The sequence below is a fragment of the Odocoileus virginianus genome, chromosome 3 (genome assembly GCF_023699985.2).
Source record: "Odocoileus virginianus isolate 20LAN1187 ecotype Illinois chromosome 3, Ovbor_1.2, whole genome shotgun sequence".
NCBI classification, from domain to species: Eukaryota; Metazoa; Chordata; class Mammalia; order Artiodactyla; family Cervidae; genus Odocoileus; species Odocoileus virginianus.
Genome location: NC_069676.1, coordinates 11,768,396 through 11,840,484, shown reverse-complemented (window position 1 = coordinate 11,840,484; position 72,089 = coordinate 11,768,396). Strand labels below are relative to the sequence as shown.

At 39.6% G+C, this 72,089-nt stretch overlaps 1 protein-coding gene and 3 pseudogenes across 1 annotated transcript; all 4 read left to right on the top strand.

Annotated features, from left to right (window-relative positions):
• The first annotated feature begins 8,546 nt into the window (after positions 1 to 8,546).
• Positions 8,547 to 9,474, top strand: LOC139034411 (putative gustatory receptor clone PTE01; annotated as a pseudogene).
• An 8,160-nt stretch (positions 9,475 to 17,634) lies between these two features.
• LOC110134233 (olfactory receptor 7E24-like) lies at positions 17,635 to 18,872 on the top strand. Its single transcript, XM_070465402.1, has 2 exons — positions 17,635 to 17,654; positions 17,930 to 18,872. Exon 2 carries the CDS (start codon positions 17,985 to 17,987, stop codon positions 18,870 to 18,872), a length of 888 nt encoding a protein of 295 aa, XP_070321503.1. The 5' UTR covers positions 17,635 to 17,654; positions 17,930 to 17,984.
• Positions 18,873 to 21,067: 2,195 nt separating this feature from the next.
• Positions 21,068 to 39,821, top strand: LOC110134234 (olfactory receptor 7E178-like; annotated as a pseudogene).
• A 17,422-nt stretch (positions 39,822 to 57,243) lies between these two features.
• LOC110134240 (olfactory receptor 7E24-like) lies at positions 57,244 to 58,194 on the top strand (annotated as a pseudogene).
• The last annotated feature ends 13,895 nt before the right edge of the window (positions 58,195 to 72,089 follow it).

Below are 72,089 nucleotides of genomic sequence, written 5' to 3'. Positions count from 1 at the left end.
AGAAAATATACATGTTTTGATGCTGTTCTCTCGAGACATCCCATCCTTGCCTTCTCCCACAGAGTCCAAAAGTCTGTTCTGTACATCTGTGTCTCTTTTTATGTTTTGCATATAGAGTTATCATTACAATCTTTCTAAATTCCATATATATATGTTAGTATACTGTATTGGTCTTTATCTTTCTGGCTTACTTCACTCTGTATAATGGGCTCCAGTTTCATCCATCTCATTAGAACTGATTCAAATGAATTCTTTTTAATGGCTGAGTAATATTCCATGGTGTATATGTACCACAGCTTCCTCATCCATTCGTCTGCTGATGGGCATCTAGGTTGCTTCCATGTCCTGCCTATTATAAACAGTGCTGCAATGAACATTGGGGGTACACGTGTCTATTTCAGATCTGGTTTCCTCGGTGTGTATGCCCAGGAGTAGGATTGCTGGGTCATATGGCAGTTCTATTTGGACATTTAAGAATCAATATTCAGTACTCATTTTTACTCAGAAGTGTGATGATTACTCTTTCCCCCTTTTGACTCTCCTTTTTCTCCCCCGGACCGCCTCTATTTCCTCCCTCCCCCTTGTCATCTCAATCCAATTCTGTGAATCTCTGTGGATGTTCTGGGCTATTGAGAACACTTAGGGAACAGAGTACTGCATAGATCTGTCTCTCTCCTCTTGAGTCCCCCTTTTTCTCCTCCTGCTCATCTCTATCTCCTTCCTCCCTCTCCTCTTCTTCATGTAACTCTGTGAACCTCTCTGGGTGTCCCTCACTGTGGAGAATCTTTTCACCATTAACCTAGAAGTTTTATTATCAGTGCTGTATAGTTGGAGAAGACTTGAGGCTACTGGAAGAATAAGACTGAAAGCCAGAGGCAGGAGACTTAAGCCCAAAACCTGAGAATACCAGAGAACTTCTGAATACAGGGAACATTAAGTAATAAGAGATCATCCAAAAGCCTCCATACCTACACTGAAACCAACCACCACCCAAGAGCCAATACGTTCCAGAGCAAGACATATAATGCAAATTCTCCAGCAACGCAGGAACATAGCCCTGGGCATCAACATAGAGGCTGCCCAAAGTCACACCAAACACATAGACCCATCTCAAAACTCACCACTGGACACTCCATTGCACTTCAGAGAGAAGAAATCCAGTTCCACACACCAGAACACTGACACAAGCTTCCCTAACCAAGAAATCTTGACAAGCCAATTGTCCAACCCCAACCAACTGGGAGAAACCTCCACAATAAAAAGGAACCACAGGACACAAGAATACAAAAAGACCACTCCAAACACAGCAATCTAAACAAGATGAAAAAGCAGAGAAATACCCAACAGGTAAAGAAACATGAAAAATGCCCACCAAGCCAAACAAAAGAAGAGGACATAGGGAATCTGCTTGAAAAAGAATTTAGAATAATGATAATAAAAGTGATCCAAAATCTTGGAAAGAAAATGGAGTTACAGATAAATAGCCTGGAGACAAAGATTGAGAAGATGCAAGAAATGTTTAACAAGACCTAGAAGAAATAAAAAAGGGTCAATTAAAAATTAATAATGAAATAAATAAGATCAAAAACACTCTGGAGGGAACCAACATTAGAATAATGGAGGCAGAAGATCGGATAAGTGAGGTAGAAGATAAAATGGTGGAAATAAATGAAGCAGAGAGGACAAAATATAACAGAATCAAAATAAGTGAGGACAACCTCAGGGACCTCTGGGACAATGTGAAACGTCCCAACATTCGAATCATAGGAGTCCCAGAAGAAGAAGACAAAAAGAAAGGCCATGAGAAAACACTCAAGGAGATAATAGCTGAAAACTTCCCTAAAATGGGGAAGGAGATAGTTACACAGGTCCAAGAAACCCAGAGAGTCCCAAACAGGATAAACCCAAGGCAAAACACCCAAAGACACATGTTAATCAAATTAACAAAGATCAAACACAAAGAACAAATATTAAAAGCAGCAAGGGAGAAACAACAAATAACACACAAAGGTATTCCCATAAGGATAACAGCTGATCTATCAATAGAAATTCTTCAGGCCAGAAGGAAATGGCAGGACATACTTAAAGTAATGAAAGAGAATAACCTACAACCCAGATTACTGTATCCAGCAAGAATCTCATTCAGATATAAAAGAGAATTCAAAAGCTTTACAGACAAGCAAAAGCTGAGAGAATTCAGCACCACCAAACCAGCTCTTCAACAAATGCTAAAGGATCTTCTCTAGACAGAAAACACAGAAAGGTTGTATGAACGCAAACCCAAAACAACAAAGTAAATGGCAACAGGACCATACCTATCAATAATTACCTTAAATGTAAATGGGTTGAATGCCCCAACCAAAAGACAGAGACTGGCTGAATGGATACAAAAACAAGACCCCTATATATGCTGTCTACAAGAGACCCACCTCAAAACAAGGGACACATACAGACTGAAAGTGAAGGGCTGGAAAAAAATATTTCACACAAACGGAGACCAAAAGAAAGCAGGAGTCGCAATACTCATATCAGATAAAATAGACTTTCAAATAAAGGCTGTGAAAAGAGACAAAGAAGGACACTGCATAATGATCAAAGGATCAATCCAAGAAGAAGATATAACAATTATAAATATATATGCACCCAACATAGGAGCACTGCAATATGTAAGACAAATGCTAATGAGTATGAAAGGGGAAATTAACAATAACACAATAATAGTGGGAGACTTTAATACCACAATTACACCTATGGATAGATCAACTAAACAGAAAATTAACAAGGAAACACAAACTTTAAATGACACAATGGACCAGCTAGACCTAATTGATATCTATAGGACATTTCACCCCAAAACAATCAATTTCACCTTTTTCTCAAGTGCACACGGAACCTTCTCCAGAATAGATCACATCCTGGGCCATAAATCTAGCCTTGGTAAGTTCAAAAAAGTTGAAATCATTCCAGTCATCTTTTCTGACCACAGTGCAGTAAGACTAGATCTCAATTGCAGGAAAAAAACTATTAAAAATTCAAATATATGGAGGCTAAATAACACGCTTCTGAATAACCAAAAAATCATAGAAGAAATAAAAAAAGAAATCAAAATATGCATGGAAACAAATGAAAACACAACAACCCAAAACTTGTGGGACACTGTAAAAGCTGTGCTAAGGGGAAGGTTCATAGCATTACATGCTTACCTCAAGAAACAAGAAAAAAGTCAAATAAATAACCTAGCTCTACACCTAAAGCAATTAAAGAAGGAAGAAATGAAGAACCCCAGGGTTAATAGAAGGAAAGAAATCTTAAAAATTAGGGCAGAAATAAATGCAAAAGAAACAAAAGAGACCATAGCAAAAATCAACAAAGCTAAAAGCTGTTTTTTTGAAAAAATAAACAAAACTGACAAGCCATTAGCAAGACTCATTAAGAAACAAAGGGAGAAGAACCAAATCAACAAAATTAGAAATGAAAATGGAGAGATCACAACAGTCAACACTGAAATACAAAGAATCACAAGAGATTACTACCAGCAGCTCTATGCCAATAAAATGGACAACGTGGAAGAAACAGACAAATTCCTCGAAAAGTATAACTTTCCAAAACTGAACCAGGAAGAAATAGAAGATCTTAACAAACCCATCACAAGCACAGAAATCGAAACTGTAATCAGAAATCTTCCAGCAAACCAAAGCTCAGGACCAGATGGCTTCACAGCTGAATTCTACCAAAAATTTAGAGAAGAGCTAACACCTATCTTACTCAAACTTTTCCAGAAAATTGTAGAAGAAGGTAAACTTCCAAACTCATTCTATGAGGCCACCATCACCCTAATTCCCAAACCAGACAAAGATGGAACAAAAATAGAAAACTACAGGCCAATATCACCGATGAACATAGATGCAAAAATCCTTAACAAAATTCTAGCAAACGGAGTCCAACAACATATTAAAAAGATCATACATCATGACCAAGTGGGCTTTATCCCAGGAATGCAAGGATTCTTTAATATTTGCAAGTCAATCAAAGTAATCCACCACATTAACAAATTAAAAGATAAAAACCATATGTTTATCTCAATAGATGCAAAAAGCCTTTGAAAAAATTCAACATCCATTTATAATAAAAACTCTCCAGCAAGCAGGAATAGAGGAACATACCTCAACATAATAAAAGCTATATATGACAAACCCACAGCAAACGTTATCCTCAATGGTGAAAAATTGAAAGCATTTCCCCTAAAATCAGGAACAAGACAAGGGTGCCCACTCTCACCACTACTATTAAACATAGTTTTGGAAGTTTTGGCCACAGCAATCAGAGCAGAAAAATAATCCAGATAGGAAAAGAAGAAGTGAAACTCTCACTTTTTGCAGATGACATGATCCTCTACATAGAAAACCCTAAAGACTCTACCAGAAAATTACTAGAGCTAATCAACGAATATAGTAAAGTTGCAGGATATAAAATCAACACACAGAAATTCCTTGCATTCCTATACACTAACAATGAGAAAACAGAAAGAAAACTTAAGGAAACAATACCATTCACCATTGCAACAACAAAAAAATAAAATACTTAGGAGCATATCTACCTAAAGAAACAAAAGACCTATACATAGAAAACTATAAAACACTGATGAAAGAAATCGAAGAGGACACAAACAGATGGAGAAACATACCGTGTTCATGGACTGGAAGAATCAATATTGTGAAAATGACTATACTACCCAAAGCAATCTATAGAGTCAATGCAATCCCTATCAAGCTACCAACGGTATTCTTCACAGAACTAGAACAAATAATTTTACAATTTGTATGGAAATACAAAAAACCTCGAATAGCCAAAGCAATCTTGAGAAAGAAGAATGGAACTGGAGGAATCAACCTGCCTGACTTCAGGCTCTACTACAAAGCCATAGTCATCAAGACAGTATGGTACTGGCACAAAGACAGAAATATAGATCAATGGAACAAGATAGAAAGCCCAGAGATAAACCCACATACCTATGGACACCTTATCTTTGACAAAGGAGGCAAGAATATACAATGGAAAAAAAGACAACCTCTTTAAAAAATGGTGCTGGGAAAACTGGCCAACAACTTGTAAAAGAATGAAACTAGAACACTTTCTAACACCATACACAAAAACAAACTCAAAATGGATTAAAGATCTAAATGTAAGACCAGAAACTATAAAACTCCTAGAGGAGAACATAGGCAAACACTCTCCGACATAAATCACAGCAGGATCCTCTATGGCCCACCTCCCAGAATATTGGAAATAAAAGCAAAAATAAACAAATGGGACCTAATGAAACTGAAAAGCTTTTGCACAACAAAGGAAACTATAAGCAAGGTGAAAAGACAGCCTTCAGAATGGGAGAAAATAATAGCAAATGAAGCAACAGACAAAGGATTAATCTTAAAAATATATAAGCAACTCCTGCAGCTCAATTCCAGAAAAATAAATGACCCAATCAAAAAATGGGCCAAAGAACTAAACAGACATTTCTCCAAAGAAGACATACAGATGGCTAAAATACACATGAAAAGATGCTCAACATCACTCATTATCAGAGAAATGCAAATCAAAACCACAATGAGGTACCATTATATGCCATTCAGAATGGCTGCTATCCAAAAGTCTACAAGCAATAAATGCTGGAGAGGGTGTGGAGAAAAGGGAACGCTCTTACACTGTTGGTGGGAATGCAAGCTAGTACAGCCGCTATGGAGAACAGTATGGAGATTCCTTTAAAAACTGGAAATAGAACTGCCATATGACCCAGCAATCCCACTCCTGGGCATACACACCGAGGAAACCAGAACTGAAAGAGACACGTGTACCCCAATGTTCATCACAGCACTGTTTAGAATAGCCAGGACATGGAAGCAACCTAGATGCCCATCAGCAGACGAATGGATAAGGAAGCTGTGGTACATATACACCATGGAATATTACTCAGCCATTAAAAAGAATTCATTAGAATCAGTTCCAATGAGGTGGATGAAACTTGAGCCCATTATACAGAGTGAAGTAAGCCAGAAAGATAAAGACCAATACAGTGTACTAACACATATATATGGAATTTAAAAAGATGGTAACGATAGCCCTATATGCAAAACATAAAAAGAGACACAGATGTACAGAACAGACTTTTGGACTCTGTGGGAGAAGGCAAGGGTGGGATGTTCTGAGAGAACAGCATTAAAACAAGAATACTATCAAGGATGAAAAAGATCACCAGTCCAGGTTGGATGCATGAAACAAGTGCTCAGGGCTGGTGCACTGGGACGACCCAGAGGGATGGGATGGAGAAGGAGGCGGGAGGGTGATCGGGAAGGGGAACACATGCAAAGCCATGGCTGATTCATGTCAATGTATGGCAAAAACCACTACAATATTGTAAAGTAATTAGCCTCCAAGTAATAAAAATAAATGGGAAAAAATAAATAAAAATTCATATTTTTTACACTAGGTTGTGATTCATTGTGTTATAAAAGTAATACTGGTTTTAACATGTTCACATTTTAAAAATAAGTGATGGCTATTGTGAGAGTAATAATAGGTAATGTTTTTTAAATTTTTATTTATATATTGTGTAGATATATAAATGGGGCTTCCCAGGTGGCTCAGTGGTAAAGAATTTACCTGCCAATGCAAGATATGTGGATTCGATCTCTGGGTTGAGAAGATCCCCTGGAGGAGGACATGGAAACCCACTCCAGTATTCTTGCCTGGAGAATCCTCATGGACAGAGAAGCCTGGCAGGCCACAGTCCATGGGCTTGCAGAGAGTTGGACATGACTGAAGCGACTGAGCATGCATGCAGATACATAAATGATGAAAAATTATTCAGCCATGAAAAAAGGAAATCCTGCCATTTCTGACAACATGAATGGACTTAGAGAATAATATGCTTATTATAACATATACACCAGACATAGAAAGTCAGACACTGCATGATCTCACCGATGTGTGGAATCTATGAAAATAAAACTCTTAAGACCATAGATTTGAACTGTAGTTATGAGAAGCAAGTTGTTGAGAAAATGGGGAGATGTTGGTGAAAGGGTACAAACTTTCAGTTAAAAACTGAGTAAGTTTCATGGCTCTAATATGCAGCCTGGTGGTTATTAGCTAATAATTCTGTATTATATTCTTGAGGTTTGCTAAGAGAGATCAGCTTAACTGTTACTACCACTAGTACATACACAAATACTCACACATGTGAGGTGACATATGTTAATTAACTTGATCGTGGTGATCACTCACAGTGTCTATGTGTATTAAATCATCATTTTGGACATCTTTTAAAAAGCTTTGCATTGCACAGGCAAAATATATACAATTTTGTCATTCATACTTGTAAACTGAAAAAAAACAGCAACAACAGTGAAGTAGTAGTATTCTGCCAGAACACAATCGAATACAAAGAAGCAATGTGGTCTCCAGTAGGAGTTTGATATATGACACAGGGAACACAAACCCAGTGCTCTGTGACAATCTGGAGAGATAGGGTGGGGAGGGAGATGGAAGGAAGGTTCAGGCGGGAGGGGACACATGTATGCCTATGACCGATTCATGTGGATATATGGCAGAGGCCAATACAATACTGTAAAGTAATTATCCTCCAATTAAAATAAATACATAAATAAGTTAAGAAGTAATGTGGTCTCACACATGAGACATTTTACTGAGATGGTATTGGATTGAAACAAATCACCCTGTATAAAATAAAAAGGTCCAAGTAGGTTTCTTAAATTGTGTTGTCACTTGGTGATTGACAATGCTCTGTACACACTGACACTATGTTTGTAGTCATCAACGCAGTATGATCATGCGCACTGCCTTGAAACATACGGATTGAAAACTCAGGTCCACCTAAGTCAGAGATGGAAATATATACTAAATGACTAAAAAACCAGTCCTGATACTTGACTAATCACTTATTTCATGAAAGATGGAAGACAGAGAAACAAAAGAATGAGAAAACTGAATGCCACATAGAAATATGTTCTGATTATATTTAATTAGAATTCTGATGACACAGTTCTGCATGTCATAGAAATTTGCAAATACTCTAAATGAAGAAAACATCTAGAATTGCATTTGAATAAAATAAAAATCCTATACTTATGCCTTAATCTCTTTAAATTCAAATTATGTTTTTCCTTAAAAGGGGGAAGGGAATTTCTCATCCTATATTATTTCTAGAGAGTAGGTTGTAGTAAAACTGGGATCATGGATGTATTACTTCTAATGTGCTTGTTACCTTTCACTTTTCAGTGAAGTTTTATAAAGTAAGCACAGAAACCAAGGAGGAAACACTCATAAGCAGAGAGAATTTGTCATGCTGAGAAATATTGCTAAAGGTAGTGGGGTGTATGGTCTTGGAAATGAATTGCTCGAATCCAAAATATGGACACAGTGCTGCATGACCATTTACTTATTTTCTATTTTTACAGCCATCTTTTCCTTTTCTTGAGGTGTCCAAGCTACAGAGAACTGGAAATCTAACAAGTGTCCTAGAATTCTTCCTCATGAGCCTCTCAGATTATCCAGAACTGCAACCTTTGCTCTTTATCCTGTTCCTGTCCACGTACCTCATGGCCATGCTTGGGAACCTGCTCATCAGCCTGGTTGTAATCTCTGACCCCCACCTCCACACTCTAACCTGTCCTTGGCTGACCTTGGTTTCATCTCCAGCACTGTCCCCAAAAAGATTGTGAACAGCAGAGTCATCTCCTATTATGACTGCCTGACTCAGATGTCTATTTTCATCCTTTTGGGGTATATGGATGGTACTCTTCTTACTGCAACATCCTATGACAAGCTTGCGGCCATCTGTCACCCATTGCACTACCTGGTCATCATGAACCCATGCCTCTGTTTCTTCTTAGTTTTGGTGTCTCTTTTGGTTAGCCTTTTTGAGCCCCAAGTGCACAGTAGGATTGTGTTAAAATTTACCTGCTTCAAGAATGTGGAAATTTCTAATTTCTTCTGTGACCTGTCTCAACGCCTCCATCTTGCCTGTTCTGATATTTTCACCAGTAACATAGTCATGTATATTGTTGGAGTCATCTCTGGTTTTCCCCTTTATCAGAGATCTTTTTCTCTTACTATAAAATTCTTTCTTCCATGATGAGAGTCCCTTCAACAGGTGGGAAATATAAGGCCTTCTCTCACCTGCCTGGTGTTTGCTTATTTTATGGAACAGGCCTTGATGTGTACCTCAGCTCAGCCATCTCACAATCTCTCAGCTTCCTGAGCACAATCTCTCCTGCATCCTTCGATGCAGTGGCCTTGGTGGTGTGCACTGTGGTCACCCCCATGCTGAACCCCTTCATCTACAGCCTGAGGAACAGAGACATCAAAAGGGGCCAAGTGGCGCTTACTCAGCAAAACGTTCTAATCTTAGTAACTCTTGCCCATTTGGAATGTGGGTCAGAAAATATACAAAATTAGCATCTAGATCTGAAAATTCTACCTCTCTTGTGACATCATTTCTGTAGCCCTTATGATTTCACTTCTCTTCCTTAACATATTAATTATTGCTTCTCTTTTATATCCTTAATCTGACCATTTGAGAGTTCTGTGATCCTATGTATATCATAATCACTTTTTGACTGAATGTTATTATATCTACAGAGATTCTATAGTTTATCTTTGGTAGTCCAAACATCCTCAAAAGAATAATTCCTTTTTAATATATTGAAAATTTACAAGTTTTCCCCAGCTCTTGTGTGTTTCACACAGTAAATTCTATTTTTCAAATCTGTGTATTTAGGTTATGTGTGAGGATGTGTGAATGTGTTAATCACTTTAGTTGTGTCTGACTCTTTGTGACCCTCATGGACTGTAGCCTGCCTGGCTCGTCTGTCCGTGGAATTCTCCAGGCAAGATCTGGGTTGCCAAGCCCATCGCTGGGAGATCTTCCCCACCCAGGGATTGAACCAAGGTCTTCCACATTGCAGGCAGATTCTTTACCATCTAAGCTACCAGAGAATGTCACTGCTCTTCAATCTTGGGTTTTGTTGAAATCATCTGGGAAGTTTAAAATACTCACCACTGAGTCCCACTGTTATGGAGTTCAAGCTTGCTCTGGTTACCATATGACAGACCAATGAATCAGAGACAAGGTGTTGAGGCAAAGAATATGACTATTGAGAAAGCTGACAGACCAAGAAGATTGCAGACTCCTGTCTCAAAATAACAATCTTACTGGGATCAGGATGCCATTTTTTTTTTTTTAAAGAAAAGGGAGGGTAAGTGAGAAAGTAAAGTAAAAAAAGGCTATTAATCTTACAAATATCTCCTGGAATGGCCAGTCTCAGAGATAGGATGTGTTATTTTCTTCCTTCCTGTAGCCACCCACAGATGGACAGGGTATTGAACATGGCATTTTGGTTCAACTTTCAGGCAGAGGGGAGGGTTTCCCAAGGCAGGCCATTATGTATAGACAGTGTCCTTTCCGTGAACAAAAGCAATAGGAAGAAAAGTTTAAAGTCAAATAAACAGATATAACATGGAGTCTCTAATAACACCACCAGGTACTGTGATTTAATTGGACTTGGGTTTCTTCAATTACTCCTTAGCCAAATTCTTGTATTAAATTCTCTTTATTAAAATGACTAATTGGTTTCTCTTTTCTTGACTGAACCCTGAATGATATTGTAGCACAGGTATAAAGGTATGTTTAGAGTTGTCTGTAATTGGAAGACGCAAATTATGCACAGAAAAAAGGTGGTTATCAAGGATATGTCTTAGTTTGAGGTATGCACCTGGATAATAGGTGGTGATGTCATATTCTATTTTCTCTGTGGCTCCAGAGATGCCTGAAGGACATGAAGTCACACATATCTTCACAATAAATTTATCTTGTACATTGTTTTAGGATTGCAAAGAGTCACATCAGCAAGTAAAGTGGAAGTGAAAGTGTTGCTCCGTTGTGTCTGATTCTCTGTGACTCCATGGACTGTAGCCCGCCAGGCTCCTCTGTCCATGGAGTTCTCCAGGCAAGAATACTGGAGTTTGCAGCTAATCCCTTCTCCAGGGCATCTTCCCATCCCAGGGATAGAACCTGGATCTCCTGCTTTGCAGGTGAATTCTTTACCCTCGGGGACACCAGGGAAACCCTGGAGAGCTTCTCCCATTTACTAGAAACAGCCTGATTAGGACTCCACTTGACTACCATGAGTTCCTGTCTTCTGTCACAATAACTGAGTCTTAGGGCTCCTATTGAATTTTACAAGATAATCCATCACTTCTTAGATGCGTCACACCTCGTTTGTGTGGTAGTAATATTGGCCATTTGAAAGCTGAAATTTTAATTTACTCTGCATTTTTATTGCTTAATAAAATTACCTAACAGGACTTCCCTAGTGGTCCAGGGACTAAGATTTCATGATCCCAATACAGGGATCCACTATTAGGGAGCTGGGATCCTACATGCCACGTCTAAGACCAGGTACTACCAAATAAGTAATTAAACAAATAAGAACTGAAAAAAAAAATCACCTGTCAACCGTATTGATGAGAGACATTGATATTAAAGAAAAAATATACTTGACAAAGGATAAATTCTTATTGGTTGTGTGGTGAAGATATCACCTAATAAAAATTACTTACATTATAAAAAGACTACAAATGTATCAGCATATCCATTTAAGCTAACATAAATGATAGTCGATGAATCTAGAAAAGACCCAAAGTAATCCTCCTTTGTGTTTGTATGTGTGTATGGGTTGTTTAATTTGTAGTTTATGGTCTGTTAAATTTACCACCACCCGTTTTCTTATTAAATCATATTAACTTCTCACAGCAAATAATTATAGGGAATGTCAAGTCCAAAAATTTTATGTTAGAAAGCACACACCTGAATACTAATCCTAGATACTCTACAATATTCATGAAAACCTTTTCCACATTGTTCACAATTGATCAATAGGAGTAAATACACTTTGCTTCTATGAGTTCAGTAATTCAGATTGAACAGATAAGGGAAACCATACATTATCTGTCTTTCATTGTCTAACGTTTCTCTTAGCATAATGCTCTCAATATTTATCTGTATTTTAGCAAATATCATGACTGAATAATGTCCCATTGTATGTACTGAATGTCTTCTATCACATTTTCTTTATCCCTAATTCATCCATGGACACTAGGTTGTGTCCATTTTTTGCTCTTCTGAATGATGCTGTAATGAGCATGGTTATCCAGTTATTTCTTTGAGATAGTTATGTCATCTCCTTTGGGCATACATACCAGAAGTGGAATTGCTGTATCATATGGCAGTTCTATTTAAAATTTTTGAGGAACCTCTATACTGTTGTTAGTAGTGGCTGTACATTTCCATTCAACAGTGCATGAGAATTCCATTTAGTACAAATCCTTGTTAGCTTTTGTTAACTCTTTTTTTTGATAGTAGCTAGTCTAATAAATGAGAGGTGAGGAATTATTCTCAAGGTGTCAGATCCCAATATGTGATTAAAACCCTTCACTCCCCAGTCTATGTTATATTCCCTCTCCTCTTGTGTCTCCTTCTAGGGGCATAGATCTTGACACAATCATTTCTGCCTTTCTACCCAAATCCAGTTATAGTTTTTTTTTTTTTTAAGAAAACTGTTTCTGACAATTTCCAGTTTGTTTTTGGTAAGAATATTGCCAAATACAGATGTATCTTCGATGTATTTGTATTGCAATTTGAGCTCAGAATCCTCTTACTTCACCATCTTGATGTCCTCCTGACAGTGAAGATAATTTTAAGTGAGCATCTTGAAATACATATGTTAACCTGGCATTACAATCTGTCACCTTGAGTATAATACAAAACATCTTTCTGTTCAAATTTCTCATCTGTAGAATAGAGATAACAAAAGTTCTTAACTGAGAGGGTGGTTTAGAGGAATTAGCCAAAAGTACTTATTAGAGCAATCTTAAGACACAGTAGTGAATAAATAACTGTAAAGTATCATATTCACCATGTTCATGGGCAAGTGCAGTGTTTCAACTAGTGTACTTTTCAGGCAGAAATTTTTATTTTCCCCATCAGGTCCTCTTAATTTTTAGCCATGTGGAACAGTATTTTTTACTCTCATGCATTATAATTCTTCATTTTTGATCACATAGAACTTTAAACACCCTAAGTTTAAACAGATAATATATGTACATGGTAAGAAATAAAATCAATATCCTCCTATCATCTTCTGTGAGGGTGATATATTTCAAATTAATTAATCATGTACTATTAGTACTTTATCCTGAATGCCTGACTTACCATGCCATTTTTATGTTTACACAGTGAGACCTTGACCAAGTCAAGATGGGAACTGAATATGATTTATTCATATATTAATGGTAGTACAGTGTAGGTGAGATTAGGCATAGCTCTATTTTGTATAACATTGGATAAACTATTCACTATACTATAAGAAAAAGTGAAGACAATCTAACATTTATTTACCCAGTATTTTCCTCTTTCCTAGAAACCTTGTCTTCTATAGACATCTCCAAGAACTCCTGAGAGAGAAGAAAAGCATGATTTGTTTGTGTTTATTTTTAGAACCATCAATGGGGTACACTTTTCCTCTAGTGGTAATTATAAGATTAAGACTTATAAAGGTTTAAGTTTGAAAAATTCTACAAGCAATAAAGGGATTTTTATTTATTTATTTATTTATTTTTTCCATTTATTTTTATTAGTTGGAGGTTAATTACTTTACAATATTGTAGTGGGTTTTGCCATACATTGATATGAATCAGCCATGGATTTACATGTATTCCCCATCCCGATCCCCCCTCCCACCTCCCTCTCCACCCCATCCCTCTGGGTCTTCCCAGTGCACCAGGCCTGAGCACTTGTCTCATGCATCCAACCTGGGCTGGTGATCTGTTTCATCCTTGATAATATACATGTTTCGATGCTGTTCTCTCGAAACATCCCACCCTCGCCTTCTCCCACAGAGTCCAAAAGTCTGTTCTGTACATCTGTGTCTCTTTTTCTGTTTTGCATATAGGGTTATCGTTACCATCTTTCTAAATTCCATATATATGTGTTTTTAAAGTTTTAAAAATCTTTAAAAGTGTGGTTAGAAATCTCTCAAGTTCACATCAGTGAATGTGAGAAGATTCCTTTTTCCTTCAGAATTCATCATGTAGGATGAACAAGGAAGAGCTAGTCACTATTTTACCTTGTAATCCCCTAGAAAAAGCACATAAGCCAAAATTCACATTTTATTAAAGTCTTCAAGAGCTGAGAACACAAAAAAATCCAAAGAAAGTAGATTCTGGAGTGAATTGATTCCTTTCTAGTTAGAAAATGTCAGAAATACTTGGAACATAATTATGTTACATTTGTCCATGGAATGTCTGTGGGTTTTCCTGATGTTGATGGAAGGGCTCTCCTAGTGTATCAGAAACCAGGGGTCTGCTTGAGACTACTTGGCCTGAAGCTGTCGAGTGGGGTCTTCTTCCCATTTGCTAGTTTGTGTCCAGGGAATTTTTGTTGGGATTGTGGTGGTGGGATGCATTTGAGAATATGCTGAAAAGAAGAACAGGACCTCAATCTGTCTACAAATAGCCCAGTGAGTGAGCTTAAAGTGAGCCTCTGCCAGTCAATCCTTGAGATGCCTGCAACTCTTGCTGACACCTTGATTGCAACCTTCTGGGAGGCCCTCTGAGATATTTAAGTATCAGTTACCAAATAATGTTAACTGATTACCAAATAATCAGTTTCCAGGCTTCCCTGGTGGCTCAGATGGTAAAGAATCTGACTGCAATGCAGAAGACCCAGGTTTGATCCCTGGATTGGGAATATCCCCTGGAGAAGGGAATGGCAACCCACTCCAGTGTTCTTGCCTTGGAAATCCCATGAACAGAGGAGACTGGTGCACTACAGTCCATGAGATGGCAAAGAGCAGGACATGATTTAGTGACTAACACTTTCACTTTACCAAATAATAATTAAAAATTGATAATTTTCTAATATACCAATGTAACTCAGTTAGACAAAAATCTTACAAATGAAAATGTACTTAAATTAGCAGGAAAAGCCTGTATCTTTACCATATTAAATGACAACCCAAGCAAAGGCTAAGGAAATGAAAATAGGAAAATATCCTTGGAGATTAACATTAAATGAGAAAAGAGGAAGTGTATCACATTATTGGTGTAGAAAACCTAATGTTGCATAGACTCTGTGATTAGTACAATGGATTTACAGATATGACAATCACACGAGTGGTTAAATTGGGGAAATAAAAGGTCTGAATTTTATATTAAGATCCTACACTGGAAAGTAAGAAGAAAGGAGTACAGGTGAATGTGCTGCTAAAGGGGAAGAATTCAAGCCCTTCCAAGAACATTCACTTTTCTCCTTTTCCTGTTTTGTTACCATTAACAAGTCTCCAGAGATTGGGACAACATAGACCAACTGGCTAATTACGAGCTTTGGGCATGGAGCCCTAAGGTCATACCATTGTAAATAATTGGTCAGTGCCTCCAGCTCAATATATTTGCCTGTTCTGTATCGTGGCTCCATGCCTATGTCTCTGTCTTTTGTAGGAACCTGCATCAGAAGGTGCAGCCTGAGTCTGTCTTTCTGCCCATCCTGAGGAGAAGCCCTGAGACTTTATCACACACAAGGCAGGAGAAGGGCAGTGAGTCTGTGATTCTTGGTCATGCTCCAGCAGAGACGCCGCCTAGCCCAGTAAGTACAGAGATGAGATGGGGATTGAAGATCATTGGGATCATTCTTTACTACTCAAACAGAACTCAGACAGAACAGTTGGGATAGAAAGATGAGAAAGCACCTATATACAAAGTTTTGGCATGGAGTTCTAGGAAGTTTATATATTTGGTTCTGATTGGGTTGTGAGAACTCTCATTCAGAGTTCTGTTTCTGCTCTCCCTAGTTCTGGTTCTGGCTGGCATCTCCCCAAATAGAGTAGGAAATGGGTCTCTAAACTTCTCCTTGAGCACTTCAAATGATCCTGAACATAGCGACGAGGAGGAAGTGGAGGAAGATGACATTAACCATAGTATCTATATCACATTTGTTTTCAATTATATAATAGTGTGACATGCCAAAATAATGAACCTGAATTACCTTCAAAGAGAGGAAGTAAGAGAATTGCAATTCCTTTATCTGGAAGAATTGACATGAAAATCTCTTAAATCAACATAAGAAGCTGGGTTCTGCCAGGGGTGTGGGACCCTCCCTCGGTGCTGAACTCCTCGTTTGTAAATAAGAGTGTTTATGATCAGGAAAGCAACACTACCAGGTCAACATCATTAATCATCAGAGAAATACAAATCAAAACCACAATAAGATATCACCACATGTTGGTTAGGACAATTATTATCAAACAAACAAAAGCCAAAAATTGTGAGAATTCGGAGAAAAGGAAACCTTTGTACATGCTTGATGCTAATGAATATTGGTACAGCCATGATGGAAGCAGTAAGGAGTTTCCTCAAAAAGTTAAAAACTAATAGTGAGTAAAATAGAATTACTGGGCTTCCCTGATGGCTCAGTGGTAAAGAATCCACCTGCCAACTGAGGAGACACAGGTTCAGTTCCTGGTCTGGGAAGATCACACATGCCCCGGGGCAACTAGACCCTGTGCCACAGCTACTGAGCCCAAACTCTGGAGCCTGTGCTCTGCGACAAGAGAAGCCACTGCAATGAGAAGCCCACACACCACAACTAGAGAGTAGCCCCACTTGCTTCAACTAGAGAAAAACTCAGTGCAGCAAAAAGACTCAGCACAGTCAAAAATAAATTGGCAAATAAATAAATTAATAAAAAGCAAGCTTTAAAAAATTGAATTACAGTATGATCTAGTAGTCCCATATCTATGCATATACATGAAGGAAATGATCCAACATCTTGGTTAGGTATATAAATCCACATGTTTATTGCAGTGTTATTCACAATAGAAGGGGATTCCCAGGTGGCTCAGTGGTAAAGAATCCACCTGCCAATGCAGGAGCCACGGATTCGATTTCTGGTTCAGGAAGATCCTTTGGAGAAGGAAATGGCAAGCCATTCCAGTATTCTTGCCTGGATAATCCCATGGATAGAGGAGCCTGGCAGGCTACAGTCCATGGGGTCACAGAGTGGGACATGACTGAAATGACCAGGAACACACACATTCATAATAGAAAAGGTACAGGGACAGCTACAGTGTTTGTTGACAGATGAAAGGATCCAGAAAATGTGGTATATGTATATACTCACAAAATACTTATAATATGCATAGTTTTTGATGATAGCTTGTTTGACCAGAGTGAGATGATAACTCACAGTAGTTTTGATTTGCATTTCGCTAATAATTAGCAACAATGAGCATCTTTCCATATGTTTGTTGGCCATCTGTATCTCTTCTATGGAGAAATGGCTATTTAGGGCTTCTGCTCATTTTTTATTGGGATGTATGTTTTTTCAAAAATGTAGAATCAAGATGACACACTCCTGCCTTTTTTAGAGCATTTATCAATATTTGAATGAAGGGAATAGCTATCAATGTGTTTGAATAAGATAAGGCATCTTTAGTTGGTTCTTAAATTTTTAAAATTAGAATGACTTTTTTTGTTAAAGCAGGGAGGGTAAATCTTGTTCTATATTTTTTTTTCATAAAGAAGTAGGTTATTTTACTATTATTTCTAACGTCCTTCTATAACTCTTCATTTGAGTTTTTCTAAAGTAAATGAGTATAGTAAGAGAGGAATAACAGAAACAAATTAAGAAATATTTCCGAGAAGATAAGACTTGTCATACTGAGAAATACTGCTGAAGGCACTGACCTCAAAGATGAATACCTTACTTGTGAATCACTTGAATCCAAAAGTATGGACACAGCGCTCTATGCCCATGTCCCCCTTTCCTTTCTGCCAACCTTCTTCTCTCGTTCAAAAGGTGGTCAAGCTACATAGAACCACAAAATCTAACAAGTGTCTCAGAATTCTTCCTCATGGGACTCTCAGATGACCCAGAACTTCAGCCTTTCCTCTGTGCCCTCTTCCTGTCCATGTGCCTGGTCACTGTGCTGGGGAACCTGCTCATCATCCTGGCCATCACCTCTGACCCTCACCTCCACACCCCCATGTACTTCTTCCTTTCCAACCTGTCCTTGGCTGACATCAGTCTCATCTCCACCACAGTCCCCAAGATGATTGTGAACATCCAAACTCACAGCAGAGTCATCTCCTATTCAAGCTGCTTGACACAGATGTCTATTTTTATCTTTTCTGCGTGTATGGATAGTATGCTTCTTACTGTGATGGCCTATGACAGGTTTGTGGCCATCTGTCACCCACTGCATTACATGGTCATCATGAACCAACGCACCTGTTGCTCCTCAGTTTTGGTGTCTTTTTTTGTTAGCCTTTTGGACTCCCAGCTGCACAATTTGATTGTGCTACAAGTTGCCTGCTTTAAGGATGTGGAAATCTCTCATTTCTTCTGCGACCCTTCTGAAGTCCTCAAGCTTGCCTGTTCTGACACTTTGATCAATAACATAATCATGTATTTCTTTGGCACTATCTATGGTTTTTTTCCTATCTCAGGGATCTTTTTCTCCTACTATAAAATTATTTCCTCTGTTTTGAGAGTACCATCGTCAGGTGGGAGGTATAAAGCCTTCTCCACCTGTGGCTCTCACCTAGCAGTTGTTTGCTTATTTTATGGAACAGGCCTTGGTGTGTACCTCACCTCAGCCATCTCACAATCTCCCAGGAAGTATACAGCAGCCTCGGTGATGTACACTGTGATCACCCCTATGCTGAACCCCTTCATCTACAGCCTAAGGAACAAAGACATCAAGAGTGCCCTATGCAGGCTTCTCAGTAAAGCAGGATAATATCAGCTTGTGTGCAATTCTTGTTGAAATTCATTTTGAATTATGGATTGAAACAATGAGTGAAACTAAACATGTAGACCAGCAAGATGGTTAGTTAGCATCACTGACTCAATGGACATGAATTTGAGCAAGCTCTGGGAGATAGCGGGGGACAGAGGAGCCTGGTGTGCTGAGGTTCATGGGGCCACTAAGAGTTGGATGTGATTTACTGACTTAATATTTTTTCAGTTCATGGTTTTGATTCTTCCCCAAGTTTCATATATGAATATTAATGAATATTAGTTCTTTTGATTTGTCTTTAATTGGATTGGGGGAATATTCTGGGATCTTTTGTATATCATATTGAATACATAATAAAGTTCCTCTCAAAACCCTGGTATTCAAATGAAATGTACAACTCTTTTTATATACTTAAAATTTACATCCTCATCTGAGTCCCTTTGCTGTTCACCTGAAGCTGTCACAACATTGTTAATCAAGATTCAGTTCAGTTAAGTTGCTCAGTTGTGTCTCACTCTTCACAACCCCATGGATTGCAGCACACCAGGCTTCCCTGTTCATCACCAACTCCTGGAGCTTGCTCAAACTCATGTCCATTGAGTTGGTGATGCCATCCAACCATCTCATCCTCTGTCATCCCCTTCTCTTCCTGCCTTCAATCTTTCCCAGCATCAGGGTCTTTTCAAATGAGTCAGTTCCTTGCATCAGGTGGCCAGAGTATTGGAGTTTCAGCTTCAGCATCAGTCCTTCCAATGAATATTCAGGACTGGATTCCTTTAGGATTGACTGGTTTGATCTCCTTGCAGTCCAAGGGACTCTCAAGAGTCTTCTCCAACACCACAGTTCAAAAGCATCAATTCTTCAGCACTCAGCTTTCTTTATAGTCCAACTCTCACATCCATACATGACTACTGGAAAAACCATAGCTTTAACTAGATGGACCTTTGTCAGCAAAGTAATGTCTCTGCTTTTCAATATGCTATCTAAGTTGGTCATAGCTTTTCTCCAAAGGAGCAAGCATCTTTTAATTTCATGACTGCAGTCACCATCGGCAGTGATTTTGGAGCCCCCCAAGATAAAATCTCTCACTGTTTCCATTGTTTCCCAATCTATTTGCCCTGAAAAGATGTGACTGGATGCCATGATCTTAGTTATCTGAATGTTGAGTTTTAAGCCAACTTTTTCACTCTCTTTCACTTTCATCAAGAGACTCTTTAGCTCTTATTCACTTCTGCCATAAGGATGATGTCAACTGTGTATCTTAGATTATTGACATTTCTCCCGGCAGTCTTGATTCCAGCTTGTGCTTCATCCAACCCAGCATTTTGCATGATGCACTCTGCATATAAGTTAAATAAGCAAGATGACAATATACTGCCTTGACCTACTCCTTTCCTGATTTGGAATCAGTCTGTTGTTCCATGTATAGTTCTAACTATTGCTTCTTGACTTGTATACAGATTTCTTAGGAGGCAGGTAAGGTGGTCCGGTATTCCCCTCTTTTTAAAAATTGTCTGCAGTCTTTGTGATCCACACAGTCAAAGGCTTTGGCATAGTCAATAAAGCAGAAATAGATGTTTTTCTGATTTTCTCTTAATCAGCTATATCCCAATACAAACTAACAAGTTAAAAGAAATTAATCTCAAGGAATACCATACCAAAAAAGTTTGCATCCTTTTCCACGGTTCTTTTAGGTAAGTAGAATAGGAAAAAGGAGTCCAGAGTGGTGGTGGCTAAAGGACAAGGAAAGGAAAGCCTGTGAAAACAGAACAAAGGAAGGTCTGAGGACCACAGTGAGAACTTCAGGTAAAACAAACAGCCCTCCTAGCTAGTTCAATGTACATAGGGCAGGCTCAGGGGGAGGAGAAAAAATATATAAAAAGAAGAGCCAAAATTGAGCTACCTGAATTTTCACTTCGCTTCTTTTGAGTCGGTCTGCCCTCACACCTTGAGGATGTATTTTCCTTTGCTTGCCAAATAAAACTGAGCTGTAACCAAGCTGTAACACTTGTCCATCTGTTGCTTCAAATTTTTGCTGTGGTGAGATAGAACCAAGGAAATTACACACTCCCCCAACATCTCAGGTGCTGTTTCTCAGATTTAACCTGGCTGAAACAACCATGGCTTGGCCCCATGGGTGGAGGCCAAGCGCACCAGAAGCCCAATTTGGTGAAAGCTCCCGTGGTGGAAGCTGAATGCAAAGAAGACCCAGCTCCGGGGAAGTGACAGGAAGCCCAGTGTGCAGGAAACCAGGACAGCAAAAACAAACTCTGCAGAAAGTTCATGCAGCTCAGTCTCAGATTCCAGGAGACCTCCAGTTAAGGTAGGAGGTCCTTGCTCCTATGGCTGGAAGGACGTATGACTAACAAGATCTTAATTCCTTTACAGTCTCTCATTTCTTGTTTCCCTGAACCCCTGTGAACAGGCGAGCGGCACTGGTGCAGCTAAGGGACTCTGACAGGGGCTACTCCCTAGTGTGTCCCAAAGGCTCCACTGTCTGCTGTGCCCTAGTAGCTGCTGCCCACGTAGGTGAGGATTCTTCTGTCCTTAATCTCCTTTGTGCCAAGGATCAGGCCAATGAAAACTGTGCACAGGTCAGGTATTTAGCAGATTTTCCAGCAGGTTATGAAGGGGATTCCTTGGTATGCTTCTTCCACTGCTTTTTCCTCCCATCCTTCAGCTCCGCTCTCCATCTATGCCACTGCTTACAAAGTATGGGGAAGGTCTTCACCTTCCCATTTCTGAAAGCTGTGTTTGAAACTGATTACCTAAGATTGGGTACCTAAGTCCCACAACTGTGGGACTATTAGTTGTGGGACTGTGCCCAGTCTCAGCAATAACTCAGGAGCCCAAAGAGAACCCAATTGCCTTCCTGAAAGGCTAAAAGAGGCCTTCCAAAAGTTTACGAATCTGGACTTAGCTTCTTACAAGGGACAGGTGGTTTAAAAAGACAAATTTCTGTCCCATTGTGCATCAGATGTCAGGATAAAGTTACAACAGCGACAGCAGCAGGACCCTGCTGTCTTTTTAGTTGAGATGGTCCAGACAGCCACCAATACCTTTTATAACAGAGAACAGGAGAGGGAGTCCAAGGCCCAGGAAAGAGAAAGAAAGAAAGAGACAAGGCATGCCCAGATGCTGGCCACCCACCAGGGAAGCCCTATGGCAAACCCTGAGTCCTGAAGGACAAGGCATGAGGCAAAAGCCTAATCTGTAGATAGGTGGGACACTGGGCCAAAGATTGTCCAAACCATGACAAGTCTCCTAAAATGGTTTGCTACAAACGGGTTATCTGGCTTTCTTTGATTAACAATCATCTTTTGATGTTCAGACTACCTACCCTTTGTTGCAAAACTTCTATATAACAGGGTTCCTCCCCTTGCCTCCTCCAAGCACTTCTCTCAGGGTTAGTAGAGATGCTGTCTTCCATTCTTGAAGTCCTAAAAATTTTTGCCAAATAAAACATAACTCTCAAATTTTAGGCTGTGAATATTTTTTAGGTTGACACTTCCATACTTACCTTGTGATACTGGGGTGGGCCTCTTGAAATCACTGTGTTATTTTCCATATGGCTTTCTTCTTACATACTTTAGATAATAGTAAGTTTCACCCCACTTGAAGTTAAGTTCACTATTCCCTATATACCCCTAAAGAGTTAGTCATTCGTGTCTGACTCTTTTATGACTCCATAGACTGTATCTCTATCTATGGAATTCTCTAGGCAAGAATACTAAAGTGGGCCATTCTCTTCTCCAGGCTTTATATCACTAAGCTCTTAGTATTTATTGTGTTGCAGAAACCAGTATTGAGAACCCAAGCACCACACTTGGAGAGTTGGAGAACTCAAGTTTATTATGCCAGTGGGCCCAGAGGAGTTACCACTCCAAGCTCTCAGCCCCAAACAAAGTGGTTACAGAGTATTTATAGACAGACTATAGTGAAAGGAATATGTCAAAGCTGTATATTGTCACCCTGCTTATTTAACTTATATGCAGAGTACATCATGAGAAATGCTGGGCTGGATGAAGCTCAAGCTGGAATCAAGGTTGCAGGAGAAATATCAATAACCTCAGATATGCAGATGACACCACCCTGATGGCAGAAAGTGAAGAAGAACTAAAGGGCCTCTTGATGAAAGTGAAAGAGGAGAGTGAAAAATTTGGCTTAAAAGTCACCATTCAGAAAACTAAGATCATGACATCTGGTCCCATGACTTCATGGCAAATAGATGGGGAAACAGAGGAAACAGTGAGAGACTTTATTTTGGGGGGCTCCAAAATCACTGCAGATGGTGACTGCAGTCATGAAATTAAAAGACACTTGCTCCTTGGAAGACAAGTTATGACCAAGCTAGACAGCATTTTAAAAAGCAGAGACATTACTTTGCCAACAAAGTTCTGTCTAGTCAAAGCAATGGTTTTTCCAGTAGTCATGCATGGATGTGAGAGTTGGACTATAAAGAAAGCTGAGCACCAAAGAATTGATGCTTTTGAACTATGGTGTTAGAGAAGACTCTTGAGAGTCCCTTGGACTGCAAGGAGATCCAACCAGTCAATCCTAAAGGAGATCAGTCCTGAATATTCATTGGAAGGACTGATGCTGAAGCTGAAACTCCAATACATTGGCTACCTGATGTGAAGAACTGACTCATTCGAAAATATCCTGATGCTGTGAAAGATTGAAGGCAGGAGGAGAAGGGTACGACAGAGGATGAGATGGTTGGATGGCATCACTGACTCAAAGGACATAGTTTGAGTAAACTCTGGGAGTTGATGATGGACAGGGAGGCCTGGCATTCTGCAGTCCATGGGGTCCCAGAGTCAGACAAGGCTGAGTGCCTAAACTGACTGACTGATAGTGGGCATCACTAGCAGCTAATAGGCTGGTCTAAACTAAGGGGTTTTGCATGAATGGTAATAGCGGTTAAAATGGGGAAGAAGATGCCTGACCTTTACAAGGATAGGTATGATTAAGCAGGATTGCAGGGGCTAGGAAACTGCAATGAGCAGGACAAGGGTGAGTGAGATAAGCTCCAGTTCTGTGTATTGTTGTGAGTCCCCACTTTCCGAGACTATGTGACCTATGTGATCCAGACTTTGCAAGGAGCAAGCTGAGTTACAGAGGCAGAACGAGCAGGAGGTTATGTAAAATCTTAACTTTTCCTCTTCATCCCCCCCTCTTGATGCCCGCTAAATCTGATAAGGCATCAACCTCTAGATCTCCTTGGCTCGGGGGCTGATAACCCTTCAGGGCTGGGAGGTGTGTGGTGGCCTTCCTGTCTGCTACAGCCTCAGCCAGACTGGAAATGGCCCTCTTGAATAATGGCAAGAGGCAAGGTCAGAGGAGACAGATCTGGCAAGGTCAGAGGAGACAGGCCCTAAGGGGGAGCAGGACTATACCCACTAGAGCCTTGAGTCCTCCTAGATAAGAGACTCATCTGCAAATATCTCTCCAGGATTTCATTCCTTTTAAGTCTGGACTGGGACATGAGTTATGTTAGTCATCTTTCTGGTTATTTTTCCCCCCATAACCTTGCCCTTATCATATATCTGTAGACACAGTTGCTCAGATTGTCTGTCTTTTCCACAGACAGCCCCTTCTAGGTGGAGAACTTTTAACCAATTTTTGTTGGGGGGAAACTGGGGTTCAAAACAAATATATTGGCCTTGGCCTTGTTGTTGACAAATAAATTGAATAAATTGTTTTGACAAATAGAATAAATAGAATAAACTTGGCAAATAGAACAAATAGAATAAATTGTTTTGTTATGTACACAAGTTTCCTTGACCTCTTCTTGGCAAGAGAAGTGAGTATGGTAAAGCAAGGTCCAAGTGACCCTGTGATCTGACCAAGTCAGGCGGATGCATGGAGCACATGTGGGGTCTGTTTCACTTCCTAATGTACTACAGCTCAGCAGGATATAAGCTGCTATTATGTAAAACGTTTAATTTTATTTAATAATCCCACTACTTCTGGATGGAATGTAAAGTGACCTCTTGTATCTGACCCACAGATGGCATCAAGGCCAGTGGTGCAACTGGTCTCTATTTTTCATGGTGTCATTATAACCCTGACTCTCTGATGTCCCTCGTCAAAGATGGGGGGGGGGGTGCTGACTGGGTACTGATTACAAGAGGCACCTGATAAGGATGATACCTGCCACTAGGACAAGATAGCAGACAGCTAACAGCAGCCTCTGACCCAAACTTCAGTCCTGGGGTGCAGCTGAGGTCAATCCAATAGCAAAGTGTGTGACGGTAATATCAACCAGGGAAAGAGGCCAGTGGTGACAATGGGAGCCCATTAATATCCCAATAATTGGATCTTCAAATTTCCACCATGCATTGACCAGTCAGCTGCTGGGGTGAGGCTGGAGCAGGGCTGAAGAATCCTCAAGCTTCTGCCATACACTGACTAGTCAGCTTCTGGAGTGACTAGAGCAGGGCTTGGCATCCTTTGTGGGTGAGGGCTGCTGCTTTTGGATCTGGACCTTGAGCAGGTTCTTGGGGTCTCGAACTGCTTTCCAGATGTTGTTGTGAGAGCCACTGCTGTCCTGACTCTGGTGTGGTGGATCCAGGCGATGACACCTGTAACTTTAACAGCAGTAGGGATTGCCAGGACGACAGTGTGAGGGCCTGTCCAAACTGGCTGGAGTGGTTTCTTTTTCCAATCTTTAACCCATACCTCATCTCCTGGCTGATAGGGATGAACCCACTTGCCCAAAAGAATGGGAGTCCTTTCTAAGGTTTTTGGGTGATATGGCAAAAAACTTTTCCCTGGGTCCGGAGGTGTCAGGACAACTCCAGGTCAGCTAGTTGTTGGGGGTCTCCCTTGAGCTTTTCTATCACCGGGGGTGATCTCCCATATGAGGTATCAAAGGGGGAGTAGCCTGAGGACCTTGGGGTGCATTTACAGAGGGAGATGAGAGTCCACAGAATGATAAGTCAGCTTGTTCCAGCATTGTCTGGGTGTTGGCTGGGGGATATTCTTGTCATACTATCACTTGGAGATCTATTTATTGTATTCTAGAAGAAACAAACTTAACAAGAAAGTTAAAGATACATGGCCCAAAGATGACTAGAAGTAGAAAGCTGCTGAGGGGCTAGCCAGGAGAACCAGGTCCAAACATTGACTCATGACATTAGTATTTCTCTAGCTGTGAGAAGATGCAAGAATTTGGACTCATAAAAATCTTTATCTGAAAACATCTGACTATCTGAAGGCCTATTCTTCCAGGTTTTTCTCAGAGCATAGAGTGCCTTATTTTTTTTTTTTTTATCTCCACCCCGAACTCCTTTCAATGGGGTGTTGAAGGTCAACATCTTGTAGTGGTCATGATTTAATCTTTGTAAAAGCAGCTGGCAAGTGCCAACTTCTGGTTAGTAGGGCCCCTTCATAGCCACATATTTGACCATGTTTTGGGGGTATTTCATGGCCATTGTGTCCTGCGGTGCTGGGAAGGCTCATTCCCAGGTCTAATGAAGATTCCACTGACAAGCCACTCAGTGTGCTATCACTAGACCAGGCCTTGCAAGTGGCAAAATTCTCTGGACCATACCTGTCTTACTAGCCTCTTGGTCCAGAAAAATATTCCCTCTTGTTGCTTCTTCTCATATCTAGAGTTACATTATTACAATCATTGATCTCATATGGAACTGCATATTAGCATTTTATCACAGGCTAAGTCACACATTTGGTAATGTAAGATATAGTTTGAAACAAGCCACATAGAAAATAATATAGCTAGCAGTTATTAGTAAGGTCACAAGCAAAAATTTAAGTCAAGAACTTTCATTGGGTATAGCCCGGTATACCCCAGGTCATCTGACTCAGTTAAATGATTATGAAAAGTGAAGGTGAAAGTTGCTCAGTCGTGTCCGACTTTTTTCAACCCCATGGACTGTACATGGAATTCTTCAGGCCACAATACTGGAGTGGATAGCCTTTCCCTTCTTCAGGGGATCTTCCCAACCCAGGGATTGAAACCAGGTCTCCCACATTCCAGGCAGATTGTGAGCCACACAAGGTGCTAATCTCCTGGTTGTCCATCATGGAACATCTGACCTTTATCCAAAGATTTGTTACTGAGATAAGCTTTAGAAGCAATCTTAAGAGTGTCCTTTTTAATAACTTAATCAAACTTTTTAGCAAGGTAACATAACAAGGAACTATCTTAGAAGTGAGTCTTAGTAATCACAGACCTTAATTAACAAAACTGGAACTTAATATTCAGTGAAACATAATTTTTTTTTTTTTTAACTCATTGTGAGGGCATTAACACTGTAGCCGGGGAAGGCTTTAACCCATCAAATAAAATAAAATAAAAATGAGGTCTGTCAGGGAGCCAGGAAAAGCCAAGTGGCCATCTTGGATTTCCAATAGCCCTGGCTCTTTGATTTTCAGCTGTTGTTTATCCATTTTTAATTCCCTGATTTAGGAGCAGATTATTGCCATGTGTTAAGGACATCAGAACGTTTAAGCAAAAGTCTAACTGTGAGGGCTTATTTTTTTGTAGAAGCAGAATGAGCTTTGTCTATATGTACCATAATCTTAAATAATTCTTTTTTACTTTATCAAAGTAACAAAAATATTTAAAAAACAAATATAAATCACTTAAAGGCAAAGAAACTCATAATCTGTTATCGAAAGCTGCATTCTAACAAAACTTTGTTCTCTAAACAGAGAGAAGACCAAATTCAAGTTTTTGCACCAGCTTATTTTAAACTCATTTAGGTAAACTTAATCAAAAATTTATTTTAAACTCAGTCAGTCCTAACCATGCACGAAACGTTTTTTCAGGGTCCATTTTCCATAAAGCTTCTAATCACTTTCTGTGCCTATCACTCTGTTCTCTCATCTTGAAACACCTGTAAGTCAGACCTACTTTCTTTTCCCTTCATAAAATGTAATTTCATTCTTTATACCGTCTTTATTAAAAACAGACTTCCTACTTTCCTTAAGCAACCAAGAACTGGCCTTTATGTTAGCATTTTATAGATTGGTGAGCATAAATACCAGTGATAATTTTTTTAAAACTTGCTTAATGTTAATGACTCTTAGACATGTCTATATTAGATTAGCAAACAAACAGTAATACTAGATATCTAATATTGAGTATTTCCCAGCTTAGGTGAATCTGAAATTCATTTAGGTTAATTTCTCTTGTGTTTAGAATTGTTCAATTTGTAAGTGCTTACATTTTTTAGGCCAATTAATTTAGAATTCACTTACACCTTCAATAATATTATCAAAGAAACAAAAGACATACACTGAGACATACATAATCAAGACAGATAGACAGAGATCTTACAGTTTTCTGTTTGAGATTTAAAATGTCTCTTACCCATTTTTACCTTTGCTTGAAGTTCTAATTTGCCCAAAGCTGAGGTCTTAGGCAAACTGGGCTGTGTATCTCAAGGACATGGAAAGGGTTAGGTTCAAGCTTTTCCCTAGGCAGGCCTTTTAACAAGTTAGTTGTTTTTAATTGCATGTGTAATAAGAATTGGTTTTGCAGTTTCCAAGAAAAAAATTTCTCCCACTCCGTTCAATTGACAATCACGCAATCACAATCATTCAGAGGTTATCACAATGTCTCCCTTCTCCCGAGTCCTCGGATTTCCTTAACTGTTGCTCCCTTTTTGGGAGCTCCAAGCAGGTGGTCAGTCTCCTCTTCTACCCGTTGTCATAGGACCTGACTGGGGACTGGACCCAGGACCTTACCTTATCCTGTGGCCATTCCTGGTGAGTTGGTCTGTCCCTCCAATGAATCCAGTTGGGGCTTGGCCATCTGGAGAGTTGGAATGCCGGTACAAAAGAGAACCCAGAAAGTCATCAGGTGGCATGCCTCCTTGTTTGTGTGGGAGTTCCTCCTCTCTGCCCAGCCAACCCACCGGTTCGGCGACTCAAGTGGCTGGCATGGTCGGAATCTAGCCAGGGCCTCCAGAAATGTTGCAGAAAGCAGTAATCAAGAAACCAAGCACCACAGTTGGAGAGTTGAAGAACTCAGGTTTATCACGCCGGTGGGCCCAGAGGAGTTACCACTCCAAGCTCTGAGCCCCAAACAAAGGGGTTATAGAGTTTTTATAGATAGACTATAGTGGGCAACTTTAGCTACTAATAGGTTGGTCTAAACTAAGGGGCTTTGCGTAAACTGTAATAGCGGTTAAGACGGGGAAGAGGATGCCTGAACTTTACAAGGACAGGCATGATTAAGCAGGATTGCAGGGGCTAGACAACTGCAAAGAGCAGGACAAGGGTGAGAGAGATAAGCTCCAGTTCCAGGTATTGATGTAAGTCCCCGCTTTCCGAGACTGCATAACCTACATGATCCAGACTTTGCAAGGAACAAGCTGAGTTACAAATGCAGAATGAACAGGAGGTTACATAAAATTTTAACTTTTCCTCTTCAACTGGTTTCTGTCTGTCACCACATAGTTCCATTTTTGCCTGTATCCTGCAGTAGATTTTTAAACAACTCCCCATACCCAATTCTTTTCATTAAAAAAATTAGCTTGTTTTTTTGTCCTTGACCAAACCCTGAATGATAAATCATAACAAGGATAGAAAGGTACATTAGGAGTTGGGTGCATTTTGGAACATTGCAAAATGAGATAAAAATGAAAGTCTTTTTTTGTACTTTTTATTTTTAAATTTAATTTAATTTCATATTGGGGAGAGTTTATTTACAATGTTGTGCTAGTTTCAGGTGGTTCATTTATACATGTACATATCTCTATTCTTTCTTAGATTCTGTGCCCATATTGGTTATTACAGAATATTGCGAAGAGTTCCCTGTACTGTACAGTAGGTCCTTGTTGCTTATCTGTTTTATGTATAGTCATGTGTATGTGAAAAAGTGAAAGTGTTGGTTGCTCAGTGGTGTCCAACTCTTTATGACCTCATGGACTGTAGCCCACCAGGCTCTTCTGCCCATGGGATTTCCCATGCAAGAACACTCTTATTCCCCAAATCCTAATTTTTCCTCTCTCCCACTTTCCCCTTTGGTAGCCATAAGTTTGTTTTCAAAGCCTATGAGTCTGTCTGTTTTGAAAACAAGCTTATTTGTATCATCTTGTTAGGTTCCACATATAAGTGATATCATGTGATAGTTGTCATTCTCTGTCTGATGGTATGATAATCATATTAAGTGAAGTAAATCAGACAGAGAGTAAGAGAAAGTGTTGAGGCACTTCCCTGGAGGTCCAGTGGTTAAGACTTCACCTTCCAATACAGGTGGTGTGGATTGGGGAGCTAAGATCCCACATACCTTGAAGCCAAAAATGCAAAACACGTAACAAAAGCAATATTTTAACAAAATTCAATAAAGACTTTAAAAATGGTCCACAAAAAAAGTATATAAAAGGCATGTAAATTCATGGCTAATTCATTTCAATGTATGACAAAAACCACTGCAATGTTGTAAAGTAATTAGCCTCCAACTAATAAAAATAAATGGAAAAAAAATAAAAGGCAATAGTTCTCTAATACACCAACATATGTCAGTTGAAAAGAAAAAATAGACACTGGATGTCATTTAAATAAACAAAAAGCCCTTAATAAGGGAAATAGAAAGTTCCTCTTAGAGACCTAAATCCTAGTTGAGAAAATAGAAGTAGCTTCAGATTCTGTTACAGAATTCTCCTTAATTTACATGATTAACACAACAAATTTGCAGACGTCAAAGTCAAAAGTCACAAATTAAATTTTTGAAAAAGAATCTATACTTGATGCTAAGATACTTGAAATTAGCAGACAATCCAATCTGTACATTTAATGTATACATATAAGCTTTCTCCTGAGAGGAGGAAGGACTCAGACCCTTCTAAATGGATTCACTTTTCTTCTTCTGTTAACATGAGGAGGTCCTCAGAGATTGTGATAACATGGACCACTTTTGCTAATTACAAGCACTGGAATCAAGATTGCCGGGAGAAATATCAATAACCTCAGATATGCAGATGACACCACCATTATGGCAGAAAGTGAAGAAGAACTAAAGAGCCTCTTGATGAAAGTGAAAGAGGAGAGTGAAAAAGTTGGCTTAAAGCTCAACATTCAGAAAACAAAGATCATGGCATCAAGACCCATCACTTCATGGGAAATAGATGGGGAAACAATGGAAACAGTGAGAGATTTTCTTTTTTGGGGGGAGGGTCCCTCCAAAATCACTGCAGATGGTGACTGCAGCCATGAAATTAAAAGACACTTGCTCCTTGGAAGAAAATCTATGACCAACCTAGACAGGATATTAAAAAGCAAAGACATTACTTTACCAACAAAGTTGCATCTAGTCAAGGCTATGGTTTTTCCAGTAGTCATGTATGGATGTGAGAGTTGGACTATAAAGAAAGCTGAGTGCTGAAGAATTGATGCTTTTGAACTGTGTTGTTGGAGAAGACTCTTGAGAGTCCCTTGGACTGCAAGGAGATCCAATCAGTCAATCCTAAAGGAAATCAGTTCTGAATATTCATTGGAAAGACTGATGCTGAAGCTAAAACTCCAATACTTTGGCTATCTGATGTGAAGAACTGACTCATTGGAAAAGACCCCGATGCTGTGAAAGATTGAAGGCAGGAGGAGAGGGGGAGGACAGAGGCTGAGATGGTTGTATGACATCACCGATGAAATGGACATGAGTTTGAGTAGGTGCCAGGAGTTGGTGATGGACCAGGAAGCCTGGTGTGCTGCAGTCCTTGGGGTTGCAAAGAGTTGGACATGACTGAGTGACTGAACTGAGCTCTGTGCATTGAGCTCTCAAGGCCATACAGGAGGAAATAATAATTAGCCAGTGCCTTCAGCCTTTCAGGGTACTGTTCCCAGTTAGACTTCATATCTGTGTCTCCTCCACCAAGAGTCATCATCTGCATAAGGGAATTCATACCTGAGTCTGTCTTCCTGCTCATCCTGAGGACAGAGCCTTTGCTGTCATCATTCACCAGGCAGGAGAGGACAGTGAATCCAAGCTCCTAGGTCATGACCCAGCAGAGGTACTGCATGGTCCAGTGAGTGCCTGGGTTGATGATGGATGGGGGAGAGGCTCTGGGAATTGTTTTCTTATCAAGACAAGCACAGTGGGTTGGTGTAGACAGATGAAAGGACACTGATAGGCAACATTTCAGCTCAGAGGCCTGTGGAGTTTATGTTCTTTTTTCTGTTGGAGATTTCCAAAGTTTTACTCAGAATTCTGCTCTTCTTTGCACTGTTTCTGGCATCCACAAGCATTGCCCACACTGGAGTAGACAATGGATCTTTTTGAACCGTCATCCAAGAACTCCAAAATGATCACAAATATCATAATGGTGATGATGATGATGATGATGAGAGTAACCATAATATTACAAAACTTTATTTGTTAAAATTGAAGTATAGTTGATTCCCGGTTTTGTGTTAATTACTGCTGTATGCCAAAGTGATTCAGTTACAAATATATACTAATTCTTTTTTAATATTCTTTTCTATTATAGGTTATCATAATGTATTGAATATATTAATAGTTCCCTGTGCTATATGGTAGGACCTTGTTGTTATATCTATTCTATATATACCAGTTTGTGTCCGCTAATCTCAAACTGCCAACCCATCCCTCTTCCACTTCCCTACCACTTGGCAACCACCAGTCTTTATGTCTGTGATTCTGTTTCATAGATAAGTTCGTTTGTGTCATATTTTAGATTTCACAGTAAAAGTGATATCCTTTGGTATTTGTTGTTCTCTTTCTGACTTACTTCACTTAGTATATAGCCTCTAGTTGCAACCATGTTGTTGAAAATGGTGTTATTTTGTTCTTTTATGGCTGAATAGTTATTTCATTATTTATATGAACCACATTTTCTTTATTTATTCACCTGTCATTAGGCTGCTTCCATGACTTAGCTGTTGTGAACAGTGCTGCTATGAACATAGGGGTGTATATATCTTTTTGAATTATAGTTTTGTCTGGATTCTTGCCCAGGAGTGAGATTGCTGGATCACATGGTAATTTTATTTTTAGTTTCAAAAAGCATTATTGAAGCTTTCCTTGCAACAGGCTCTGATCAATGTTTGTGTAGTTTTTAAAGTTTTATCTCTATACCCTTAAAATAGAAGTATACACATTCTCATTATTTTACAGTTGAGGAAAGGAGCACAGTTTTCTTATTTAATTTGGCCCTGGGGTAAAAAGGAGTGGTCAGGTGTGGATCTGAGCAGTGAGATTATTTACAGGGCACAGAGTGCAGGGTGATGTCTTTCCATAAAATTTAGTTTCATGTGACTTTTCAGCTCTTGACATGTGGCTAGTCCAAATTGAGGTGTGCCATCAGTATAAAATACCAGCTTTTGAAAATATACAAAAATTTGTAAAATATCTCAAATTTGTGTATTGGTGAAATTTTAATATTTTTTATATAATTGATTAAGTAAAATATTTTTTTTGGTAAAATACCTAACTCACTTATTTGGCTTTCCTGGTGGCTCAGTGGTAAAGAATCTGCCTGCCAAGAGGAGACCCAGGTTTGTTCCCTGGGTCAGGAGCATTCCCTGGAGAAGGAAATGACAACCCACTCCAATATTCTTGTCTGGGAAATCCCATGGACAGAGGAACTTGGGCGGATATAGTCCATGGGGTCACAAAAATAGTCAGTCATGACTTAGCAACTAAACAACAACAAATGTGTATGTATAACTGATTCACTGTGCTGTACAGCAGAGAGTAACACAACACTGTAAATCAATTAGACTCCAATAATTAAAAAAAAATTAAGTTGTAAGACATTCAGATGGTGTGGTGGAAAATTGCTTGTTGTGGGGGGAAACCCACATAAACAGTGACCAGAAGTATCAAAAGTGAAGTGTTCTCTGCAAAAGAGAAACACAGGAAGTGAGAAAGCAAATAAGTTTTTCCTATGTAGTGCCAAAGACTTGATTCAATTTTAATCTATTACTCATTGGGTCAGAATGCCCATGGCTTTGGTGGCATTTCTGAGGGCAATGAATGCTATCACAACGGGGGACTGTTGCATGGCAACAGTTCTCATGGTGAAAGTGAAGCATATATACTTGTGTACATATATATATATATATATATGTATATGTATATATATATATATATATATATATATATATCAAAAACATGGGAGAACAAATCCACACTTTTATTTGCTTTTCAATAAGTTTAAAATCCTTGAAGGGCACAGCATCACTTGGATTCTGTGTCTAATGGCCTTTAGCCGGAAGGTTGCTTCAGAATTAGACACAAACCATGCCACAGTTTATCATGAGCTTGAGTCATCTTTCCCCAATCTGGATTTGTTAGGTTTTCCACCAGGAGTTACTGTGTTGTTCTTCACTTTGTACACATAAGCACATTTCTTGCCGAGATAGAATTCTCGGCATCTCAAGCATACACACCTTCAATTTTCAGGATAACTGTGTGCTCCCTCTGGTTTTGTAGACCCTACTTAAAGCCAGCAAAACCAGCCTTGGATCAGAGCCCTCCAGACATATTTGTCATTTTAGGTAGAAGTCCTGTTCCCAGCAGGCCTCCACAGGGTCCAAGATAGCTGAAAGACAGGAGGCATACATGTTTGTCCCCCTTTTCCTATGTCCAAGAACTGTCACAAGATTATAGAGGGTACCTTGTTCAAATTGAGTGGGATTCCCTCAATGATTCCAGTATAGCACAAGAACATGCAGACAGAGGAGGGTAGGATATCATTCACTTGCTGGACATGTGCCCCGGCCAGGTGGCCTTATGGCTCCCTCCACTTTTATTTATTTTTAAAAATTGTTGATACGTTGTTGATATGTTTTTCATTTTTATTCAGTTCAAGAAGTTTTCTTTCCATTTTTTTTGTTGTTGTTGAATGGCATGTGGGATCTTAGTTCCCCCACCAGAGATCGAACCCATGCTGCCTGCTGGGGAAGCACTGAGTCTTAACTGTTCGACTGCCAGGGAAGTTTCTTTCCTCTACTTTTATTATTTTTTTAATAATTTATTTTTTAATTGGCATATAATTGCTTTACATAATTTTGTTGGTTTCTGCCAAACATCAAGATGAATCAGTCATCAGTATACATTTGTCCCCTCCCTGCCCAGCTATTACTATAATTTATGTCCCAGTGTTGACTGAGGACATGAAGGTTTGCTAACTAGGGCATTTCAGCAGATATTTAAATTAATTCAGAATCTATGTTGAAGAGATGCAGAAGTGGCCCTTATTTTTGTTCTATAAATTCATCTTAGTATATTTTGGCTTCCCAGTTGGGTCAAGTTGTATGCCTCTGTTTCAGTTTTTTACTTCCTTTCAGTATCCAAGTTTCTTTCTCCCTCTCTTCTATCTTTTATTCTCTTTTTATTCATTTGTTTTTCAAATCACTGGATATATTTTAAGGGAGGTCTTCTCTATCCCACTCGTATTTATAGATTTATTTCTCTAAGAGACTCAAATCAGCATCTTCAGGGTTAGGGACCACCCCACTCATCCCCACCTTGATAACTGTTGTTTTACAGGGTTTGTATACCCTGTTCTTAACTCAGCTTTGAAGTAATCCCTTTGCTGTGCTACAGGGACTCCATGGATGTTTCTCCCTATAATCTCAAGGATCTGGATCTTCGTTAGGACAAAGGCATGGGCAAGCTTAGTAACAGAGATGTTCAAAGATTCTGGTCTGTTATTAGGAGTGTAGGCCTCAATGTGACATGTGATGCCTGCTTTTTTCTTCTCTTCCCTTCTTTCCCCCTCCCTCTGCTCTCAATTCCCTAATGATCACTCTTTCATGAGCAACCACAGAATGGACCTATGTCTTGCCCAGGGCATACTCTTTCCCCTGAACACCCAAAAACACTATTGTCTGGTTAAATGACACAACTAGTCAGGCTATGAGTTCTTCCCCTGGGGCTTCCCTGGTGGCTCAGCAGTAAAGAATCTGCCTGCCAATGCAGGAGACACAGGTTCAATCCCTGGTTCGGGAAGATCCCACATGCTGCAGAGCACCCAGGCCCATGCACCACAACAATTGAGCCTGTGCTCTAGACCCCAGAGCCACAACTACTGAAGCCCATGTGCCCTAGAGCCTCTGCCCTGCAGCAAGGGAAGCCACTGCAATGAGAAGCCTGTGCTCCACAACTAGAGAGTAGCCCCCACTCACTGCAACTGAAGAAAAGCCTGTGCAGCAATGAAGACCCAGCAGAGCCAAAAGTAAATAAATAAATAAGAAAAAAGAGTCCTTCCCCTGACCCTAGTGTCACAGCTTTATTCTAAGACACGCAGACAGCTCTGAGCCAAGACACAAAGACCTGGGGCCACAGAAAAAAGATGTGATCCCATACTTTAGTCTCGAATCACCAAATAATTATTGAAACTCCTAAATTAGGTTATTTAGATCTGTAAGAGAGGACTGAAAGGGCTCAACAAATGCAGCACAGTGAAGCGAGCAGGTGGTCGCTTTAAGTGTCTGCTTGCCATTAGGCAACAGAGCCAGTGAGGAAGCCAGACCAAGAGCATAAAGACTTCTGATGGTGGCAATTACTGCCCTTGTGCCCCGTTTGCTGTAGTGAACACTCTTCAGAAATAAGATAGACTCTCACCCCAAATTTAGCTTGAATGGATAGACTGAAAACGCCACACATATAAGAGGGTAAAAAAAGTTTTACTCTTCTTCCTCTCCTGTGCATGTACTCTGAGAAAACCGTCATTGAAAAAGACACATGTACCCCAATGTTCTCTGCGAAACTATTTACAATAGCCAGAATATGAAAGCAACCTAGATGTTCATTGACAGATAAAGAAGTTATGATACACATATACTATGAAATATTACTCAGCCATATAAAGGAACAAATTTGAGTCAGTTCTAGTGAGGTGAGTAAATCTAGAGACTTACAGGGTGAAGTGAGTCAGAAAGAGAAAAACAAGTACAGTATCTTAAAGCATATATCTGGAATCTAGAAAGATGGTACTGATGAGCCTATTTGTAGGGCAAGAATAGGGATGCAGACATAGAGAACAGACTTGTGGACACAGCAGGGGAAGGAGAGGGTGGGACAGATGGAGAGAGTAGCATTGAAACATATACATTACCATATAGAAAATAGATAGCTAGTGGGAATTTGTGCATGGCGTAGGAAGCTCAACTAAGTCCTCTGTGACAACTTTGAGTTGTGGGTTGTCGGGGGGAATGGTGTTCAAAAGGGAGGGGATGTATGTACACTTATGGCTGATTCATGTTGTTGTATGTCAGAGACCAGCACAACATTGTAAAGCAATTATCCTCCAATTAAAAATAAATTAAAAAACATTTTCCTCCTCATTTGAAGATCTCTCTGTTTGGAGAGAGCAGAGTGGTTTTAAGTTGGTCTGAAATGGCATGAGCATTCAAGTAAAGTGCCTTGAGTTTAAATTTTTTAAAATTGTGGTCAGATTCTCATTAGCTAGCTATTTTATACATAACATCAATAGTGTGTAACTCAGGGAACTCTACTCAGTGCTCTGTGGTGACCTAAATGGAAAGGAAATCAAAAAAAGAGGGACATATGTATTTCTATAGCTGATTCACTTTACTGTATAGCAGAAACTAACACAGCTTTGTAAAGTGACTATGCTGCCATATCAGTTAATTAAAAAATTGTGATTAGAGTGTGGGTTCAGAGTGAGAGTTCCAGTATAAGTGTTCAGGCTGACTTGATTTGAATCTTCTACTGTTGCCAAAGGAATGAGGACCTGGACTTTCATCAGCTTCCCCAGAAGTTGAGCAGAAGGAGAAGAGACAGAAGTATGGCTCAAAAGCTATCAGTAACCAAAAACATCACACACACACACACACACACACACACACACACACACACACACACAAGACAGAGCTACATGCTTTATTACTTAGCTCTTAGAGTTTTATAAATGGTCCAAATCAAGAGAATTAATTGCACTGCATTTGGACAAAAAAATATACATAGGACTGCCTCCTAGTGTCCTTTAATTAGAACTTTTTTCTCTAAGGGAAAGGATATTTCATATATATATATACACACACACATATATATACACACACTCACATATATATATATATATATGTGTGTGTACACTCATATATATATATATATATATGTGTGTGTGTGTGTACACTCATATATATATATATATATATATATATATACATACATACACACATATATATGTATATATACACTCACAAACACACATATATACATATTTTTGTTGCCCTGGTCTTGGTTGCAGCATGTGGGTTTTCTCTAGTTGCAGAAAGCAGGGTTTGCTCTCTAACTGAGGTGCACAGGCTTCTCATTGTTGTGTCTTCTCTTGTTGTGGAACACGGGCTCTAGGGTGCACGGGGGCTTCAGTAGTTGCAGCAGGTGATCTCAGCGGTTGTGGTGCATGGACCTAGTTGCTCCACAGCATATGGGACCTTCCCAGATTAGGGATTGAAACTGTGTCTCCTGCACTGGCAGGCAGATTCTTATCCACTATACCACTGGGGTGGGTGTGGGGGGTGGCTACCCAAGTGGCACAGGTGGGTTTGATCCCTGGATCAGGAAGATCCCCTGGAGGAGGGCATGGCAATCCACTCGAGTATTCTTGCCTGGAGAATCCCATGGACAGAGGAACCTTGCAAGCTACAGCCCATTGGGTTGCAAAGAGTTGAATTTGACTGAAGCGACTTAACACACACACATATACCACCAGGGAAGTCCTCTTATTACCTTGATTTCCTTGAAAGGATAGGAACTAATATTTTAGTGTGTTTAGGGAATTTTTTAATCTCTTAATATCCATGCTCCTCTAATATGTTTAGCCTTTTCTTTCCAATGTGATGCATATTGTAATAGATGAATGGAGAAAAGCCCAATGAAATAAGGAGTTCTAAGAAGGATGTGCTTGTTATTACAAAGAAATATTGCTAAAGAGTTATGTTCCTCAAGTGAATGCATTATTTATGAATTGCTTGACTTCAGAATATAGACACACTGATGGGCACGTGTATATTGTTTCCTTTGTATCAACTCTCATTTGTTTTCCAGGAAGTATCTCTGCTCTGTGGAACCATGGAATTTCATAGGTGTATTGGAATTCCTCCTCCTGGGTCTCTCAGATGACCGAGACCTGCAACCCCTTCTCTCTGGGCTATTTCTGTCTGTGTACCTGGTCACTTGCTTGGGAACCTGCTCATCATCCTGGCTGTCATCTCTGATTCTCACCTCCACACCCCCATGTACTTCTTCCTCTCCAACCTGCCCATGGCTGACATTGACTTTACTTTTACCACTATCCCAGAGATGATTTTGGACACTCACACTCATAACAGAGTCATCTCCTATGTGGGCTGTCAGATTCAGTTGTCTGCTTTTAATCTCTGGGTGTATGGACAGTGTCCTTTTAACTGTGATGGCCCATGACTGGTTTGTAGCTATTTGTTATCCCTTGCACTACCTGGTTATCATGAATTAATACTTCGGTAGCCTCCTGATTCTGGTGTCTTTTATAATCAACCTTTGGGACTCCCAGATTCATTACTTGATGATGTCTCAACTTATATTTTTCTCAAAAGTGGAAATTCATAATTTCTTCTGTGACTCTCCTCACCTTTTCAAGCTTGCCTGTATTGATACACCCATTGATAAAATAATAACATATTTTAATGGTGCCATCTTTGGTGGTACTCCAGTTTCAGGGATCCTTTTCTCTTATGCATGAATTTTTCCTCCATTCTGAGAGTTCCATCAACAAGTGGGAAGAACAAGGTCTTCTCCACCTGTGGTTCTCATCTATCTGTTATCTGCTTATTTTATGGAACAGGCTTTGGGATGCACCTCAGCTCAACCATCTCCCAAGGAAGATGCAGTGGCCTCAGTGGGGTACACAGTAGTCACCCCCCATGCTGAACCCCTTCATCTACAGTCTAAGGAAAAAGACCATCAAGAGGTCCCTATGGAAGTTCCTCAGCAAGGCAGGCTAATCTCAATACTTGGGACTTCTTTTTTTGGGTCTATGGATTAGAAATGATCTCAGACTAAACATCTGGAGCTGGCAAACATGCCTTTTTGATCACATAAATTTCATAGTTCAAGTTTTTTATTTACTTATCATATTTATTATGTCTGAACGTTGTTTATTTTGTCATATGTTTGAAGGGATTAAGAGAGTATTCTGGATCTTATGTAAGTCAAAATCATTGTATGATTTAATCCTATTCCACCTGTAAGACTTCCTGTATTTGTCACCCATGGCCTAGGCACCCTGTAGAAATTCACAGCTCTTTACTAATTTATATATCAATGCAAGTTGTAGCCATTTTCACAGTCCATGTTGGTTTTCTATAAAACTGGATTCTATCAAATTTATTGATTCAGGTCTGTGGGGAGTGAATGTCACTTGTCTTCAATATTGGCTTCATAAAGGAAGCACCTGATGACACAAACAGATGGAGAAACATACCGTGTTCATGGATTGAAAGAATCAATATTGTGAAAAAAAGTATACTACCCAAAGCAACCTATAGATTCAATGCAACCCCTATCAAGCAACCAACGGTATTTTTCACAGAACTAGAACGAATAATTTCACAATTTGTATGGAAATACAAAAAACCTCAAATAGCCAAAGCAATCTTGAGAAAGAAGAATGAAACTGGAGGAATCAACCTGCCTGACTTCAGACTCTATTGCAAAGCCACAGTCATCAAGACAGTATGGTACTGGCACAAAGACAGAAATATAGATCAATGGAACAGAATTGAAAGCCAAGAGATAAATCCACGAACCTATGGACACCTTATCTTTGACAAGGGAGGCAAGGATATACAATGGAAAAAAGACAACCTCTTTAAAAAGTGATGCTGAGAAAACTGGTCAACCACTTGTAAAAGAATGAAACTAGAACATTTTCTAACACCATACACAAAAATAAAATCAAAATGGATTAAAGATCTAAATGTAAGACCAGAAACTATAAAACTCCTAGAGGAGAACATAGGTAAAACACTCTCCAACATAAATCACAGCAGGATCTTCTATGACCCACCTCCCAGAATACAGGAAATAAAAGCAAAAATAAACAAATGGGACCTAATTAAACTGAAAAGCTTTTGCACAACAAAGGAAACTATAAGCAAGGTGAAAAAACAGCCTTCAGAATGGGAGAAAATAATAGCAAATGAAGCAACAGACAAAGAATTAATCTCAAAAATATACAAGCAACACATGCAGCTCAGTGCCAGAAAAATGAATGACCCAATCAAAAAGTGGGCCAAAGAACTAAACAGACATTTCTCCAAAGAAGACATACAGATGGCTAACAAACATGAAAAGATGCTCAACATCACTCATTATCAGAGAAATGCAAATCAAAACCTCAATGAAGTACCATTACATGCCAGTCACAATGGATGCTATACAAAAGTCTACAAGCAATAAATGCTGGAGAGGGTGTGGAGAAAAGGGAACCCTCTTACACTGTTGGTGGGAATGCAAACTAGTACAGCCACTGTGGAGAACAGTTTGGAGATTCCTTAAAAAACTGGAAATAGAACTGCCATATGACCCAGCAATTCCACTCCTGGGCATACACACCGAGGAAACCAGATCTGAAAGAGACAATGTTCATTGCAACACTGTTTACAGTAGCCAGGACATGGAAGCAACCTAGATGCCCATCAGCAGACGAATGGATAAGGAAGCTATGGTACATGTACACAATGGAATATTCAGTTCAATTCAGTTCAGTTGCTCAGTCGTGTCCGATGTCCAATTGCAGCATGCCAGGCCTCCCTGTCCATCACCAACTCCCAGAGTTTACTCAAACTCATGCCCATCGAGTCGGTGATGCCATCCAGCCATCTCATCCTCTGTTGTCCCCTTCTCCTCCTGCCCCCAATCTCTCCCAGCATCTGGGTCTTTTCCAATGAGTCAGCTCTTCGTATGAGGTGGCCAAAGTATTGGAGTTTCAGCTTCAACATCAGTCCGTCCAATGAACACCCAGGACTCATCTAATTTAGGATGGACTGGTTGGATCTTCTTGCAGTCCAAGGGACTCTCAAGAGTCTTCTCCAACACCACAGTTCAAAAGCATCAATTTTTCAGTGCTCAGCTTTCTTCACAGTCCAACTCTCACATCCATACATGACCACTGGAAAAACCATAGCCTTGACCAGACGGACTTTGTTGGCAAAGTAATGTCTCTGCTTTTTAATATGCTTTCTAGGTTGGTCATAATTTTCCTTCCAAAGAGTAAGCGTCTTTTAATTTCATGGCTGCAGTCACCATCTGCAGTGATTTTGGAGCCCCCCAAAAATAAAGTCTGACACTGTTTCCACTGTCTCCCCATCTATTTCCCATGAGGTGATGGGACCAGATGTCATGATCTTAGTTTTCTGAATGTTAAGCTTTAAGCCAACTTTTTCACTTTCCTCTTTTACTTTCATTAAGAGGCTTTTCAGTTCCTCTTCACCCTCTGCCATAAGGGTGGTGTAATCTCCATATCTGAGGTTATTGATATTTCTCCCAGCAATCTTGATTCCAGCTTGTGCTTTTTCCAGCCCAGCGTTTCTCATGATGTACTCTGCATAGAAGTTAAATAAGCAGGGTGACAATATACAGGCTTGACGTCCTCCTTTTCCTATTTAGAACCAGTCTGTTATTCTATGTCCAGTTCTAACTGTTGCTTCCTGACCTGCATACAGGTTTCTCAAGAGGCAGGTCAGGTGGTTTGGTATTCTCATCTCTTTCAGAATTTTCCACAGTTTATTATGATCCACACAGTAGAAGGCTTTGGCATAGTCAATAAAGCAGAAATAGATATTTTTCTGGAACTCTCTTGCTTTTTCAATGATCCAGCAGATATTGGCAATTTGATCTCTGGTTCCTCTGCCTTTTCTAAAACCAGTTTGAACATCTGGAAGTTCACAGTTTATGTACTGCTGAAGCCTGGCTTGGATAATTTTGAGTATTACTTTACTAGCTTGTGAGATGAGTGCCATTGTGTGGTAGTTTGAGCATTCTTTGGGATTGCCTTTCTTTGGGATTGGAATGAAGATGGACCTTTTCCAGGCCTGTGGCCACTGCTGAATTTTCCAAATTTGCTGGCATATTGACTGCAGCACTTTCACAGCATCAACTTTCAGGATTTGAAATGGCTCAACTGGAATTCCATCACCTCCACTAACTTTGTTAGTAGTGATGCTGTCTAAGGTCCACTTGACTTCACATTCCAGGATGTCTGGCTCTAGGTGAATGATTACACCATTGTGATTATCTGGGTCATGAAGATCTCTTTTGTATAGTTCTTCTGTGAATTCTTGGCACCTCTTCTTAATATCTTCTGCTTCTGTTAGGTCCATGCCTTTTCTGTCCTTTATCGAACCCATCTTTGCCTGAAATGTTCCCTTGGTATCTCTAATTTTCTTGAAGAGATCTCTAGTCTTTCCCATTCTGTTGTTTGCCTCTATTTCTTTGCATTGATCCCTGAGGAAGGCTTTCTTATCTCTCCTGGCTATTCTTTGGAATTCTGCATTCAAATGGGAATATCTTTCCTTTTCTCCTTTGCTTTTTGCTTCTCTTCTTTTCACAGCTATTTGTAAGGCCTCCTTAGACAACCATTTTGCCTTTTTGCATTTCTTTTCCATGGGGATGGTCTTGATCCCTGTCTCCTGTACAATGTCATGAACCTCCGTCCATAGTTCATCAGGCTCTCTGTCTATCAGATCTAGTCTCTTAAATCTATTTCTCACTTCCCCTGAATAGTTATAAGGGATTTGATTTAGGACATACCTGAATGGTCTAGTGGTTTTCCCTACTTTCTTCAGTTTAAGTCTGAATTTGGCAATAAGGAGTTTATGATCCGAGCCACAGTCAGCTCCTGGTCTTGTTTTTGCTGACTGTATAGAGCTTCTCCATCTTTGGCTGCAAAGAATATAATCAATCTGATTTCAGTATTGACCATCTGGTGATGTCCATGTGTAGAGTCTTCTCTTGTGTTGTTGGAAGAGGGTGTTTGCTATGACCAGTGCATTCTCTTGGCAAAACTCTATTAGCCTTTGCCTTGCTTCATTCCATACTCCAAGGCCAAATTTGCCTGCTACTCCAGGTGTTTCTTGACTTCCTACTTTTGCATTCCACTTCCCTATAATGAAAAGGATATCTTTTTTGGGTGTTAGTTCTAAAAGGTCTTGTAGGTCTTCATAGAACCGTTCAACTTCAGCTTCTTCAGTGTTACTAGTTGGGGCATAGGCTTGGATTAGCATGATATTGAATGGTTTGCCTTGGAAACGAACAGAGCTCATTCTGTCATTTTTGAGATTGCATCCAAGTACTGCTTTTCGGACTCTTTTGTTGACTATGATGGCTACTCCATTTCTTCTAAGGGATTCCTGCCCAAAGTAGTAGATACAATGGTCATCTGAGTTAAATTCACCCATTCCAGTCCATTTTAGTTTGCTGATTCCTAGAATGTCGACATTCACTCTTGCCATCTCCTGTTTGACCACTTCCAATTTGCCTTGATTCATGGACCTAACATTCCAGGTTCCTATGCAATATTGCTGTTTACAGCATCAGACCTTGCTTCTATCACCAGTCACATCCACAACCGGGTGTTGTTTTTGCTTTGGCTCCATCCCTTCATTCTTTCTGGAGTTATTTCTCCACTGATCTGCAGTAGCATATTGGGCACCTACCAACCTGGGGAGCTCCTCTTTCAGTATCCTATCATTTTGTCTTCTCATACTCTTCATGGGGTTCTCGAGGCAAGAATACTGAAGTGGTTTGCCGTTCCCTTCTCCAGTGGACCACATTCTGTCAGACCTCTCCACCATGACCTGACCGTCTTGAGTCACATGGCATGGCTTAGTTTCATTGAGTTAGACAAGCGCGCCAGCTGCGATGGACTGCACAGAAGCGTGGCCGTGAGGAGCTACCCCTCGCCCAAGGTCAGGGGTAGAGACCGAGAGCGCCAGGCTGCGACAGCGCAGGAGCGGCGGCCGAGAGGAGCTTCCCCACCTCCGAGGTCAGGGGCGGCGGCCGAGAGGAGAAACCCCACCTCCAAGCAGCGGCTGCTGCCGGGCACAGGAGGGCGGAGAGGAGCTACTCCACGTTCAAGGTCAGGAGGGGCAGCCGTGAGAAGATACCCCTCCTCCAAGGTAAGGAGCAGCGGCTGCACTTTGCTGGAGCAGCCGTGAAGAGATACCCCACGTCCGAGGTAAGAGAAACCCAAGTAAGACGGTAGGTGTTGCGAGAGGGCATCAGAGGGCAGACACACTAAATGGAACATTACTCAGCCATTAAAAAGAATTCATTTGAATCAGTTCTAATGAGATGGATGAAACTTGAGCCCATTATACAGAGTAAGCCAGAAAGATAAAGACCAATACAGTATACTAACGCATATATATGGAACTTAAAAAGATGGTAACGATAACCCTATACGCAAGACAATAAGAGACACAGAAGTAGAGAACAGACTTGGACTCTGTGGGAGAAGGTGAGGGTGGGATGTTCTGAGAGAATAGCATTGAAACAAGTATACTATCAAATGTGAAACAGATTGCCAGCCCAGGTTGGATGCATGAGACAAGTGCTCAGGGCTGGTGCACTGGGAAGACCAGAGGGATGGGATGGGGAGAGAGGTGGGAACGAGTATAGGGATGGGGAACACATGAAAATCCATGGCTGATTCATGTCAATGTATGGCAAAAACCACCACAATATTGTAAAATAATTAGCCTTCAACTAATAAAAATAAATGAAAAAAAAATTCCTCCTGCCTGAGTCCCACTGAGATAGGCTGGAACGTGGGACCCTTTGCTGCAGTGCTTGCACCTGGACAAATATCTCCTCAAGCAACAAAATACAAAGAAACTTCAGAGACTAAAATATGACTGTGCATGCACAGATGGGGCAAATTATGAACACAATATAAAAGGGCTAAAAATGCCATCTACCACTTCTGAAGAGTCAGGCGCAAAAATAGGGGGTTGGGAGCAAAAGCAGGGTAATGCTAATGTCCCCTGCACACAACACCATGAGAGATGTGGGCAAACCACATAAGCCACTCCTCTGGCCCAAGCCCTGGACACATCCCTACCTTCATTCCATATAAGGAACACACTCACCCCCCATCCCCACCCCCACCCCCACCTCAGGGAGCAAGCAAGGGAATAGTTGTTTGTCCCATCTGCCTCCTGCCACAGTCAGGGCCTCAATAAAGCCTTTCCTGAGTTTCCTGCCTGGTCTCTAGTCATTAGCCATTGTCTGGGAAGGCCAAGAACTCTGATCCATATCACCATGATCATAGATTGAATTTTAATTGAACTGGAGAATTAGAAGAGTATGAACAGTTTTAATAGTATCCCAGGTGAGTCTTGGTGGCTCAGTGGTAAAGAATCCACTTGCAATGCAGGATACTCACAGGAGACACAGGTTTGATCCCTGGGTCAGGAAGATCCCCTGGAAGAGGAAATGGCAACCCACTCCAGTATTCTTGCCTGGGAAATCATATGGACAGAGGAACCTGGTGGGCTACAGTCCATAGGATCACAAAAGAGTCAGACGTGACTTAGCGACTAAACAACAGCAACAGGTGGATCTAGCATGAAGCCAAGGTTTGAGAATTACTAAATTTTGTTAAGATATTTCATTCAAAAATGAGTTATGTGTCTTGGGTCCCTTACTGTTCATGGTCAGACACTGAAGATCCTAAAGTGAAAAAACAATAAAGGAGAAGATAGAAAAGAGTTTGCCTTAGCAACATCAGTGTGATTTGTCTCAATATTCCTGGCAACATTATTTCACATGTCTTCTCTTTCCACATTCTACAGCTTGGTCATATTTGCTGGTCATTTAGACATTGTTTTTGTGCTCCAAACTTATCCTTTTATACTTTACATTGTGATGGTGTGGTGGGGGCTGGAAATCTTTAAACTCTCTGCTCTGAATTTTCATGTTTTCCCTTTAGATTCTTCCAGTTCATTGTCAGTAAAAGTCATCTTGCCCCAACGCCCAGTCTTTCCCCTATATCCCTTAGCCCATGGCATTGTCACTATTTCCTGCAGCTAGGGCTCTGTGTTACTATATATATATGTATTTGGTCTGTCATTTCTCTATAATCATTTAATCAATTACCTATATTAAATTATTGTCAATTAAAATAACTAGTGTAATTTCCCTTTTCTTATTTGAATCCTGATTAATAAATCACAATACATTGCAAAATGCAATTTAAAATTTGCAAAGTGAACTTAAGATAAAAAAGATGATTGTAATGATATGTTTTGGTCAAGGTTACGCCATTGAGGTTTAAAGTAGCAGTATGGTATTTCCAATTACTGGTTCTAATAGTGTCTGCAGATCACTGTCACCTAAATCATTATGAATACTTTTATCTTAACTGTTATTACTTGAGGATAGCAAAGAAACCATGTCCTTAGCAAAGGGGGATCTTTCCTTTCACTAGTAACCACTTCATTAAAATTCACTTTGTAACAATGCTCCCTTCTCTTCTGTCAGGATCAAACTATCTTGGCCTCTTCTGTCTTCATCTAGATACCCAGGTACCCATGACCACATCAATCTTTCCTTTAGAGATGCTTCAATAGTTTATTTATATATTTACTTATTTATTTTTGGCTGTGCTGATCCTTGTTGCTGCACACAAGCTTCCTCTACTTGAGGCAAGTGAGAACTACTCTTTGATGCGGTATGTGGACTTCACATTGCAGTGGTTTCTCTTGTTGCAGAGCATGGGCTCTATGCATGTTTGCTTCAGTAGTTGAGGCTTATGGGCTCTAGAGCACAGGCTCAGTAGCTGTGGTCCATGGGTTTAGCTATCCAGTGGCATGTGGAATCTTCTGGGACCAGGGGTTGAACCTCTGCCCCTGGCATTGGCTGGTGGATTTTTAACCACTGGACCACCATGGAAATCCTTCATATGGTTTCTGAGGTAGCAATCTCGGCTTTCTGAAAAGCTGTCCAGTAATTTACTCTGCCTTTTACCAGGAAGCTAAATCACCTACCAACTTCACTAATAATGAATCTAGTATCTGATTTACTATTCCTACTAAGAAATGACTTCAGTTTAATATAAGGTTTTTTCCTCCTTTTCAAGCTCCTAAAATGTCACAACACTCACACCCTCTATCCTCTTGGTCACTTGGGCTCATTAAAATTATATTCTGCCATTAACACACACACATTATTAGCATACTTTCTCTAATATCCAAGTATATTGGTAAATATTCAAGTTTTCTTCATATCAGTTAATGAGAAACCAATCTCTGAGTACCTCATATAGAAAAATTTGAGCCAGATTGATGGCAAAGATAAGACATAGAGGTTGCCACAAACTATGATATCCATATACTCACTTAATGAACCAGAATCACATTTTTTTATTGAAGTAGAGTTGATTTACAATGTTTGCCAATCTCTACTATAGCAAAGTGAATAAGTTATACACATATAAACATTCTTTTTTATTGTCATTCAGTTGCTCAGTCATGTCTAAATCTCTGTGACCCTATGGACTGCAGCACACCAAGTTTCCCTGTCCTTCACTATTTTTTAAATATGCTTTTCTATTTGCCACTTGTAGCAACATGGGTGCAACCAGAGATTATCACACTAAGTGAAGTAAGTCAGAAAGAGAAATGCCATATGATATCACTTATGTGTGGAATCTAAAATATGGCACAAGTGAACCTATCTACAAAAGTGAAACAGATTCATAGAGAACCATAGAATTCATAGAGAATGGTTGCCACAGGTGAGAGATGGGAAGAGAGAGAGGGATAGACTAGGATTTGGGGGTTGGTAGATGCAAAAAGTGAAGAGGAACTGAAAAGTCTCTTGATGAAAGTGAAAGAGGAGAGTGGAAAAGTTGGCTGAAAGCTCAACATTCAGAAAACTAGGATCATGGCATCTGGTCCCATCACTTCATGGCAAATAGATGGGGAAACAATGGAAACAGAGTCAGACTTTATTTTTTGGGCTCCAAAATCACTGCAGATGGTGATTGCAGCCATGAAATTAAAAGACGCTTACTCCTTGGAAGGAAAGTTGTGACCAACCTAGATAGCATATTAAAAAGTAGAGACATTCGTTTGCCAACAAAGGTCCATCTGATCAAGGCTATGGTTTTTCCAGTGGTCATGTATGCATGTGAGAGTTGGACTGTGAAGAAAGCTGAGCACTGAAAAATTGATGCTTTTGACTGTGGTGTTGGAGAAGACTCTTGAGAGTTCCTTGGACTGCAAGGAGATCCAACCAGTCCATCCTAAAGGAGATCAGTTCTGGGTGTTCATTGGAGGGACTGATGCTGAAGCTGAAACTCCAATACTTTGGCCACCTCATGTGAAGAGTTAAAAGACCCTGATGCTGGGAGGGATTGGGGGCAGGAGGAGAAGGGGACGACAGAGGATGAGATAGATGGATGGCATCACTGACTTGATGGACATGAGTTTGAGTAAACTCCAGGAGCTTGTGATGGACAGGGAGCCCTGGTGTGCTGTGATTCATGGGATCGCAGAGAGTCAGACACAACTAAGCGACTGAACTGAACTGAACTGAACTGAGATGCAAAAATGACATTAAAAAAAAAAACTTCAAGAGTTCAAATATAAAGATTCTAACAAGAATATGGGTGGGATGTTTCAAGAGAACAGCATCAAAACATGTATATCTGGGGTGAAACAGATCACCAGCCCAGGTTGGATGCATGAGACAAGTGCTCGGGCCTGGTGCACTGGGAAGACCCAGAGGGATGGGGTGGAGAGGGAGGTGGGAGGGGGGACTGGGATGGGGAATACATGTAAATCCATGGCTAATTCATTTCAATGTATGACAAAAACCACTGCAATGTTGTAAAGTAATTAGCCTCCAACTAATAAAAATAAGTGGAAAAAAAAAAGAATATATTTGGAGAGAAATGAACCCTTTCTAGTTGAGCAGGAATCAGAAGCCTCTAGAGATATTTGTTGAATTGTTCCTGAAATGGCTTTGACTTCTCTTGGCAAAGACAAAAAGATGTTTTTTTTCTCAAATTTAAATGTCACATTCAACATATGACTCTAATAAAAAATATATAAACAAGCACATTATGAACTAACTCTCTACACCCACTTTCTGAAAAAAAAAATAAAAATACTAATAAGGTTAGGTAATATCAAAATTAAAAGTTACCTGAATTATGACCACATAAAAAGTTTGAATTCTAGATGAGCTCAACTATTATTAAGTCTTTGAATTTCAGGATATAAGGATGCTCCAAAATTACCACCACCAGGGATCGAACCCATGTCTCCTGCATTGCAGGTGGATTCTTTACTATCTGAGGTGCCAGGGAAACCCCATGTGAGGCTCCCCAAAGTACTTAAGCAAACTGTCCACTTCCTGATAAGTATGTCAAAATAGATAGCTTTGTAATGTACCAGCATATAACAATTCAGGAGAAAACTGAGAAACTGAGTTGTTATTCAAAATAGCAAAAAATGTCCATCACTAATGCCAAAATCCATTTCCAATGCCAAAATGCACACTATCAACCAGGATTTTTAAAAGCAAAGTAGGAAGCTCTCCTTGGAGACATAAATCTTGACTGAAAAAAAGTGGAAATATATATCAGATTCTGAGTATAAGAGAACTAATTCTCTCTTAATTTCATTATTAGTTCAATGGATGTGCAGATTTAAGATGTACATTTTTCATTTTTATTGAGAGCAATATTTATAACGTTTATAAGGTCCGTATAACTTGGAAGTTAGAAGTAAGATGCACAGGTGAGCTTTCTCCTGAGACAAGGAAGGGTTCAGACTCTTTCAAGGGCATTCGTTTTTCTCCTTTTTCTCTTAAATTAATATTAGGAAGTCCTCAGAGATTAGGAGAACCTAGACCCATTTAGCTAATTATGAGCTTTGTGCATTGAGCTCCCAAGGTCACACAATGATAAATAATCACCTTCCAGCCCTTCAGGTTCAGGTTCCAGTCCAGTGGGTTTCATACTGTGTCTTCTCCTCCCAGAGTCATCCCTTGCCTGCATCAGAGTTCATGCCTGAGACTGTCTTTCTGCCAGTCCTGAGGACAGAGCCTGAGTTTTCATCACTTAGGAGGCATGAGAGGGGTTGTTGCATTACCAATCCTTGGTCACGACCCACCAAAGATGTGGAACAGTGGAGGAAGTGCCTAGGGAGAAACTGGTTGGAGGAAGAGCTGGAGCAGCATTGCATTCTTTATCATCAAGACAAGTAGGACAACTCTTTGTAGCTTACATTATCAGTGGAATCAGACAGTATTTGTCTGTACCTAATGTATGTTGATGGCTCAGTGGGTAAAGAATCTACCCACAATACAGAAAATACTGGGGACTTGGGTTCGATCTCAGGGCCAGGAAGATTCCCTGGAGGCAGAAATGGCAACCCACTCCAGTATTCTTGCTTAAAAAATCCCATGGACAGAGGAGTCTGGTGGACTACAGTCCATGGGGTTGGAAAGAGTCAGAGATGACTGAGCACAGCGCACAACATAAAGTGCATTGTAATGCATTTTTAAGGTCAACAACACATGTCTTGCAAACAAATTATGCTTTCTTTTTCCCCTATAGAGTCAGAAAGTACATTGGCAGATGCCAGGGGCCAGGGAGTGGGAGGGTGGAAAAGAGGGATGGCAAGTTAGTGTTCAATGGGGACATACTTTCAGTTTAGGAAGGTGAAAAATTGGGGAGATGCATGATGGTGAGAGTTGCACAGCAATGTTAGTGTACCTTAGTGCCTCAGAACTGTACAGTTAAGTACCATTAAAATAGCATGTTTTATAATATGTGACTTATCCCACAAAAAAAGACAAGCAGAACAGTTCAGATAGCCATAAGAGAGGGAATCAGTATGCATTGTTTCAGCTCAGAAGACCATGAAGTTTAAATCCCTGGTTCTGCGGGGAGTGTGAGAACTCTCTTACGGTTTTCCCTCAATCCCACACTGGTTCTAGTGGCTGTATACATCTCTCCCACCATAGCAGAAAATATGCCCTTGTATATAGTCCCTTAAGCACTAAAATGATCATGAAAGTGATGATGACAATGATGGAAATGATGACATTAATCACAACATCATGAACTTTTTAACTTAGGGTTTCCAAGTGCCAGTCTCCAAGATAAGTTTTTTCTTTTTTCAAAGAGTGAGTTAAATTTATGCTCTTTTTAAAAATTGAAATAAATTGACTTGTTAGCTTTAATTACATAACATGATGATTTGAAATTTTGTACATTATATACCATATAAAGTTATTACAATATTATTGACTGTATTCCCTGTACTGTACATTACATCCCTGTGACTTGTTTATTTTGTAGACACTGAATTCTTTTCTCTGAGAAGGTGAGAGAAAGTGAGATTGTGCACAAGCCATTTAAAATCAGTCTGCATTTCCTACAAGCCCCCTGGCCCTCCTGGGCATAAACACTCCTGGTCTTCAAAACCTATTAAGGGGTTTTTCTTCCTGGTTGCCAGACCCCAGGATTGGGGTTCCCTAAGCGAGGCTCAGGCTCCCTGCTCCTTAGAGAGGACCTCTGAATTTGTGATATCCTTCCAAGATAGGTTTTTAAAATTTATTTTTTATTTTATTATCAGAGTATAATTGCTTTACAATGTTGTGTTAGTTTCTGCTGTACTATAAAGAGAATCAGCTGTATGGATACCTATATTAGCCATAAAAAGGAATGAAATTGAGTCATCTGTAGTGATGTAGATGGACCTAGAGTCTGTCATACAGAGTGAAATAAGCCAGAAAGGGAAGAACAAGTATCATGTATCAACACATACATATGGAATCTAAAAAAATGGTACAGATGAACCTATTTGCAGGGCAGAAATAGAGATGCAGATGTAGAGAATGGACATGTGGATGCAGTGGGGGCAGGGGAGGGAGGAACAAATTCGGAGAGTACCAAGATAAGTTTTTTAATGTAGCTTGTTATCTGCAAAACCGCCTTGAAACAAGAGAGACACATTATTTTTATTATCATTATTTTAGAGCAAGCCTTTGAGGACAGGAGCACAATATTTCCATGTAATTGTATTTAATTGCAGTCTTGGGTGGAAAGGGGTGAAGTCAAGTTTGCATCCAAGAGCCAGACTCCATTCACAGGGCCTTTAGACAACATTCTCACCTGTCCGTCCAACCTCATATTTCTCTTTTCTGTCACTAGAGGCAGAAACCCACTGTTTACTATGTTCTTCCCTTTGGGGTTCCTATAGTGGAGAGCAGCAGGTGGCATTGCTGTATCAGCTATAGGAAGTTAGCTGGGATCATAGGTGGAGTTCATAGAATGTGCTGGCACACAGGAATTTAGGGCAGTGCTTTCTCTTTCCCCAGCTCCTTGATTTTGCTTTATTATCTTCTTCCTTCGTCCTTATAATTGATCATCTTTCAATTTCTGTTAGTCGTTCAGTTGTGTCTGAATCTTTGTGACCCCATGGACTGTAGCCCACCAGGCTCTTCTGTCCATGGAATTCTCCAGGCAAGAATACTGGAGTGAGTAGCCTTTTCCTTCTCCAGGGGATCTTCCCAACTTAGGGATCGAACCCGGGTCTCCCACATTGCAGGCTTTACCATCTGAGCCACCAGGCAATCTCTAAGGGAGACATAAATTCAGAATGTTGGTTTACATTCATAGGAAACAGGAAACTATTAACAGGCATGTGCCTTCATGTTCAGTTGCTTCAGCTGTGGCTGACTCTTTGTGACCCTGTGGACTGTAGCCCACCAGACTCCTCTCTGTCCATGGGATTCTCCAGGCAGGAATACTAGAGTGGGTTACCATTTCCTCATCCAAAGGATCTTCCTGACCCTAGGATTGAACCTGTATCTCCTGGGTCTCCTGCTTTGCAAGAAAGTTCTTCACTCCTGAGCCACTGAGGAAGCCCCATGGAAAGGCTTGCCTTGGGAAATTTAGAACAGACCTCTGGGCCTCTTCTTAGACTCTCTGAAGTGAAGGGAGACACTGAGCAAGTTCAGTGCATGGGCTTCAGAGACACTCCATTCAATTTTAAATCCATCTGATCTACTTATTAACTGTGTGACACAAAGAAAGTTCTCAGTATCTCTGAGCCTCGGTGTTGTCAACTGAATTGATCTCCAGTTGATACAACTGCACGGATTAAGCATTAGACACAATCAGTATTGAATATGTGAATAAATATGAGATGGATGCATGTAGGAACAGAAAAGTATATTGTTGATATTATTATTTTTATTACTAAGTATCATATAGTCAAGTAAGATATCCTGCTATATGAAGGTTTGGTTTTCTTCAGACCCCTGAGAAAACATTTTCTTGGTCCTTTTACAAGTAGTTACTGACACCTTGTTGTTCTTGTTGTTTGGTTGTTCAGTTGTGTCCAAGTCTTTTGTGACCCCATGGACTGTAGCCTGCCAGGTTACTCTGTGCATGGGATTTCCCAGGCAAAAATACTGGAGTGGATTGTCATTTCCTTCCCCAGTGGATCTTCCTGTCCCAGGGATCAAACTCACATCTCCAGCAAGTCTCCTGCATTGCAGGAGATTCTTTACCACTGAGCCACCAGGGAAGACCCTGATGCCTGGAGGGAAACAACTGAATCACATTCATTTCTTTAAAAAAAAATTGTTGTTGAGTGTAGCTGATTTACAATGTTGTGTGAGTCAGTTATACATATACATATATTCACCCTTTTTTATTTAAGATTCCTTTCCCATATAGGCCATTACAGAGGGTTGAGTAGAGTCTTCTGTTTCATATCACTTCTATGTGGAATCTTAAAAAAAAAGGTATAGATGAACTTGTTTGTAGACTTCTTGATGGTGGCCATCCTGAACAGTTATGAAGTAGCTGTCATTGTAGTTTTGATTTGCATTTCTCCAATAATTAGTCCTGTTAAGCATATTCTCATATGCTTTTTGACCACTCATATACATTTCTGATTCCCCAGAAATACTTAAAATTCCCTAAATTCTCTAAACCTTGCTTGGCACAGAGTAAGCTGCAAGGAAAACAATTTTTGTTAAATACTGAATAGACTCTTCCTTGGTTCTCAGAAACAGAGCCTAGGCAATAGGGGTTCCGCACACTGGGTGCTTTCTTCTTTCCAGAGACTTGCTCAGCACTGGACCAAAGATAAAACAGGGCTTGAGTAAATCTAAGTCATAGATTTCTAAGGGGGTGGTTGCTTTCTATTCAATAGAACCTATAATAATCTAGCCCACCAGGCTTCTCTGTCCATGGGATTCTCCAGACAAGAATACTGGAGTAGGTTGCCATTTCCTTCTCCAGGGAATCTTCCCAACCCAGTGATTGAACCCAGGTTTCCCACATCACAGGCAGATTCTTTACCATCTGAGCCACCAGAGAAGCCCAAAATATTCAATTATTAAAAATGTGGGTATTTTCTTGAGAGAAAGAGAGAGAGTTTTACTGTGTGAACTAACAGATTGTAAGATTTCTACTTATTCTGTGAATTAACTTTTTGAGACATAATGGGCTTCTATCTCTCTACCATATAATAGAATAAAAGACCATTAATTTTCAAAAGGCCATTAAACATTTTGGAGAAGGTATTTCATCAGTAAACCCACTATTCCAATAAAAACACAAATTTTTATTTGAAAACCATGACTATTTATGAAGTGTAAACCTCTGTTAGGCGCCACACAAGTCCTAGAGATAGGTGTTAGTCTTCCCATTTCTAGGTAAGGGATACAAACATAGAGAGGTTGAGAGGTATACACACACTCCATGTTTAATAGCTAAAAGATATGACTTCTTGACTTCTATCCCATATCTCCTGACTTCCCATTCCAGAGATCTTCCCCCACCATTAGAGCAGCATGATTAGTTCTTTTCAAATCTGCTGTAATCCCAAATGTGCAAATGGAGGCAGAACCATGAATTCCTTCCCTCGGTATCTGGTGAGTTTATCTGTGAATTAGGGATATGGGTCGAGTGTTTACAGGGAACTTTGATGCATGCATATTGCTGTTCATATAGTTTTGTGTGAATGGTAATGGATTTTATAGCCCATTTGGATATCTGAGATGTATAATTATTATTATTCCCTATGAAAAGTGAAAGTGTTAGTCGGTTAGTCGTTTCCGACTCTTTGTGGCCCCATCGACTGTAACCCACCTGGTTCCTCTGTCCTTGGTACTCTCCAGGCAAGAATACTGGCATGGGTAGCCATTCCTTGCTTCAGCATATCTTCCCCAACCAGGGATTGAACGTGTATTTCCCACATGGCAGGCTGATTCTTTCCAGTCTGAGCCACCAGCAAAGCCCCTGTATTTCCTATATAAGATGGGAATGTTCTCATGGATCTATAATGAAACAACAACTATTGTTTTTAGGCAGATTTTAGAAGACCTTTCTGATTCTAAACCTTGACAGTAAGAGAATATAGTTGATTTCACTTGATTTATCTATTGGGAAAACAAATGCAGTTAGTTAATTGAAGTAAAATTGTGAAAAACAAAAGTTTTTACAAATCAATTATTTTTCATGCACATATTTTATATAGTTTGCATTTGTTAATCCCAAACACCTGATCCTTCCCTCCTTCACCCACTTGGCAACCACAAATCTATTCTCTCTGTCTGTGAGTCTGTTTCATAGGTATGTTCATTGGTATTGCATTTTAGAGTCCACATGTAAGTGATGTCATATGGTAATGTGTTTCTCTTTCTCACTTACTTCACTTAGTATGATCATCTCTAGGTCTATTCATATTGTTGAAATTGGCATTTTATATATAATACATATATAATATATATAAAATATCTTTATCAGTTCAACTGTTGATGGACATTTAGGTTGTTTCTATGTCTTGGTCATTGTGAATGGTGCTGCTATGAACACAGAGGTGTATGTCGCATTTTGAGTTATAGTTTTGCATGGCCATTTGATTTTAACTTAGAATGCCTTAATGTGGTTTTAGGTCTCTGAGGGTTATAATCCAGATCAAGAGAATTTGGATAAGATAAAGTACATTTGAGTGCTTCATAGTGTCCATTAACTAGAGGATATTTAATTAACCTTTTAACCTAAAGAGGATATTTATTATTCCATCGTTTAAAAATGGGGAACTGATATTTTACTGTGTTCATGGAATTGATATCTGAAGAATCCTTGCTTATCTAACATTACTTAGCCTAATATCTCTAAAGTGAGTGTGTATTGAAACAGGTGAATAACCCAGACATCAATAAGGAAAGAGTTTTAAGAAGAGCTCAGATAGAAATATTGCTGAACATACTGGGGCACACTGAATGTACTTCAAGTGTGATTATTTTACTTGTAAGTTTCTTGAATTAAAAAAATATACATTTATCTGGGTGCTCTGTTTTGTTTATTCCAACTCTCTCTTCTTTGTTGACAGGTGCTGCATCTACATGGAAGCACAGAATTTTACACAGGTCTCAGAATTCCTCCTCATTGGACTCTCATATGATCCAGACCTGCAGCCCCTTCTCTTTGGGCTCTTCCTGTCCATGTACCTGGTAGCCATGTTCGGGAACCTGCTCATCATCCTGGCTGTCATCTCTGACTCCCACCTCCACACTCCCATGTACTTCTTCCTCTCCAACCTGTCCTTGGCTGACATTGGTTTCATAACCACCACAGTCCCCAAGATGCTGGTAAATATCCAGGCACACAGCTAGTCCATCACCTATGCAAACTGTCTAACTCAGGTGTCCTTTTTTTTCTTTTTGGGGTGTTTGGACAATCTACTCCTGGCTGTGATGGCCTATGACCGATTGGTGGCCATCTGTCACCCCCTACACTACCCACTCATCATGAAACCCCGCCTCTGTGGCTTGTTGGTTCTGCTGTCACTTTTCAGCAGCTTTTTGGACTCCCTGATTAACTCCTTGATGGTGTTGCAACTCACCTTCTGCACAAGTGTGGAAATCCCTAGTTTCTTTTGTGATGTTCCTTGGCTTCTCCATCTTGCCTGTTCTGATACTTCCATCGATAAGATAATAACCTATTTTACTGGTGCGATTTTTGGTGGTATTCCCGCCTCAGGGATTCTTCACTCTTATGCTCAAATTGTTTCCTCCATTCTGAGAGTCCCATCAGCAGATGGAAAGTACAAAATCCTTTCTACCTGTGGCTCTCACCTAGTAGTTGTTTGGTTATTTTATGGAACAGCCCTTGGTGAGTACCTCAGCTCAGCCATCTCACAATCTCCCAGGAAGGATGCAGTAGCCTCAGTGATGTACACCATAGTCACCCCAATGTTTAACCCCTTCATCTACAGCCTGAGGAACAAGGACATCAAGAGGGCCTTGTGGAAGATTATCAGCAGAAAAGCCTAATCTCAATATATATCTTATCCTTTTCAGTTCAGAGGACAAGAAAATGCAGTCAAATTCAATATGCACAACAAGAAATTCTGAATCTACAGTCACATGGAGTATAGGTACCCATATGACTCTTTACCATTTGCTTATACAATTGTTCCTTTTAGTATAACTTTAACAACATTGGGAGGTTATTTTTGGTTTACCACTTAAATCATAGTTACTTCAGAATTATGTACAGAATATCAGTCTATGTGTCCCACTGTCAAATACCCTTGGCTGGTTCATGTCGGTGTATGGCAAAAACCACCACAATATTGTAAAGTAATTAGCCTCCAATTAACATAAATAGGTAAATTAAAAGAAAAAAATATCAGTATACCCTTCTCACTTTCCTTATCCAATTACCCAGGTCTTAGTCATAAGCTGTCTTATTTCTATCAATGTAAAATAATCATAGTTCTTTCTTGTTATTCAAAGATTCTATACTTTGCAATAATTTTTCCTACTTGTTCAGAGAATCTAAATCCTATCCTTTGGGGCAAAAACATCTATGACAATTTACCACTTAATGATTTAGAGAAGAAAATGGCAACCGCACTCCAATATTCTTGCCTGGAAAATCGCATGGACAGAGGAACCTGCAGGCAGGTTGTTGCTTAATCACTAAGTCAAGTCTTTGCAACCTCATGGACTGTAGTCAGCCAGGTTCCTCTGTCCATGGGATTTCCCTGACCCAGGGATTGAATCTGTCTGTGTCTCCTGAATTGGCAGACAGATTCTTTACCACTGAGCCAGTGGGGAAGCCTATATTACACAATACTACATAAGCTAAACCTATATTCCTTTTGTATTTAAAGACCTCTTATGATGGCTTAAAATTTCCATACTAGAATAAAAATGTCTTTATTAAAAAATTCCAGCAGTCACTCAAAGTACAGATCAACCCAATATTGTATAAATATTTCAATAGAAAAGGGAACTGCTGCTTTATAAAACTAATTAGAATCTGATACAGAAAACAATATATTCCATTCTTGCTACTGGGAATAGGTTTCTGAAGAACCCTGATGAAGATGATATCTGGTCATGTACACTAATATTTTACTGGAGTAAAAGGATAAATTGAAACATTAGCAGACTGTTGAACCCAGATTGTAAGAAGCTTGGAAATTGCCATTCCCTTTTAACAATAAGTAAAAAGCTTAACAATCTTAATTATTGAGATATAATTGACATATAACATATTAGTTTCAACTATATGACATAATGTTTCAACATTTCTGATATTGTGAATGATCACAACATTGAATCTAATTATTATTCATCCCCACACATAGTTAGAATTTTTTTCTCTTGTTATATGAGGAGGTGTCTTTATGTTACTATATTTTTTCTTTTATGTCTTTAATCTTTCAATAATCAGTCACTTTCATTAAATTATCTTCATTAAAACAATAAGCATGGTTTCTCTCCTTTTTTTAACTCCATTAAAACAATTAGCATGGTTTCTCTCCTTTTTTTAACTCTGAATGATAAATCATAACATGGAGAATTAAGGTATGTTGTGAAGTTCTACAACTGGAAGATTGCAAAGTGTGCTCAGGGGTAAAAAGTTGATTTTAATGATATACCTTGATCTAGTGTGTACAACTGAGTTTAATGTGATGGCATCTTATTTCCAGTTTCTGTGTGGCCCTAAATGTATCTGCAGATCCTTAAGTCATCCAAGTCATTATGAATAAATTCAACTTTATCTTTATTTTTTAAGGTAATACATTTATTAATGCTTTACATTTCTAGAAGAAACATAAAAGTGCATATGGGGTATATAGATGGATAGATACACATATGTGCATTTTTCTAAATATATATGGGTATATAGTAATATACATAATAATATGGATAGGTATATATGTATTATCCTTCTCTAACATGCCTAACAAATAATAACATACAGTAAAAGTGCAGATCACTATATTATAAATCATCTAATTGATATCAGAAAATAAGTCACATGAAACTAGGTTTTCTACCCCCTGAAAAAATAAAATAAAAGCATTTTAACAGCTCAAATTATTATTAAATCTGGGAAGGTTTTATTGAACCAGAAATTCCCATATAGCAGCCATCATATTTAATATGACATGCATTATTTATGTAATAATGATATTTTACTTTCCATTTATTTTCTTTAGGTTTTAAAATAGCATTGCATCAAAATACCCTTATGTATTGGACTGATCAATGCTTATTTTAATTTGTATTATGCAAAGATAACAAAGTATCATGTTTTCAGCAATTAGGGGAAAAAACCTCGCTAGGATTTCACTTTATATCCATGCTTCTTGCTCTTCTGTCATGATCAGTTTTCATTGGGCTCCTTTCTTGTACATAACCAAAATACTATGTACATATCAATCATTCCTTTAAAGCTGCTACACAATTTCTGAGCTAGCAATCTGGGCTTTCTGAAGAGCTGTCCATTAACTAGTTTGACTTACTCTGCTTTTTACCACTAACCTAAATCACCTACCAACTTCACTGACAGTGAACTTTGATACTCAAAGAGGGTTCTGAGAGATCTTTTTTTTTATTTTTGCAAATTAGAACTTGAGCAATTTGTCTGGCTGTACCTTGTGACCTGCATCCAATGAATAAAATATTGAAAAATATTGGGATATAATTCCAACATTAATGAGAGGGATAGAGTAGGATAATTAGTTTAGAAATCCCACTAGGGATTTTAAGACAGAAAGGGAATTTTAAGGAGTTGGGAGAATATTGTAAGCTAATGACCACTCAAGAAAAGAATCCTGTAACCTAGTAACAGTCTACACTTCCTTGAAGGAAGACCAGGTGCATTTGTGCACCAGGCACACTCAAGCCACAAACTCTGATAGTTAAAACACAAGACAGTAGGTGCGGAGTGTCAATCTTGTTACATGAAGTCAGGAATTTAATGGTCCTTGAAGAGTAGCATTTCTGCATGTAGCCAAGACAGGAATATAGGTGAAAGAGGAAAGAAACTGAAGGAGAAAGCAGACAGAACAGGCTCCCTCTTGAAAGCAGGACTCCATCTTGTGCTGGACTGTGGACTTTGAGCTATATGCCCAGTATCTATGGAAACGACATAACAACTGGAAAACTAGGCTCCCAGAAGGAAGAGCCCCAGGGCTCATGCCTAGACTCTTCCTCAGCTAAAAGAATACCCTAATTATCTGTGTAACTGAATAGAATCATACTTTCTATTATGCTTGTTGGGGTATGACCACAGGCCTATTGATAATTGTCCACTGTTAGCTACCTAGGCTTAAGGCATATGAATCACGGGTTAACTTTGATTGTATCTTTCTTTTCCTTTGTTCAGACTAGTTTCAGGGAATTTGAGGAAGTGGGTTTGGGCATGTACACTTAGGGTATATAAGGTTTTCACAAAAACTGGCCGGGGCCCTTGGCTAAGAGGAGACTCTGCCTTTGGCCCACTGGTGTAATAAATTGCACCCAACTATCTGCATTGTCCTTCTGAGTGAGTTTGTTTCCCGGAATGCCTGGCTACAACAAAACTAGGTGAAAGGGGACATTATACAGAAACCTGAGGTGAATTACCACATTCTAGTGTATGTTGCCACCTTTTTGCTAATATACGTATGACTTAAATAGTACTTGCTTCCCTGGTGGCTCAGAATCTGCCTGCAATGTGGGAGACCTGGGTTCAATCCCTCAGTTGGGAAGATCCCCTGGAGAAGAGAATGGCAACCCACTCCAGTATTCTTGCCTAGAGAATCCCATGGCCAGAGGAGCCTGGAGGGTTACAGTCCATGGGTCATAAAGAATAGGACAGGACTGAGCGTCTAACACTTTCATGACAGTCTTGGTTAGACTATTTAGGGACAAAGGAGGAACCAATGATGCAAGCCTTAATGGCTACCTAAAAATGAGAAAGAAGGAGATCTTCTCCCCTCCCCACATTTTCTTTGATTATAAAAATGTAGCGCTCTTTGTTCTCAGGGCTGTGCTCCCTTGCCTGTCAATGACCAGCTCTCACAAGCATTCTATAATAATAAACTCAGTCTTTGCTTGTATCATTGCCTCAAGCATTCTGAGAAGATACAAAAGAACCTAAGCTTCAGTCCTGATAGCAGGTGAGTGGTTTTAATTAAAAGACAGTGGTTTGAGCCCCCTCCTAAGTCAGGGATCAACAGCTCAAGTCCCAACCTGAGGTGTGGGTGGGTTCGAGTTCCATACCATGAATGCAAGTCCTAATCTGAGTTTTCTCTGGGCTTGAGTTCCATCTAAAAAGGAGTGAAGTTTCACTGATGTGTAAAGCGCCTCAAGTTTTCAACCTACCAGCCTTCTTCTACTCTGTTACTAACTCACTCTGATGGAAGATGGCTGCCATTTTGTCAGCTGTCCAATGGAGAAGCCCAGAGATGATGCCTATGGTTAACTGCCCAGGGGGAACTGAATCCTTGCTACTCAAGTGAACTTATTTTTTTTTTTTCTTCCATTTATTTTTATTTGTTGGAGGCTAATTACTTTACAACATTGCAGTGGTTTTTGTCATACATTGAAATGAATTAGCCATGGATTTACATGTATTCCCCATCCCGGTCCCCCCTCCCACCCCCCTCTCCACCCCATCCCTCTGGGTCTTCCCAGTGCACCAGGCCTGAGCACTTGTCTCATGCATCCAACGTGGGCTGGTGATCTGTTTCACCCTAGATATACATGTTTCGATGCTGTTCTCTTGAAACATCCCGCCCTCGCCTTCTCCCACAGAGTCCACAAGTCTGTTCTATACATCTGAGTCTCTTTTTTCTTTTTTTGCATATAAGGTTATCGTTACCATCTTTCTAAATTCCATATATATGTGTTAGTATACTGTAATGGTCTTTATCTTTCTGGCTTACTTCGCTCTGTATAATGGGTTCCAGTTTCACCCATCTCATTAGAACTGATTCAAATGACTTCTTTTTGATGGCTGAGTAATAGTCCATGGTGTATATGTACCACAGCTTCCTCATCCATTTGTCTGCTGATGGGCATCTAGGTTGCTTCCATGTCCTGGCTATTATAAACAGTGCTGCGATGAACATTGGGATGCACATGTCTCTTTCGGTTCTGGTTTCCTCAGTGTGTATGCCTAGAAGTGGTATTGCTGGGTCATATGGCAGATCTATTTCCAGCTTTTTAAGGAATCTCCACACTGTTTTCCATAGTGGCTGTACTAATTTGCATTCCCACCAACAGTGTAAGAGGGTTCCCTTTTCTCCACACCCTCTCCAGCATTTATTGCTTGTAGACTTTTGGATAGCAGCCATCCTGACTGGTGTATAATGGTACCTCATTGTGGTTTTGATTTGCATTTCTCTGATAATGAGTGATGTTGAGCATCTTTTCATGTGTTTTTTTGCCATCCGTATGTCTTCCTTGGAGAAATGTCTGTTTAGTTCTTTGGCCCATTTTTTGATTGGGTCATTTATTTTTCTGGAGTTGAGCTGGAGGAGTTGCTTGTATATGTTTGAGATTAATCCTTTGTCTGTTGCTTCATTTGCTATTATTTTCTCCCAATCTGAGGGCTGTCTTTTCACCTTACTTATAGTATCCTTTGTTGTGCAAAAGCTTTTAAGTTTCATTAGGTCCCATTTGTTTATTTTTGCTTTTGTTTCTAAAATTCTGGGGTGTGGGTCACAGAGGATCCTGCTGTGATTTATGTCGGAGAGTGTTTTGCCTATGTTCTCCTCTAGGAGTTTTATAGTTTCTGGTCTTACATTTAGATCTTTAATCCATTTTGAGTTTATTTTTGTGTATGGTGTTAGAAAGTGTTCTAGTTTCATTCTTTTACAGGTGGTTGACCAGTTTCCCCAGCACCACTTGTTAAAGAGGTTGTCTTTTTTCCATTGTATATCCTTGCCTCCTTTGTCGAAGATAAGGTGACCAAAGGTACGTGGATTTATCTCTGGGCTTTCTATTCTGTTCCATTGATCTATATTTCTGTCTTTGTGCCAGTACCATACTGTCTTGATGACTGTGGCTTTGTAGTATAGTCCGAAGTCAGGCAGGTTGATTCCTCCAGTTCCATTCTTCTTTCTCAAGGTTACTTTGGCTATTCGAGGTTTTTTGTATTTCCATACAAACTGTGAAATTATTTGTTCTAGTTCTGTGAAAAATACCGTTGGTAGTTTGATAGGGATTGCATTGAATCTATAGATTGCTTTGGGTAGAATAGCCATTTTGACAATATTGATTCTTCCAATCCATGAACACGGTATATTTCTCCATCTGCTTGTGTCCTCTTTGATTTCTTTCATCAGTGTTTTATAGTTTTCTATGTATAGGTCTTTTGTTTCTTTAGGTAGATATACTCCTAAGTATTTTATTCTTTTTGTTGCAATGGTGAATGGTATCGTTTCCTTAATTTCTCTTTCTGTTTTCTCATTGTTAGTGTATAGGAATGCAAGAGATTTCTGTGTGTTAATTTTATATCCTGCAACTTTACTGTATTCATTGATTAGCTCTAGTAATTTTCTGGTGGAGTCTTTAGGGTTTTCTATGTAGAGGATCATGTCATCTGCAAACAGCGAGAGTTTCACTTCTTCTTTTCCTATCTGGATTCCTTTTACTTCTTCTGCCCTGATTGCTGTGGCCAGCACTTCCAAAACTATGTTGAATAGTAGTGGTGAGAGTGGGCACCCTTGTCTTGTTCCTGATTTCAGGGGAAATGGTTTCAATTTCTCACCATTGAGGGTGATGCTTGCTGTGGGTTTGTCGTATATAGCTTTTATTATGTTGAGGTACGTTCCTTCTATTCCTGCTTTCTGGAGAGTTTTAATCATAAATGGATGTTGAATTTTGTCAAAGGCTTTTTCTGCATCTATTGAGATAATCATATGGTTTTTATCTTTCAATTTGTTAATGTGGTGTATTACATTGATTGATTTGTGGATATTAAAGAATCCTTGCATTCCTGGGATAAAGCCCACTTGGCCATGGTGTATGATTTTTTTAATATGTTGTTGGATTCTGTTTGCTAGAATTTTGTTAAGGATTTTTGCATCTATGTTCATCAGTGATATTGGCCTGTAGTTCTCTTTTTTGGTGGCATCTTTGTCTGGTTTTGGAATTAGGGTGATGGTGGCCTCATAGAATGAGTTTGGAAGTTTACCTTCTTCTGCAATTTTCCGGAAGAGTTTGAGTAAGATAGGTGTTAGCTCTTCCCTGAATTTTTGGTAGAATTCAGCTGTGAAGCCATCTGGTCCTGGGCTTTTGTTTGCTGGAAGATTTCTGATTACAGTTTCTATTTCCTTGCTTGTGATGGGTTTGTTAAGATCTTCTAATTCTTCCTGATTCAGTTTTGGAAAGTTATACTTCTCTAAGAACTTGTCCATTTCTTCCAAGTTGTCCATTTTATTGGCATAGAGCTGCTGGTAGTAGTCTCTTATGATCCTTTGTATTTCAGTGTTGTCTGTTGTGATCTCTCCATTTTCGTTTCTAATTTTGTTAATTTGGTTCTTCTCCCTTTGTTTCTTAATGAGTCTTGCTAATGGTTTGTCAATTTTGTTTATTTTTTCAAAAAACCAGCTTTTAGCTTTGTTGATTTTTGCTATGGTCTCTTTAGTTTCTTTTGCATTTATTTCTGCCCTAATTTTTAAGATTTCTTTCCTTCTACTAACCCTGGGGTTCTTCATTTCTTCCTTCTCTAGTTGCTTTAGGTGTAGAGTTAGGTTATTTATTTGACTTTTTTCTTGTTTCTTGAGGTAGGCCTGTAATGCTATGAATCTTCCCCTTAGCACTGCTTTTACAGTGTCCCATAGGTTTTGGGTTGTTGTGTTTTCATTTTCATTCATTTCTATGCATGTTTTGATTTCTTTTTTGATTTCTTCTATGATTTGTTGGTTATTCAGAAGCGTGTTGTTTAGCCTCCATATGTTTGAATTTTTAATAATTTTTTTCCTGTAATTGAGATCTAATCTTACTGCACTGTGGTCAGAAAAGATGACTGGAATGATTTCAATTTTTTTGAATTTACCAAGACTAGATTTATGGCCCAGGATATGATCTATTCTGGAGAAGGTTCCGTGTGCACTTGAGAAAAAGGTGAAGTTGATTGTTTTGGGGTGAAATGTCCTATAGATGTCAATAAGGTCTAGCTGGTCCATTGTGTCCTTTAAAGTTTGTGTTTCCTTGTTCATTTTCTGTTTAGTTGATCTATCCATAGTTGTGAGTGGGGTATTAAAGTCTCCTACTATTATTGTGTTGCTATTAATTTCCTCTTTCATACTCGTTAGCGTTTGCCTTACATATTGCGGTGCTCCTGTGTTGGGTGCATATATATTTATAATTGTTATATCTTCTTCTTGGATTGATCCTTTGATCATTATGTAGTGTCCATCTTTGTCTCTTTTCACAGCCTTTATTTGAAAGTCTATTTTATCTGATATGAGTATTGCGACTCCTGCTTTCTTTTGGTCTCCGTTTGCGTGGAATATTTTTTTTCCAGCCCTTCACTTTTAGTCTGTATGTGTCCCTTGCTTTGAGGTGGGTCTCTTGTAGACAGCATATATAGGGGTCTTGCTTTTGTATCCATTCAGCCAGCCTTTGTCTTTTGGTTGGGGCGTTCAACCCATTTACATTTAAGGTAATTATTGATAGGTATGGTCCCGTTGCCATTTTTTTTTTTGTTGTTTGGGGTTCACGTTTACACCACCTTTCTGTGTTTCCTGTCTAGAGAAGATCCTTTAGTATTTGTTGAAGAGCTGGTTTGGTGGTGCTGAATTCTCTCAGCTTTTGCTTGTCTGTAAAGCTTTTGAGTTCTCCTTCATATCTGAATGAGATCCTTGCTGGGTAGAGTAATCTAGGTTGTAGGTTATTCTCTTTCATTACTTTAAGTATGTCCTGCCATTCCCTTCTGGCCTGAAGGGTTTCTATTGATAGATCAGCTGTTATCCTTATGGGAATCCCTTTGTGTGTTATTTGTTGTTTCTCCCTTGCTGCTTTTAATATTTGTTCTTTGTGCTTGATCTTTGTTAATTTGATTAATATGTGTCTTGGGGTGTTTCGCCTTGGGTTTATCCTGTTTGGGACTCTCTGGGTTTCTTGGACTTGGTTGGCTATTTCCTTCCCCATTTTAGGGAAGTTTTCAGCTATTATCTCCTCGAGTATCTTCTCATGGCCTTTCTTTTTGTCTTCTTCTTCTGGGACTCCTATGATTCGAATGTTGGGGCGTTTCACATTGTCCCAGAGGTCCCTGAGGTTTTCCTCATTTCTTTTGATTCTTTTTTCTTTTTTCCTCTCTGCTTCATTTATTTCCACCATTTTATCTTCTAACTCACTTATCCTATCTTCTGTCTCTGTTATTCTACTCATGGTTCCCTCCAGAGTGTTTTTGATCTCATTTATTTCATTATTAATTTGTAATTGACTTTTTTTTATTTCTTCTAGGTCCTTGTTAAACCTTTCTTGCATCTTCTCAATCTTTGTCTCCAGGCTATTTATTTGTAATTCCATTTTGTTTTCAAGATTTTGGATCATTTTTATTATCATTATTCTAAATTCTTTTTCAGGTAGATTCCCTATTTCCTCCTCTTTTGTTTGGCTTGGTGGGCTTTTTTCATGTTCCTTTAGCGGTTGGGTATTTCTCTGCCTTTTCATCTTGTTTAGATTGCTGTGTCTGGAGTGGGCTTTCTATATTCTTGTGGTCTGTGGTTCCTTTTTATTGTGGAGGTTTCACCCAGTGGGTGGGGTTGGACAATTGGTTTGTCAAGTTTTCCTGGTTAGGGAGGCTTGTGTCAGCGTTCTGGTGCGTGGAATTGGATTTCTTCTCTCTGGAGTGCAGTGGAGTGTCCAGTAATGAGTTTTGCGATGGGTCTTTGTGTTAGGTGTGACTTTGGACAGCCTGTATGTTGACACTCAGGTCTATGTTCCTGCATTGCTAAAGAATTTGTGTGGTACGTCTTGTACTAGAGCTTATTGGCTCTTGGGGGGTGGTTGGTTTTAGTGTAGGTATGGAGGCTTTTGGATGGTCTCTTATTCCTTAATGTTCCATGTAGTCAGGAGTTTTCTGGTTTTCTCAGGTTTTGGGCTTAAGTCTCCTGCCTCTGGATTTCAGTTTTATTCTTCCAATTGTCTCAAGACTTCTCCAACTATACAGCACTGATAATAAAACTTCTAGGTTAATGGTGAAAAGATTCCCCACTGTGAGAGACAACCAGAGAGATTCACATAGTTACATGAAGAATAGGAGAGGGAGGAAGGAGATAGAGGTGAGCAGGAGGAGAAAAAGGGGACTCAAGAGGAGAGAGACAGATCTACACAGTTATCTGTTCCCAAAGTGTTCTCTGTAGCCCAGACACCCACAAAGATTCACAGAATTGGACTGGGGAGAGAAGGGGAAAGGAGGAAATAGAGGTGTTCTGAGGTAGAAATCAGAGAGTCAAAAGTGTGAGAGTAATCACCACACTCCTAAATAGAAATGGGAACTGAATATTGGTTTCTTAAATGTCCAAAATTTATATCACATACTGAAAAACAAAGATTAAAAATCTAGTGTAGAGGTTAGACTCTTTGAAATACAATATTTAAAAACAAAAACAAAAACACCCCCCAAAATTAGAAAAGTATATGAAATTTGGTTTAAAAATAGGGTTTCTTTTTTTTTTTTGGCAAGGTTATAGTGAAATGAAAATGAAAATGAAGGAATAATAGAGGAGTATTAGAGGACTTTAAAAGGAAATAGAAGACAAAAACAAGAAAAAGAGAAAAAAAAATTTTTTTTTCCTAATTAAAAAAATCGTAAAATATATGAAAATGAAAGTTGAGGAGTAATGGGGGAGTAATAGGGAATTTTAAAAGAAAATAAAAGAGAAAAAATAGAAAATATAAAAAAGGAAAGAAAAAAATTTTTTTTTTTCTAATTAAAAAAATCGTAAAATATATGAAAATGAAAGTTGAGGAGTAATGGGGGAGTAATAGGGAATTTTAAAAGAAAATAAAAGAGAAAAAATAGAAAATATAAAAAAGGAAAGAAAAAAAAATTTTTTTTTCCTGATTAAAAAAAAATCGTAAAAATATATGAACGTGTAAGTTGAGGAGTAATGGGGGAGTAATAGGGAATTTTAAAAGAAAATAAAAGAGAAAAAAAAATAAAAAAAAATAAAAAATAAAGAAAAAGGAAAAAAAAATTTTTTTTTCCTAATTAAAAAAATCGTATAACTATATGAAAATGAAAGTTAAGGAGTAATAGGGGAGTAATAGGGAATTTTAAAAGATAATAAAAGCGAAAAAATAAAAACTAAAAAAAAAAGGAAAGAAAAAAAATTTTTTTTTCTTGTAAATTAAAAAAAAAAAAAAAAAAACAAAAACAAAAAAAAAACATATATATCTAGGAATTCCTCTGGAGTTGTTGAGGTCAGTGTAGGTTCAGTTCAATTTCAGATAGCTCCTCTTTCCAGCTTACACTTCTAGATATCTATAGGCCCCTTCAGGTGTAATCGGTGTTACCTTCAGGGATTTTAGTCTGTTGTACCAGTCCTTTCTGAAGCGGTTCCCTTTGTTTGTTTTGGCTTCTCTTCGGTGTCTAAATTTCCACCCTGACACAGGCGGGCGGAGGTGATCTCTTATTTAGGTTCGCTAGTTCAGTTTAGTCCTACTACGGGGAGGGCGGGGCGCTGCAGACAGATACCGCTCCGTGTGGCTAGCACTCGCCGGCCACACTGGGTTTGCCCCGCTCACGGGTGTCTGTGCTTTCGCCGTCTACACTGCTCAGGCTCCCGGCTGCTCTATAAGGAGCGGGCCCTGCGTTGAGTGCGGTTCCGGTTTTCGGTACTCCACAGAAGCGCGGATTCGGTTGCGCCTGCGTTTTGTGCCTTTCCTGGCCTGAGCGGCCCAGGCAGCCAGAGGCTTGGGCGCACTCTCCACGGATGTGGCGCGCCTTTTCCCTCCATGGCGAGCGGCTCAGGCAGCCAGAGGCTTGGGCGCAATCTCTCCGGTACGCCGCACTTTTCCCCTCCGCGGCCCCAGTGCGCGCCGCCAGTCGGGTCTCAGGAAGTCTTTAGATAGGAACCGGGGGCCTGTTTGCAGTGTGGGAGGGGGTGGCTTCTCAGGGGCTGAGTTTGCCCTTATCCCCTTCCCCCTGCCTCCCACCTCCAGCGGGGACGGGCCGGTTCTTTTAAGGACTTTCTCAGTCCCTTTGTCTCACGAACCGCAGGCAGTGTGTTCCGGCTGGTTAATTTTGTCCCACCGTTTAAAGAAGCTCCCTCCGATTGCTCTCAGGGTCTTCAGGCCGGTCCTTACCCTAAGCAATGCCGCCCGCTCCTCTCCGTTTCGCCCCCGCTTGTAGCTGGCGGGTGCGGGCGTCTGGGGTACTTTTCTGCTGGGAGTTGCTTTTAGGCACGTAATCTGTGGGCCTTGTTTAATATTTCCTCCCAGTTAGATTGCCGAAAACTTCCCCCAGTCCCGCCAGTGCGAGGGTTTCCTGGTGATTGGAAACTTCCTCTATTAAGACTCCCTTCCCGGGACAGGTCACTGTCCATAGCTCTTTTGTCTCCCTTTTTATCTTTTAAATTTTGTCCTACCTCTCTTTGAAGACAATGGGCTGCTTTTCTGGGCTCCTGATGTCCTCTGCTAGCGATCTGAAGTTGTTTTGTGAGATTTGCTCAGCGTTCAAATGTTCTTTCGATGAATTTGTAGGAGAGAAAGTGGTCTCTCCGTCCTATTCCTCCGCCATCTTGGCTCCTCCTCCCCTCAAGTGAACTTAGATCTCTTCTAGTCAAGCCTTAAGATGACTGCAGTCCTATAACCAGAATGCATACATCTGTGAAGACTACTGTTGTATTTAAGTGAATAGTCAATTTAATAAGTATGTCAAAATAGTTATTTTATGTACCAACATCATTGGAAAAGACTCCAATGCTGGGAAAGATTGAAGGCAAAGGAGAAGTGGGCAGCAAAGGATGAGATGGTTAGATAGAATCACCTACTCAATGGACTTGAATTTAAGCCATCTGATGGAGATAGTGAAGGACAGGGAAGCCTGATGTGCTGCAGTCCATGGGGTTGCAAAGAGTCAGACATGAGTTAGCGACTGAACAATAAAAACAAAATATGACTTTTATAGAAAAATTAAAAATTTGACTGCCATTCAAAGTAACCAAAAACGTACATCTCCAAACATAAAATTCAAAATCCCAAAGCAGGAATACAAAAACAAAAATAAGTAGTTCTCCTTGGAGGCATACATCTTAACTGAGAATGCAGAAATTGTGTAAGATTCTTGGTGTGGAAGACATAATCTTTCCTATACAGCATAATTAATTCAGAGAATTTTCAGACATGTAAGTCTTATATCACACAAATGTGGAAAATTCTTCAAGAGATGGGAATACCAGACCACCTTACCTGCCTCCTGAGGAATCTGTATGCAAGTCAAGAAGCAACAGTTAGAACTGGACGTGGAACAACAGACTGGTTCCAAATTGGGAAAGGAGTATGTCAAGGTTGTATACTGTCAGCCTGCTTATTTAACTTGTACACAGAGTACATCATGAGAAATGCCAGGTTGGATGAAGCACAAGCTGGAATCAAGATTGCTGGGAGAAATATCAATAACCTTAGATATGCAGATGATACCACCCTAATGGCAGAAAGTGAAGAAGAACTAAGGAGCCTCTTGATGACAGTGAAAGAGGAGAGTGAAAAAGTTGGCTTAAAGCTCAACATTCAAAAAACTAAGATCATGACATCCAGTCCCATCACTTCATGGCAAATGGATGGGGAAACAATGGAACAGTGATAGACTATTTTTGTTGGCTCCAAAATCACTGCAGATGGTGACTGCAGCAGCCATGAAATTAAAAGATGCTTGCTTCTTGGAAGAGAAGTTGTGACCAACCTAGATAGCATATTAAAGA

Bases quoted from the DNA above. Each gene is read 5' to 3' on its own strand.
- LOC110134233 (XM_070465402.1), top strand. From the start codon at position 17,985: ATGGGACTCTCAGATGACCCAGAACTTCAGCCTTTCCTCTGTGCCCTC.